The sequence below is a fragment of the Macaca fascicularis genome, chromosome 1 (assembly GCF_037993035.2).
Source record: "Macaca fascicularis isolate 582-1 chromosome 1, T2T-MFA8v1.1".
Taxonomy (NCBI): Eukaryota; Metazoa; Chordata; class Mammalia; order Primates; family Cercopithecidae; genus Macaca; species Macaca fascicularis.
Genome location: NC_088375.1, coordinates 213,020,056 through 213,081,003, shown reverse-complemented (window position 1 = coordinate 213,081,003; position 60,948 = coordinate 213,020,056). Strand labels below are relative to the sequence as shown.

Here is a 60,948-nt window from a genome sequence, read left to right as displayed (position 1 = left end):
ATGGCTCACACCTTGTAATCCAAGCAGTTTGGGAGGCAGAGGCAGGCTGATAGCTTGTGTCCAGGAGTTTGAGACCAGCCTGGGCAATCCAGCAAAACCCTGTGTCTACAAAAAAATACAAAAATTAGCCGGCCATGGTGGCATGCGCCTGTGGTCCCAGCTACTTGGGAGGCTGAGGAGGGAGAATTGCTGGGAGGTCGAGGTTGCAGTGAGCTGAGATCATGCCATTGCACTCCAGCCTGGGTGATAGCAAAAACGTCAAAAAACAAACAAACAAACAAAAAACAAAAAACCCAAAAAAAACACAAGGCCTGTGGTTGAGAGGAAGGTTGTAACTCTAAAGAAGACCCATGTGGCTACAGCGAGGGACACTGAGTGTAGGTAGAGATAAGAAAAGTGATATTCAGTTCTCACATCACTGCGGACTGAATACAGGCCCGGGGGAGCGAGAGACCATCCACCCCTGTGATCTGGGGCAAATCACCAGCCCTTTCAGAGAAGCTTCTGTCTTCTCTGCAAAATGGGACGATAATACCTTGCTTCACAAGGCTGCAAGGATCAAAAGAACTGGTAGTGGGCCGGGCAAGGTGGTTCACGCTGGTAATCCTAGCACTTTGGGAGGCTGAGGCAGGTGGATCACTTACTTGAGGTCAGGAGTTTGAGACCAGCCTGGGCAAAATGGCGAAACCCTGTGTCAGCTAAACATACAAAAATTAGCCTGGCATGGTGGCAGGTGCCCGTGATCCCAGCGACTTGGGAGGCAGAGGCAGGAGGATCACTTGAACACAAGAGGTGGAGGTTGCAGTGAGCTGAGATCATGCGCTGCACTCCAGCCTGGGCAGCAGAGCGAGACTGTCTCAGAAAAACAAACAAACAAACAAAGAACTGGTAGAGGAAGCGCTTTGCATACTACCGTTCATAGTATTATTACAAATAGAACCATTGGGAAAAGATGCGGAGCCTAGCCCCGAACTCACGAGCTACGCTGGCCCGCGCCTGCGCGACAGGCGGGCGGAGCCAGGACAGTCCAGGCACCGCCTTGACCCGCCCCAGCCTCTTCCCCTTCCCTGTTCCTCCCACTTCCGCGGGCACCCAACTGTGCGTCTCCTGCGCGCTGACGTCAGGTGCGTGCCCCTGTCCGGCAGCCGAGGAGACCCCGCGCAGTGCTGCCAACGCCCCGGTGAAGAAGCTGAGGTGAGTACGGGGCCTGAGGTTCCCCGCGGGAGCGGCCACCCTGCTGTCCCGTCCCCGCCGTCCCCATCCTCTCCCAGTTCTCGGGGACACCCCATCTGCGGGATCTCGGGGGGTTCGGGAGCACCGGTCCTGGGGGAGTGCCAGGCTCGCGCTGCGTCCTTCGGGCGGGCGCGGGTCCGCGTTCTGTGGGGGAGCCGGGGCGGGGTTCGCGGCCGGGGAGGCTGGGGGCGGCCGCCCGCTGAGGGGCGCGCGGCCGGGACTCGGGGCGCGAGCGGCGCCGGGCTGTCACCGGCAGCGGCGGAAGGAAGGGGTCACACCCATCCCGGGCGCCCGGGCTCCCTTCCCCCAAGCCCGGCCCCGCGGGCTCCTAAGGGCGGCCGGCGCCTGGGTGCCGGGGGCCTCAGAGCGACTCGCGGGCGCCTGGGCCTGGCCGGGCGCCGGTCCCCGGGGCTCACAAGCTGGGTTCTGTGCCCTGCGCTGCGGCCTGGACTTCCTGCTTCGCCGGGCGCCGTCGCGGACATTTTGCGGCGCGGGGGGAGGGGAGCGGCGTTGCGGCCGCGGCAGGGCGGCGGCGGGAGGGCAACTCGCGGGCTGCCCGCGGCGGTGCCTGTCCGCGCTCCGCTCCGCGCCGGCCGCGTCCTCCCGGCGCGGTGGCCCCGAGCCCCGGGCTCCAGGCTGCTCTTCCTGGCGGAGGTCGAATTGCTAGCATTTCCGTCCGCTTCTCCAGCCCGCTCCCTGCCGATTCAGCTGAAGCTTCCCTTTTGGGGAGTTACCTAACCACCTCCCGAAACCGTAGTTCTGATGCTTGGTTAATTCCTCTTATCGGGGGGAAATTTTCTTTGTTCGTTTGTTTTTCCTCCCCTTTAAGTCCAAGAGAAATGCAGTGTGGAAGATTACGTCATCGCGGTATAAGGAGTGAGACTTAACTCCTGCAAGTCAGGGACTTAAATTCAGACAGCATTTTGCAGCCTTGGTCACCCAGTGGCTTGTCCTGCCTACTTCCCAACGCGTCGTATTCACAGATGATGTTTTGAAGCCTTGTTACTTGTGTTCATGACCGCCTTCAGTGCACCTAAAAGCCAGGAATGTTTAAAATCCCAGCATTAGTTTGTGTAAGGGAATAAAGTGTAAGACAGCACCGTCCACGGCCCCTTGCGTGGGCATTAACTTTAAATAGAGGCCCCTTTGACTATACTAGAATGAAGTGGGTTTATTTGTGGGAACACTTTTTCGGTCCAAAATGACTTTCCCAGACTGTTTGACTTCTCCTTTATGAATTATGGCATGCTGGGAACCTCCCTAAGTTGATTCAGGTGTACTTTTTGTGGCGAAGCTGTGTTGAAAAGAGAATCAGTTTATGCCAGATCTATGCTAGACATTTTAGTTTTGTTATTGAAAACGAGACTTGGATCTTTATGCAAAAAATTTAATATTTTCATTTTGAGATTACAGTTTTTATTTTTTTTGAGACAGGGTCTCGACGTTACTAAATATAATGGATATTGCACTCCCAGGCTGGAGTGCAGTGGCGCGATCTTGGCCCACCACAGCCTCCGCCTCCCGGGGTCAAGTGATCCTCCCACCTCAGCCTCCCGAGTAGCTGGTACTGCAGGCATGTACCCCCATGCCCGGCTAATTTTTGTATTTTTTGTACAGACAGGGTTTCGCCATATTGCCCGGGCTGGTCTCGAACTCCTGGGGTCAAGCAGAGATCACAATTTTTGTTCCGTAGAGTGTTTACATCCTAAATTTTATATCCTTCCGCGACTGCAATAGTAACATAGAAAAATGTTAACACTGCAAAGCAAATGAGATCTAATTGTGTAATGCATTGTTGTAAAGATAGTTCATGTCCGAACAAGTGCTTTCCCGCTGTTTCTCGTTTCTGTAGAGAACAGATTGGTAAACACTTAAAAGGAATGTAGGTTCAAGGCAGCTTTCTGTAGTGTGTAGGCATTACAGACCATTGGATAAGTGTGGAACTTGGATCTTCTGAAATACATTTGTTAGCCTTGATGTAATATTTTAGGCATATAAAATTGGAACACATCTGCCTTATTTTCTTGAACTTTCTATGTTTAATAACTTTAAATATCAATTTGTATATTTCCTTTTAGAAAATAACAGTAGTTTGAATTTATAGTTTATACTAAGATGGAGACACGAGATTGGTAATCTACTAAGTATTAAATGAGCTCGTTTTCAGTAATTTCTTCAAGACCAGAAAGGTATCACATCTGTTTACTCTTAAAATGTTTTCATGTTACAACCAATACCTGTTCTAACTAAGCTTAATTTTTTGGGAATCTAAGGCAGATGTTATAGCCTAGAGTAGTATGGGGACTTAAATAAAAAAAAAATTTTTTTTTTGAGACAGGGTTTTACCCTGTCACCCAGGCTGGAGTGCAGTGGTGTGATCACAGCTCACTGCAGCCTCGGCCTTCCAGCCTCAACTGATCCTCCCACCTCAGCCTCTGCAGTAGCTGGGACTACCGCTGCATGCAACCAGACGCGGCTGATATTTGTATCTTTCGTAGACGTGGGGTTTGGTCATATTGTCCAGGCTGATCTGGAATGCCTGAACTCAAGCTGTCTGCCCCCGTTGGCCTCTGAAAGTGCTGGGATATAGGCATGAGCTGCTGTGCCGCTGGCAGACTTTCTTGGAAGTAAAAGACAAGTTGTGCTTTTATTTATAGATGTATTTTAAATGCACTTCTCTGTTGTTTCAGAGTTTGTCTTTTTTTTTTTTTTTGAGAGGGTGAGAAACACTTAATGAGCACCTTAGGCTACAGGGCTTCCTTTGAAGGGGAGAGAGGGTTAAATATTGCATTAACATATCTTCCATAAACATATCCCTCTATATTAAAATGCTTCATTTGGGAATTTTATGGTAATGCCTTATTCAGTGTTCTTTTCCACATAAATTTCATCATTAGATTGTAAGTTCTGTGAAGGCAGGGCTTTGGCCTGACATGGTCACCCCATTGCTAATGCCTAGAATACTGCCATACAAATAGTAGGTTTTAAGAAATATTTTTCAAGTGAATGAATTTGATGATGTCTGAGGGTTAACGTTTTCCCTAATATTCCATGGGTCTTTGTGCTGTGTTTCCTGAGACAACTTTTGTGCTTGGTCAGCCCATATCTTTATTTGGGCTCATTGAAGTAGTGATTACTAATCTACTTTTGCTTGACTTTTTCCATCTGTTTAGTTCAGTATCTTCTGCAGCTGCACTGTCTGGACAACTTACTGTCACTTAGAAAATCTGTGATGACGAGTTCCCTTACTCTCCTAAAAATTATTCACTTAATGTTTGTTTCCTTATCTTCCTTTATTTCTTTGTTTGCAAATAACTTTTGCCACTTGTTCACTACTGTATCAGATTCCTTGTCATGTTATGCTTTGTGTCTTACTAGTTTCTACTTTTAGTTTCTCATCCCTCCAGTCCAAAATATTTTTACTAAAGCAGTTTTCTTTACTTGCCATTTCAGCTACCTCTGCTGCTGCTGCTATTTTAAGTCCTGAATGTCAAAACTCTTCTGGGACATTGATCTCAAACTGCTTATTCCATGAAGTGAAACCAGGCTTTCTGCCACCAGTATGGTGTCCCTCCTTGCAATTTTAGAAAAATATTTTTTAAATCAAAGATTTGGCATTGGCCATTATACTAAAGTCCAGAACAGTTTCTAATAGAGCAGAAAACTATATTGTTAAGTCATGGTATTCAGTAAGCATTGGTTCTCTGTCACCTGAAGAGCAACTCTGATTTAGGCTCTATTACTTACTGTTGTTCTGTAACGCTTTACCCTTTAACCTTGCATCCTTTTCTGTAAAATTAAGTCATTGCCATTTGCCATTTCAATTCTGCTGTGTGTTCTTGATTGATATATTGCTACTATAGTGATTAAAAGCATAGACTCTGGAACCAGACTGCCTGGGTTCACATCCTGGTTCTGCCACTTATTAGCCATGTGCAGTCTTAGTAACGTCTTTGTGACTCAGGTTTACTTCCTCTAAAATAGGGGTAGCAATAATGCTTACCTCACAGTGCTGCAGTGTTAGGAAGATTGAATTAGTTCATATATGTGAAGTGTTGAGGACTATTCACTGTCACATAGTGAGTGCCGTATAGATTTTTGCTCTTGGCACAACTCTGAGGACGCTTCCCCGCCATCTTTGAGAAGCTGTGTTTCCCTCAAACATAAACATTTTAATAACCATCCTTCTCCCGGACTAATCTGATGAATCCAAAAACGTTTCTTTTTTCTTTTTTGAGAAGGAGTTTTGCTCTTGTTGCCCAGACTGGAGTGCAATGGTGCGATCTCAGCTCACTGCAACCTCTGCCTCCCAGGTTCAAGCGATTCTCCCTCAGCCTCCTGAGTTTGCAGGCATGCGTCACCACACCCGGCTAATTTTGTATTTTTATAGTAGAGATGGGGTTTGTCCATGTTGGTCAGGCTGGTCTCGAACTCCTGACATCAGGTGATCTGCCCTCCTCGGCCTCCCAAAGTGCTGGGATTACAGGCCTGTGCTACCACATCTGGCCCCAAAACATTTCTAAATGAAGTGGGCATTGCTTTACTTTTTTTTTTTTTTTTTGAGACAGAGTCTTGATCTGTCACCTGGGCTGGAGTGCAGTGGCGTGATCTTGGCTGACTGTAACCTCTGCCTCCCGGGTTCAAGTGATTCTCCTGCTTCAGCCTGCTGAGTAGCTGGGATTACAGGTGTCTGCCTCCACGCCTGGGTAATTTTTGTATTTTTAGTAGAGGTGGGGGTTTCACCATGTTAGTCAGGCTAGGCTGGTCTTGAACTCCTGACCTCAGATGATCTGCCTGCCTCAGCCTCCCAAAGTGCTGGAATTACAGGCGTGAGCCACTGCACCCAGCCTCCTTTACGTTTTTATCCATTATCTTTACCATTATCATAGAAGCAAAGGGTGTAAGGCCTCAGGTATGCAGTCTAGTCCGTGGACCCAGCAGCGTAAGCATCACCTGGGAGCTCATTTGAACTATGAGGATTCATCCCAGTCTTACTGACTCAGAATCATATTTTAATAAGATCCCCACATGATTTTTATGTGTGTATTAAGGCTTGAAGCACCCTCTTCAGGACTGCTAGAGTGATGTCTCAAATTTCAGAAACAATGTGAATGCTTTATTTCATTTTATTTTCCTACGGAAGCATAACCTGGTTTATTTTAGGCAGTGTACCAGAATTTATTGCAAGGATCATAATCTGAAAATGAATCTGAAGCCTATTTAGTTTTTAAAGGAATTGTAGTTTCCTGCCTATTATGTAGATTTGCCTCATGTCTGCTCGTTATCGGGAACTAATACATTGTTTAAAGTTTTTTTTTTTTTTTTTTTTTGAGATGGAGTTTTGCCCTTGTTGCCCAGGTTGGAGTGCAATGGTGCGATCTCCGCTCACCGCAACTTCTGCCTCTCGGGTTCAAGTGATTCTTCTGCCTCAGCCTCCCGAGTAGCTGGGATTACAGGCATGTGCCAGCATGCCTGGCTGATCTTGTATTTTTAGTAGAGCTGGGGTTTCTCCGTGTTGGGGGGTTTCCCCATGCTGGTCAGGCTGGTCTCAAACTCCCGACCTCAGGTGATCCACCCACCTCGGCCTCAGCCTGGGATTACAGGCGTGAGCCACCGTACCCGGCTGAATTATGTATTTTTTAATTTAAAAAATATCTCTTTTTAGAGATAGAGTCTTGCTCTGTCACCGAGGCTGCAGTGTGTGGTGTGATTATAGCTCACTGTAACCTTGAACTCCTGGGCTCAAAGGATCCTCCAACCTCAGCCTCCCAAGTAGCTGGGATTACAGGCACACACCACCACACTTGGCTAATTGTAAATATATATTTTTTTTTGTGGAGATGGGGACTTCTTATGTTGCCCAGATTGTTCTTGAACTCCTGGCCTCAGGTGACCTCCCACTTTGGCCTCCCAGAGCTGTGGGATTATAGTTGTGAGCCACTGCACCCGGCCTTAATTTTTTTTTTTTTTTTTTTGAGACAGAATTTTGCTCTTGTTGCCGAGGCTGGAGTGCAATGGCGTAATCTCGGCTCATCACAACCTCCGCCTCCCAGGTTCAAGTGATTCACCTGCCTCAGCCTCCCTAGTAGCTGGGATTATGGGCATGTGCCACCACAGCACCGGGCCTTAATTACACGTTTGAACTTAAGCGACATTTTATTGAAAACTAATTGTTGTGAAGAGGAATGGTCTAAGCATATGATTAGGATAATTCATATTATGAAAATTTAGGTGAAATACAGACTTGGCAAGCTTGTTGAATGTAAAAATGTTTTCTGCTTTCTTTGCTGACATCATATTTCCAATTTCAAGGGAGAATGTGAAGAACCAAAATCTTTTTCAGCTGCCCGCCTGAAAAAATTATTGCTATTTTTCTGTTCTTTTTTATTTGAGACGGAGTCTAAAAATTGCTCTGTTGCCCAGGCTGGAGTGCAGTGGTGGGATCTCGGCTCACCGCAGCCCCGCCTCCCAGGTTCAAGTGATTCTCTTGCCTCAGCCTCCCAAGTAGCTGGGATTACAGGCACACACCACCATGCCTGGCTAATGTTTGTACTTTTAGTAGAGACAGGGTTTCACTATGTTGGACTGGATGATCTTGAACTCCTGACCTTGGGTGATCCGCCTGCCTTGGCCTCCCAAAGTGCTGGGATTACAGACATGAGCCACCGCTCCCAGCGTGTTGTTACTTTTCAAGGACCAGATTGAATTAATTTTTTGATGTTTCCTTTTTCCTTCTTTAACTATTTGGTGTAGGAGAAATTGACTAGGACTGTCCCTGAGACTGGGGGATCAGTGTGTCAGGAACACCTGTGTTTATTACCTGTGTCCATTCTCTGTGTCTTCAGTGGCCATTTGAAACAGTCTACATCCTTTTCAGTTAAAAGATTATCAGTAGGCTGGGTGCGGTGACTCATGCTTTTAATCCCAGCACTTTGGGTGGATCACCTGAGGTCTGGAGTTCAAGACCAATCTGGCCAACATGGTGAAATCCCGTCTTTACTAAAAATACAAAAAATTAGCTGTGGTGGCATGCGCCTGTAATCCTAGCTACTCGGGAGGCCGAGGCACGAGAATCGCTTGAGCCCAGGAGGCAGAAGCTGCAGTGAGCGGAGATGCACCACTGTTCTCCAGCCTGGACGACAGCTGAGACTCCGTTTCAAAAAATTAAAAAAACAAAAAAAAACAGATTATCGCAATTCGTTACTCCTTGTGGAAGGAGGAGAGGTGTCTGAAAACAGATCAAATGAGGAACAGATGATGAAACCAGAGGGGGATGGAGGTGGAGTAAACGAATATTGTGTTAATTAGTGTTAAGGAGTATGAGAGAAGAGGATAAATTTAGTAAAGAAAACATAAACAAGATTTCAGCTATGATTCATTTGCTTTGCTGGAAGACAGTTTAGGAGTATTTAATATTTTTAGTTTGTTTTTAAATCTGTATGAAAGCAGATGAAGAGGAGTGGGAAGTGAAAGAATAATGTTACTTGAATAACACTTATCTCTGGTTTCAGGGATTTTCATTACAACTTTACTAGTATTTGTTTCATTAGCTGAATACTGTTGGAGAAGAACTCAGTTTTAGATAAATTCTGAAATGGAATTAATACATTCATATTACTTACTTGCCTAAAAAACTTTTTTTTTTTTTTTTTTTGAGACGGAGTCTCGCTCTGTTGCCCAGGCTGGTGTGCAGTGGCCAGATCTCAGCTCACGGCAAGCTCCGCCTCCCGGGTTTATGCCATTCTCCTGCCTCAGCCTCCCGAGTAGCTGGGACTACAGGCGCCCACCACCTCGCCCGGCTAGTTTTTTGTATTTTTTAGTAGAGATGGGGTTTCACCGTGTTAGCCAGGATGGTCTCGATCTCCTGACCTCGTGATCCGCCCGTCTCAGCCTCCCAAAAAAAACATTTTTATTATAGGGTTTAAGATTAACGAGATTTTAAAATGAGTGATTAGAATTTAAAGTGTGTAAAGTTTGGTTTATCAGATGACTTGAAAGGATAGTTTTATGAATATCAGTGTTTTTTTATTTTGCTGTTTTATTTGTGCTGCTTATTTGCTCTATTCATCATAGGGGCAAAGGGAATGTTAGCGATCATCCTAATAGTTGATAAGCTAGTAAAGATGAGGGTAGGGGATAATTTTAGAGTAAGGCCTGTGTGGCTTAGTGTGTTTCAGAATATATGAAAGATGTTTCCATGGGCTGGGGTGTCAGATAAATTAGAAACCTAGCTGGGCAGAGTGGCTCATGCCTGTAATCCCAACACTTTGGGAGGCCAAGGCAGGCAGATCACCTGAGGTCAGGAATTTGAGACCAGCCTGGCCAATGTGATGAAACCCGTCTCTACTAAAAATACAAAAAATTAGCTGGATGTGGTGGCAGGTGCCTGTAATCCCAGCTACTTGGGAGGCTGAGGCAGGAGAATAGCTTGAAGCTGGGAGGTGGAGGTTGCAGTGAGCCGAGATCGCACCACTGTACTTCAGTCTGGGCAACAAGAGCAAAACTCTGTCTCAGGGGAAAAAAAAAAAAAAAAAAAAAAGAAACCCTTTATTATATCTTCATCATGGAAATCATAATGTATATAAGTTTATTTTAAAGGGTTAGAGAAGTTAGACTGTCAATCATTTTAACTTGATGTTTCCTTTTTTTTTTTTTTTTTTTTTTTTTTGAGATGGAGTCTTGCTCTGTTGCCTAGGCTGTAGTGCAGTGGCGTGATCTCGGCTCACTGCAACCTCTGCCTCCCGGGTTCAAGCAATCCTCCTGCCTCAGCCTCCTGAGTAGCTGGGATTACAGGTGCCTGCCGCCATGCCCGGCTAAATTTTTGTATTTTTAGTGGAGATGGGATTTTACCATGTTGGCCAGGCTGGTCTCAAACTCCTGACCTCAAGTGATCCGCCCACTTCGGCCTCCCAAAGTGCTGGAATTGCAGGTGTGAGCCACTGTGCCCGGCCTAACTTGATGTTTCTTAAACTTGTTTGATGGAGTTTCATCCTCCCCATCACCCCCATGGAACACCCTTTTTTTTTTTTTTTTTTGAGAACGGATTCTTACTCTATCACCCAGGCTGGAGTGCAGTGGCATGATCTCAGCTCACTGCAACCTCTGCCTCCTGGGTTCAAGCGATTCTCCTGCCTCAGCCTCCTGAGTAGCTGAGACTACAGGCATGTGCCACCATACCCAGCTAATTTTTGTATTTTTGGTAGAGACGAGGTTTTACCACGTTGGTCAGGCTGGTCTCAAACTCCTGGCCTCAAGTGATAATGCCTGCCTTGGCCTCCCAAAGTGCTGGGATTACAGGCATGAGCCTCCGTGCCCTGCTGTTTGACCCATTTAAAAAATGACTTGTGGTTTATAAGACAAATTGTCTGAGAATCTGAATGTAGGTACTTCTGCCTTGTCAGCTAGAGCAAAGAAAGTCTAAATAATCATTGTTTTGTAGTTGACATCTCATCTCATAACTTTTAAAAGAAAGGTTCTCAATTTGTCAACGTTTGCTGCCTAGGTAATGTAGTGACTTATTTTATGCTGCAAATGTATGCTTGTTTAGAATTTCTGAAATAGGCTGGCATGATTTCATTCTTGTAGACTTACGACTAAATTACTCTGTACTGATTCTGAAAAGATTTGTCTTTTTTTTTGGTGCATGTATTAAGAACATAAGTTGCCTGGTCTTAAGAGTTTTTTTCTGGTTGGGTGTGGTGGCTCATGCCTGTAATCCCAGCACTTTGGGAGGCCGAGGTGGGAGGATTGCTTGAGGCCAGCAGTTTGAGACTAGCCTGGTCAACATAGTGAGACCGTGGCTCTGTTAAAAAAAAAAAGAGAATTTTTTCCGAATGTGTCCATTTGTCTGTGGTACAAACCTATCCTCTAATTTTTCAAACCAAAAAACTTCTTTGTAACTTTCTCCTTAAACCCTCCACCTTCAATCTGATGACCTTTTCTCTATTTCTATGCTACTACCCCGGGACAGATCCTCCATTTCAATCTTAGATTATTACCCTAGTTTCTTAGCCGAGTTCCTTGACTATCTGTTTGTCTTTGGTAGTCCACCTTGGAATACAGGTACAATATTGATACTCCTAAAACGCTGTTCATGGATATGAAAGAAGTGACTGTTCTGCCTAGATTTTAGAGTCTATGTGACTTGGACTCATGGTTTTTTTGTTTCTTTCTTCCACTTTGCATGCTTGGTTGTGCTTTTTCTCCTGATACTCCCATCTAACTAGAGATTTATTCTCACATTATTCTAGATTACTCTCCCATGTTTACTCTGAAAATCTGTGGCACTTGTAGTTTATAGTGTAGAATTGTAGCGATCTGAGACTACTACAGTTGTTAGTCTGTTCTGCTTATAACCAGTAAAGTATGCTAGATGACGTATGATGAACTTTCTAGCATAGTATTTGGCACGGAGTAGGCATTTAGTAAATTATTGAAATGTTTTAAAGGCCTTTGAAGGCAAGATTTCTCTTACCCAGGGTAATGCTGTAATAGGCATTTAGATATCTTACTTCGATAACTTTTGTAATAAGTTAATAGAGTTGGTTCTTGGAAGAACAAAATCCTATTTTAACAGATATTTTAGGTCCTAATTTGTGTCCTAATTAGAGAGGGTCTGTTAGGTGCTTGGGATCTTGTTTAACTGCACACATACCGGCACAACTACTGTTAAATTCTTTTGTGCTTTTTTCCCCCTTTAGAACAAAAAAGGGTTTAACAGTTGTGTGCTTTTAATAACATTGTATTACCTTGTTGGTAGCCTCCACAACCTTTTTTTTTTTTGAGACAGAGTCTTGCTCTTGTCACCTAGACTGGAATGCAGTGATGCCATCACGGCTCACTGGAACCTCCACCTCCCGGGTTCAAGTGATTCTCGTGCCTCAGCCTCCCAAGTAGCTGGGATTACAGGTGCGAACCACCACACCGGCTAATTTTTGTAGTTTTAGTAGAGATGGGGTTTTGCCATGTTGACCGGGCTGGTCTCGAACTCCTGACCTCATATGATCTTCCTGCCTCGGCCTCCCAAAGTGCTGGGATTACAGGCGTGAGCCGCTGCGCCAGGCCTTCACAATCATTTTTAATATGTTTAATGTTTCATCCTGTGGTGTATTACTACTTAATTTTCTTTTTTTTGTTACATTAACTGTTTTAATGGTATAGCATGTCATTGTTTCTTGATAAAGTATTTTCTTCTTTTTGGATAAATTACCTGAAGTGGAAATATATGTGAAGGGCATCAAAAACAAAAACCAAAACCTTGTGTTTTCCTAATATTTTGAGGGAAAATCTTACTGTAATCTTTCTTCCCTTCTAATCAAATACTCTGTGAATGCTCTTTTTTTTAAACTTTTTGAGACAGCGTCTCGCTCTGTCACTCAAGCCCGAGTATAATGACGTGATCTTGGCTCACCACAGCCTCTGCTTCCTGGGTTCAAGCAGTTCTCCTGTCTCAGCCTCCTGTGTAGCTGGGAGTACAGGTGTGTGTCATCGTGCCTGCTAATTTTTGTATTTTTAGTCAAGTTGGGTTTTGTCATGTTGGCCAGGCTGGTCTGGAACTCCTGACCTCAGGTGATCCGTCCGCCTCGGCCTCCCAAAGTGCTGGGATCACAGGTGTGAGCCACTGTGCCTGGCCTTGTGAGTGCTCTTACTTTGTTTTCAGGGGAGTATGATTGACTTTCACTTTGATGGAGTTTAGAACACCGACTGCTATAGAAGATTGCCTAGAGAATATTTTTTTTTTTCTTTTTTTTTTTTTTTTTGAGAGTCTTTGCTCTGTTGCCCAGGCTGGAGTGCAGTGGCGCAAGCTCGGCCTACTGCAACCTCCACCTCCCGGGTTCAAGCGATTCTCTGGCTTCAGCCTTCTGAGTAGCTGGGATTACAGGCACTTGCCACCACACTTGGCTAATTTTTGTATTTTTAGTAGAGATGGGGTTTCACCATGTTGGTCAGGCTGGTCTCGAAATCCTGACCTCAGGTGATCCACTCACCTAGGCACTCTGGGATTACAGGCGTGGTAGAGAAGATTCTAAATTGCCTGCATGTTTGGATTATTATTATTATTATTATTATTATTATTTTTTGAGACGGAGTCTCGCTCTGTCGCCCAGGCTGGAGTGCAGTGGCGCGATCTCGGCTCACTGCAAGTTCCGCCTCCCGGGTTCACGCCATTCTCCTGCCTCAGCCTCCCGAGTAGCTGGGACTACAGGCGCCCACAACCGCGCCCGGCTAATTTTTTGTATTTTTAGTAGAGACGGGGTTTCACCGTGGTCTCGATCTCCTGACCTTGTGATCCGCCCGCCTCGGCCTCCCATTACAGGCGTGAGCCACCGCGCCCGGCATGTTTGGATTATTGATAGAGTTCATAGTTGAGTGTTAAGTGCTTTTTGCAGAGTGACAACCTGTGATGGTGATACTATTGTCTATTTTACAAAAGAAGCAAGGCTTAAAGAGTTTTAAGTAGCTTGCCCAGAATCACACAAGAATGGGCATATGAGCTTTAGGGCTGCTTGATTGAAAGCATATCCTCTTCACTGCAACTCTGTAACAGTCTTCCTTGGGCATGTTAGAGACTTGAGAAATACTAGCTGTGTGATTAGGGTATTTTGTCTCTTAAAATAGGGCGAGGTGGGTTACAGCCCTTTCTGTGATACTTTGAATCTCTTGGCTACAAATGTTACACTTATTAAATTAAATTGCTCTTTGAGATTGGAGTGAAGGGATTTCTGAAAGGATTGATCAAATTAGCAAATAACCCTGTATAGTAGAAGCAAGGATTTTTCTGAATTCCCTGTTATTCATAGTATTTAGATGCTTTTACTTAACTCTTCTAATCTTTTTAGGGCTGTTTCTGCAAGTTTTAATTTTTAATAAGAATAAGGTGCCATATTAGGTATTTACTCTCTCTTACTAGTTGCTTTATATACATTATCTCATTTCTCTGTAGTGGTCTTGTGAATTAGATGTCAATTTGTAGACGAGAAAGTTAAGGCATAGAAGTGAAGTAACTTGCCAGGATCGTACACATTGAGGTGGAGTTAAGATTGGAACCCATATTTGCGTGTCTTTAAAAATCTCTTTTTTTTTCTCTTTTGGTCAGAGTCACTGTCAACCAGGCTGGAGTGCAGTGGCATGATCTCAACTCACTGCCGCCACCTCTTGGGTTCAAGTGATTCTCAAGCTTTAGCCTCCTGAGTAGCTGGGATTGTAGGCATGTGCTACCATGCCTGGCTAATTTTTTGTAGTTTTAGCAGAAACGGGATTTCACCATGTTGGCCAGGCTTGTCTTGAACTGCTGACCTCAAGTAATTGACCTGCCTTGGCCTCCCAAAGTGCTGGGATTACAGGCCACTGTGCCTGGGCGTTTTTTTCGTATTACTACTTTAGTCAACAAAGTTTTAAAAGACATTTAAGAATTTTATTTTTTCCTGCCTTTAATATATTGTTCAGTATTGTATTGGCTGCATTGGGAGGGGGAATAAAGAAGTATAAGCCTAGGCCGGGCGCGGTGGCTCAAGCCTGTAATCCCAGCACTTTGGGAGGCCGAGACGGGCGGATCACGAGGTCAGGAGATCGAGACCATCCTGGCTAACACGGTGAAACCCCATCTCTACTAAAAAAAAAAAAAAAACAAACAAACTAGCCGGGCGAGGTGGCGGGCGCCTGTAGTCCCAGCTGCTCGGGAGGCTGAGGCAGGAGAATGGCGTAAACCCAGGAGGCGGAGCTTGCAGTGAGCTGAGATCTGGCCACTGCACTCCAGCCTGGGCGACAGAGCTAGACTCCGTCTCAAAAAAAAAAAAAAAAAAAAAGAAGTATAAGCCTAGTCGTTCCCTCAGAGAGCTTAAAATCTGTTAGAGGGGCTGGGTGCAGTGAGGTGGTGCATGCTTGTAGTCTCAGCTACTTGGGAGGCTGAGGTGGGAGAATCGCTTGAGCGTAGGAGGCAGAGGTTGCAGTAAGCACAAATTGCACCACTGTGCTACAGCTTAGGTGACAGAGTGAGACCCTGTCTCAAAAAAAAAAAAATCTGTTAGAATAAACATTAGGCATATGTGACTAAAAATAACATGGTTAATTACTTCTGTGATTCATTTATTCAGTGTGTCCTGTGTGACTGGTATTGAGCTATTTTGTGGGCATACAGCAGTTACTGCCTTTATGGAGATTTCCTTATTTTTAAAAGTCTGTTTCTACTGCCATATAACAGATAAATGGGATAATTATAGATTATGACCTTACAATAAAGGAAATAAGGTAATATGATAAGAGTGTAAGGAGGGAGGGCACTATTGCCCTGGATAATGTGGTCAGGGGAGGGCTTTGGGAGGAGATGATGATTTGAGCTGAGATCTGGAGAGTGAGAAGCCAAAAGCTTTAAGAGCAGGGGCAGGAGTATTGCTGTTAAAGACTTGAAGGCATGGCCGGGTGCAGTGGCTCACACCTGTAATTCCAGCACTTTGGGAGGCTGAGGGGGGCAGATCACCTGAGGTTGGGAGTTTGAGACGAGCTTGACCAACATGGAGAAATCCCATCTCTACTAAAAATACAAAATTAGCCAGGTATGGTGGCACATGCCTTATAATCCCAGCTAGTTGTGAGGCTGAGGCTGGAAAATCACTTGGACCTGGGAGGCGGAGGTTGTGGTGAGCAGAGATTGGGCCAAAAAAGACCTGAAGGCAGGACAGAGCCTGGCACGTTTGGGGAGGTAAAGAGACCTATGTATAGAACATGGAGAGTACAGGGGAACGGAGCATGAGAAGGTTTGAGAGCTAAGAAGGGCCTTGCGGTGGGTTCTGTTTAGTCCGTTTGGGCTTCTTTAACAATACCATAGACTGAGTAGCTTGTAAATGACAGAATCTTATCACAGTTCAGGATCCTGGGAAGGATGATATTGGGGTGCTGGCGTATTTGATGTTTGGTGAGGGCCTGCTTTGTGGTTCACAGATGGTTGGTTTTTTCTTTTTCTTTTTTTTTTTTGACAGAGTCTCACTCTGTTGCCCAGGCTGGAGTGCAGTGGTGCTCTCAGCTCACTGCAACCTCCACCTCCCAAGCAAGCGATTCTCCTGCCTCAGCCTCCTGAGTAGCTGGGGTTACAGGCGTACGCCACCGGCTGGTTTTTGTATTTTTAGTAGAGGCAGGGTTTCACCATGTGGGCCAGGCTGGTCTTGAACTCCTGACCTCAGATGATCCGCCCGCCTCGGCCTCTCAAAGTGCTGGGATTACAGGTCTGAGCCACTGCGCCCAGACCAGTTTGTTCCTTTTTGCTGTGTCCTCTTGCATGGTGCAAGGGGTGGGGGAGCTCTCTGAGGTCTCTCATAAGGCCCCTAATCCCATTTGGGGATGAGGGGACTCTGCCCTCTTGACCTAATCACCTCCCAACAGTCTCACCTTCTGACAACATCACACTGATGATCAGGTGTCAGCTTATTAATTTTGGGACACAGACATTCTGATCATAGCAGGAAGTCAGGTGGATGGGGCAGTTTTGATACCTGGACTAGTTAGGAAAGGTCTCAGAGAAGGAGGGGTTTTGTAGTGGAAGGGTAGCTTGAAAATAGGGTAAGTTGTAAGGCCAGGCACCCAAGATTTGGCTGAGATGGGAGGAGGATCCCTTGAGCCCAGGAAGGTTGAAGCTGCAGTGAGCCATGATTGAGCCACTCCACTCTGGCCTAGGTGACAGAGTGAGACCCTGTCTCAAAAAAAAAAAACAAAACAAACAACAACAAAAAAAACTCTTTAGGAAACCTGTATATTTGAAGATCAAGGGCTAAAAATTCACTCAGTACCATTTAGCAGAGGATGTATAACATCCATTACACATCCGTTTTAAAAACAGCATGTTTCTAAAATTATACATGTCTTTACAAATAAACGTTACAGTATTAATAACTATAGAGGCACCATTAGGACTAGTTACAAAACATGCTGCTAACTTTCTCAAGGCATCTCTGAGCCATCTCTTAAGGTGTCTATTTTGATCGTGGGGCTTTAAGAACATTTTCTTTGCTTTAATTAGTTGTAGGTCTCCATTTTCATTGTCTTCATAATTGGCTTGACCTCCCTTTTTGGCAAACATTTTTCCTGTTGTCCCCACCAAGGTCTCATTTTCTAGCCATTTCTTCTAGCCATTTCTTTTTTTTTTTTGAGACGGAGTCTCGCTCTGTCGCCCAGGCTGGAGTGCAGTGGCGCGATCTCGGCTCACTGCAAGCTCCACCTCCCGGGTTCACGCCATTCTCCTGCCTCAGCCTCCCGAGTAGCTGGGACTACAGGCGCCCACAACCGCGCCCGGCTAATTTTTTGTATTTTTAGTAGAGACGGGGTTTCACCGTGGTCTTGATCTCCTGACCTTGTGATCCGCCCGCCTCGGCCTCCCAAAGTGCTGGGATTACAGGCGTGAGCCACCGCGCCCGGCTCTTCTAGCCATTTCTTCTTCTTCTTCTGACACATAAAATTCCACTGTTCCATCTACAATATCTGCTTTGTTCTTAGTATTCATCTGAAGCATTAATTTCTCAACCTCAGGAGTAAATCTGATGAATGACATTCCTTCCATAGAAATGATCTTCACATAACAAGAGATGCTCCTCTTCTGTTAGGAAATTCTTTACTTTTATTAAGCTCTAGCAAATCTGAGTACCAGTGCTCTTAACTAATTTTATTTTCTTCCTCTTCTAGTCATTTCTTAGTTTTTGAGTCCAGTCCTCTTTGCATGAACTTCATGTGCAGCAGGTTCTTGGAGAACTTGGTCTTGTGCTCTGGTGCCATGCTGGCTTCAGCTTGTGCTGTGTTCTGGCTACCTGCTGTTTCTTAGTTAAGAGACTAGAATGAGAAAGTTACATGTAAGGATGTCAGTTGATAGTGTTATTGAAGGACCATGATGCTTGTTTATTGTTTGTGTACCCCACTGGAATTGTTGCTCCAAGAGGGCGTGAACTTCGTTATGCGAATTATGGGGTATGCCTACATATAGGACAAAGCTTGGCACATGGTAGGTGCTTAGTAAAGGCTTGTTGAATGAATGAGTAAATCTACAAGTCTTGAATATTTTGAGGAAAAATTTTATTGTAATCTCCATTTTATTTTATTTTTTTTGAGACGAAGTCTCACTCTGTCCCCAGGCTGGAGTGCAGTGACACTATCACGGCTCACTGCAACCTCTGCCTTCTGGGTTCAAGCATTTCTGCCTCACCCTCCCAAATAGCTGGGACTACAGGTGAGCACCTTCACACCCGGAAAATTTTTGTATTTGTGGTAGAGACCAGGTTTCGCCATGTTGGCCAGGCTGGTATTGAACACCTGACCTGATCCGTCCGCCTCAGCCTCCCAAAGTGCTGGGATTACGGGTGTGAGCCACCACTTCTGGCCGAGACAGGGTCTTCCTCTCTTGCCCAGGCTGGAGTGCAGTGGTTTGACTAGAGCTCACTGTAGCCTTGACCTTCCCGGCTCAGTTGATCTCTCACCTCAGCCTCCCTAGTAGCTGGGACTGCAGGCACATGCCACCACTATTTTTGTTGTTGTTGTTGTTGTATTTTTTGTAGAGATGGGGTTTTGCCATGTTGCCCAAACTGGTGACTTCCTGGGCTCAAGTGATCCTCCTGCCTTGGCCTCCCAAAATGTTGGGATTACAGGCGTGAGCTGCCACACCTAGCCTTGGTAGAACTTTTTTTTTATTTTTTGTTTTTTATTTTGAGATAGTGTCTCTCTGTGTTGCCCAGGCTGGAGTGCAGTGGCATAATCTTGCCTTACTTGAAACCTCCATCTCCTGGGCCGAGGTGATCCTCAACCTCCCAAGTAGCTGGGACCACAGGCACGTGCCACCGTGCCCAGCTAATTTTTGTATTTTTGGTAGAGATGCAGTTTTGCCATGTGGCCTAGGTTGGTCTTGAACTCCTGGCCTCAAGCAATCCACGTGCCTTGGCCCCTCTAAAAGTGCTGGGTTATAGGCGTGAGCCTTGTGCCCAGCCTCTGGGTAGGATTGTCTAAGCAATGTTGTATTCTTAGTTGAACATGTAAGAGGTAAAGTAGAGATTCCTCTTCAAAGACTCCCCCCACCGATCTAATTCAAAATAAATAGTAACTTCTCTTAAAAGCAAAATGTATTCAAAGACCTGTGCTAACATTCTTAAATATCTGCTAGCCGTAATAAATAAGTCAGTGTACTTTATGTTCTTAGCTCCCATAATTTAGCCTAAATATTTGCCCTGGCATGCTTATATTGGTCCAAGCAAGCATCAGGTCATAGCCTCTTCCTCTTCCTTATTGGAAGGTGTTTTTGCCTTTCTCAGCATTCCACAAGTTACTTCCTCCTTCCTTTGTTCTCCTCTGCCTCTTTTTTTTTTTTGGGGGGGGATGAGTCTCCATCTGTCACCCAGGCTGGAGTGCAGTGGCACGATCTTGGCTCACTACAAGCTCCACCTCCCAGTTTCACGCCATTCTCCTGCCTCAGCCTCCTGGGTAACTGGGACTACAGGCGCCCGCCACCATGCCCGGCTAATTTTTTTGTATTTTTAGTAGAGACGGGGTTTCACCATGTTAGCCAGGATGGTCTTGATTTCCTGACCTCATGATCCGCCTGCCTCAGCCTCCCAAAGTGCTGGGATTACAGGTGTGAGCCACTGTGCCTGGCTGCCTTTGCCTCTTTTTAAAAGTTGTAAGTTGCTAGCCTGTCAGGACAAATACAAAATGTGAGGTCCCGTTCCAGCCAATAAAAACCGGACACAGCAGTAGGATAGACGCATCAGGTTATAAATGACCCTGTCTCCTTTGCTTGGTATACCTTCATGGCAAAACTGCTGGCAAGTGTACCCTTTCTGCAGAAGATATAAATGGCCTTGCTGAGAAAATGAAATTTATGTTCAAATGCTATTTCTTTACAGCACCGAGGAATAAGCATTTCTTTTTTTTTTTTTTTTTGAGATGGAGTCTCTCTCTGTCGCCCAGGCTGCAGTACAGTGAAGCGATCTCGGTTCACTGAAAGCTCCGCCTCCCGGGTTCACCCTATTCTTCTGCCTCAGCCTCCTGAGTAGCTGGGACTACAGGCACCCGCCACCATGCCTGGCTAATTTTTTGTATTTTTAGTAGAGATGGGGCTTCACCGTGTTAGCCAGGATGGTCTCGATCTCCTGACCTTGTGATCCACCCGCCTCGGCCTCCCAAAGTGCTGGGATTACAGGTGTGAGCCATCGCGCCTGGCCGGAACAAGCATTTCTAACAAACATATAAGGCCAGCTGTATGCTTTTTGTTACATATCTTCTGTGATATAGAAGCAAACAAGAAAGTTTTGCAAACAAGACAGTTGTTAGCACACCTGCATACATGTGAATGCATGGAATACATTCCTGTGGTTTGAGTACTTTTGGTTGCCTAAAAATCACATGCATGGGCAGATGTTTAAAAAATTGAACATTAGATATGCTACTATAACTTACAACAGAAGATTATATAAGCTGCATTTTCCAAAGTGGCTGGATTTGACAGGAGAGACAACTAGTTCTGATTTTATTCTGTTTAATCCCACAACCAGACTAGTCCTTCTGTTGAACTGATAAGGAAGATTGTGAAATTGAGTCATTCTCTTGATTTCTGTAGTGCCTTTTCTTTTTTGTATCCTAAGTATGAAAATGGGTTACTTCAGGGGCAAATGTATTTCACGTGAAGACAACTTTACTTTTAGTGTGCTTTGGATTAGAGGGAATGTGGTGTCAGAAAAAGAAAATTCAGTTCTGATACTAACAGTTTACTAACAGTTTTATTCTGATACTCCCACCCCACAGTTTAAGGGCGCAGTCTTGCAAGACCGCCCTCACTTTAGGCAGCAGCTACAAATGCAGTGCCTAGGCTACCTACACCTCTGCCCGGTAGACTACGAATTTTGGGATTCCCATGGCCCTTCTTAGGTTTGATTATTAGGTAGAATGACTCACAGAACTCAGGAAGACATTTTACTTACCTTTATGCCTTTGTCATAAAGGATACAACTCACGAACAGCCAAATGGAAGAGATATATAGGGCATGGTTGTGGGTGGGGAAGGCTTCAAGTGTTGCCCTCCCAGGACCTGTTTTCCCCTCACCTTGAAATGTTCACAGACCTGGAAGCGCTCCAAATCTCCTGTTCTGGAGTTTTCATAGAGCTCAGTTTCCAGCCCTCCTCCCCTCTCTGGAGGTTGGTGCATGGGGCTGAAAGTTACATCCCTCTAGTCACTTTGTCTTTCTGGTGACCCAGCCCCATCCTGAGGATTCCTCGCATGCCTTCCACTGCCACCCTGTCACTTTGTTAACATAAATTCAGGTGGGAATTTGTTATGAAAAACAAAAGACACTCATCACTCAGGAAATTCCTAGGGATTTTAGGAGCTCTCTGCTAGGAACTGGGGACAGATACTAAATATTGCCACAGTGTATTACCAAAAATCTGGCTTGCCTTTTATTCACAGTTACTATTAATACTTGACATAGTTTTATAAGGGATGTAATCTGATTGAGAACATAAGTTTTTTTGTAAAACTTATTAGCAAGTATTTAATCTCAGATCTTAAGATTGCTGTATGTGCCTAGAATGAACGGGCACGGGAAAATAGGGCATTTGTAGCTGGGAGTCTCCCCTTCCTCCATACGGATCGTTTGCTCGGGGATTGTCTGGTGGAGTTTAGATGGCAGCCAGCCAATCATAATGATACCATAGAGAGGGTTCCATAGCCTTTTAAAAGCTATAGCGCATGGACTTAAAATTTCAGGCGCTGTAGCTCTGAGGTTCTCAAAGGATATTAGGATTCCCCTAGTGTTAAGAACCTAGAAGAGGGCCAGGTGTGGTGGCTCGTGCCTATAATCCCAGCACTTGGGAGGCCAAGGCGGGTGGATCACCTGAGGTCAGGATTTCGAGACCAGCCTGGCCAACATGGCGAAACCCAGTCTCTACTAAAAAAAAGTACAAAAATTAGCCACACGTGGTGGCGCATGCCTGTAGTCCCAGCTACTTGGGAGGCTGAGGCAGTAGAATCGCTTGAACCCGGGAGGCGGAGGTTGCAGTGAGCCGAGATCGCGCCATTGCACTCCAGCCTGGGTGACAGAGCAAGACTCTTGTCTCCAAAAGAAAAAAAGAAAAGAGAAAAAGAAAAAAAGAAAAGAGAAAAATAAAAAAGAAGATACGGGTATTGGAAGAGTAGATGCCAGGAAGGAAAGAAGGAAGAGATATACCTTATTTCACAATTTTATTTCCTTATGATTGGCAGAATCATTTTAAAAAAATTTGAGACAGGGTCTTGCTCTGTCACCCAGGTTGGAGGGCAGTGGCACAGTCATAGCCAACTGCAGCCTTGGACTCAAGCAATCCTCCCACCTCAGCCTCCCTGGTAACTGGGACTACAGGTGTGTGCCACTTCACCCAGCTAATTTTTTATTTTTGTAGAGATGGGGTCTCACTCTGTTTCCCAGGCTGGTCCCACACTCCTGGGTTCAAGCAATCTCCCCACCTTGTCTTCCCAAAGTGCTGGGATTAGAGGTGTGAGCCACCATACCTGACCCTGCAAAATCATTTTTTATGCTGTAAGTTGCCCAACTCCAATTCTAAGTTGTGGTACAAATGAACTTCACTGTTAAAAAGAGGTAGGATTCAGTTATTGGTGCAAAATAACTTTTCTTTTCTTTCTTTTTTTTTTTTTTTTGAGACCATTCTGTCGCCCAGGCTGGAGTGCAATGGCGCTATCTTGGCTCACTGCAGTGCGCCTCCGCCTGCCGAGTTGAAGCGATTCTCCTGCCTCAGGCTCCTGAGTAGCCGGGACTACAGGCGTGTGCCACCACGCCCAGCTAGTTTTTTGTATTTTTAGTAGAGATGGGGTTTCACGGTGTTGGCCAGAATGGTCTCCATCTCCTGACTTTGTGATCTGCCTGCCTCGGCCTCCCAGAGTGCTGGGATTACAGGTGTGAGGCACTGCGCTCCGCGCAGAATAAATTTTCTGGTTAGCAGAATGGTAATTGTTTCTATGTGGCCTCTTTGCTGCCATAGTGGTTTGACATTATTCAATAGGGAATTAATGTAGGGTATATGAACATGTCTGGCCTATATATATTGCAAAACCCAAAGTCTCTCCCATGATTGCTCCCTTTACCCACCCCAATTTGTGGAGTATCTGGTGACATTAAAAAAAAAAAAAAAAGAAATAGAGGCCAGGTCTTACTATGTTGCCCAGGCTGGTCTTGAGCTCCTGAGCTCAAGTGATCTTCCCACTTTGGCCTCCCAAAGTGCAAAGATTATAGGTGAGCCACTGTGCTGTTTAATATGTGTGTTAAAGGGCAAAACTACAACAAATTTAAATCTCCCTTGGCTTTATTGCGATTTTAGAATTTGGCAATGCTTCATTCCACAAAACAGAGTAAGTGTTCGAAGGAACTGAGCACAAGAGGTTGGCTTAATAGACAGAAGAGCTGAGAAAAGGGGAAGCAAAGAACAAAGGGCCTATTAGTTGTTTCAAAGCTACCTTTCTTGTAAGGCAGGGACAGGGAGAAGACAGAACAATAGAAAAATAACTTATTAGTTAATATCAGGTTACTTCAGGCTGCTTTTTTTGTGTAAGGATTAAAGCAGAGGGAACTTCATTATCATTCCAGTTGAAGATTGGAAGTGGCCTGTTTGGAAAACTGGCTGTCATCTCTCCTGTTTCTCAGAAGGTCAGATAACAACTAAATTTAAGTTTAGTGATGTGAAACTTTAGCATGAGTGACTCCATTTTGATTTTTAGTCTGGTCACTTGGGGCCTAGTGCAGGAGATTAGTCTACTACGGTAGCCTCCTATAGTTTTATTTAACACATGAAACAATTATTAATACATGCCAAATACTTTGCAGAATAGTCTTAATTAGAACTTGACTCTGAAATGACCATCTTTGTAATGGTAACTCTACATTTGACTACATTTGTACTGAGAACAATTAGTATAATTGTCCCTTGATATCACAGGGGATTGATTCCAGAGCTCTCCAAGGATACACAATCCTGGAATGCTCAAGTTTCTTATATAAAATGTCATAGTACAGTTAGCCGTCTGTATCTTTGGGTTCTGCATCTGTGTAGATGGAAGGCTGACTGTACTGTAATTATCTTGGAGATAAAAGGTGTTATGAGTTTCTAAGAAGTTTGCGAATTGTTGCTGTTTTAGAATTCCTTATATTGACTTAAAGGTACCATTAGTTGTTGAAGACTAATAATTAACATTTACTAAGCATGTACTGTATGCCAAGCACTGTTGCAAGTTCTTTACATGTATTATCTTAGTTTACCTTATGAGAAAGGTAGTACTGTTTTCATTTTTAGAGAAGGGGAAACCAAGCTACACAGAGGATGAATAACACAGAGGTTGAATAGCTAGAGTGTGGTAGAGCCACTCTGACTCCAGAACCCAGGCTTAACAGGGGACTCACAACCAACCAGTTTGTAACAAATTGCTGAGCAGTCAGGTTGAGAAGTCTAAGAAGTGGAAGATTGTAGATAAATAGAAAGGGGAAGAGCAAACTCTTATCTTACTCCCTTCTCCCAATGAAATTCAGTAGTTATGTGCAGGGTGAAAAACAGGAAATGAGCTTGGCCCCTGTTTTTTGCTTCCTCTTCTTTATTTTTGCTTTCCTCTTTGCATTGCTGGTAACTCATGGATATATACTCGTCACTCCACTAGCACTGATTATATTTGTTTTGATTAATGTCACTTCTCAGTGTAGTGTAATGTAATGTTTAGTAAGAGCAGGTACTTGAGGTTGGGCACGGTGGCTCACACCTATAATCCTAGCACTTTGGGGGGCCCAGGCAGTTGGATTAGTTGAGGTCAGGAGTTCAAGACCAGCCTGGCCAACATGGTGAAACCCTGTCTCTATTAAAAATACAAAAATTATCCAGTTGTGGTGGCGGGCGCCTGTAATCCCAGCTGCCCTGGAGGCTGAGGCAGGAGAATCGCTTGAACCCGGGAGGCAGAGATTCCAGTGAGCAGAGATCACGCCACTGCACTCCAGCCTGGGCCATAGAGTGAGACTCTCTCTCTCTCTCTCTCTCTCTCTGTCTTACTGCCCTCCAGCTTGGGCGATAGAATGAGAGTCTCTCTCTCTCTGTCACACACACACACACACACACACACACACGCAAAAAACAAGCAGGGACTTGAGAGTCAGACTGCTTGGGTTTAAATTACAGTTCTACCACTTACTGGCTGAATAGCCTTGGCTTGCTTACTTGCTGAGCTTCACTCTTCTTGCTTGTAAAATAGGGATAATATAGCACATCATAGGCTTTTTGGGAGGATGAAATGTGTGAATATGTGTAACATGTTTTGAACAGTACATGGCACTTAGTAAATGCTGTATAAGTGTTTGCTGCTTACTATTATTTGAGAGTGCTTTTAGATTTAACCAGTAATTGATCTTAGGGATCAGGGTTGTTAACCTTTAATGCTGTATTTGTATGGGTGCTTCTTAGTGCATAAAAGGGAAAGGAGAAGGAAAAAAGAGATATAAAAGGAAGTTGAATAAAGAAAGATAAATATGGCTGGCTGCAGTGGCTCATGCATGTAATCCCAGCACTTTGGGACTTTGGGAGGTCAAGGCGAGTGGATTGCTTGAGCCAAGGAATTCAAGACCAGCCTGGGTAACAGTGAGACCCCATCTCTTAAAAAAACCCAAACCAAAACCAATACAAAACAAAAACCCAGCCAGTCATGGTGGCATGTGTCTGTGGTTCCAGCTACTTGGGAGGCCAAGGTGGGAGGATTGCTTGAGTCTGGGAGGTGGAGGTTGCAGTGAGCTGAGGTTGTGCCACTGCACTCCAGCTTAGGGTATGGGAGTAAAACCCTGTTTAAAAAAAGAAAAATATACTGCAGATAATTTTGATGAGGAACGGGAGAGTGTGTATTTCCTGTAGGTTACTCACACTAGTGTAATTTCGTGTTCTTGATTTTTGCATCCTTTCAACAACTCGCAGTGTGCCAGTCTAGAAGTGCTCAGTGCTAGAAGTATAGTGGTGCTTGAGGTACTATAGGTTCATTTACAGGGATGTTAATAGGCATTTATAAATTGTTATGATTAATTGTTGTGAATGGTGCTATAGGAGCATGGTGGCATCTGACCAAGAGTTAGGTGGTTCTGTATTTTTATGTTTAATTAAACCCTTTTAGGATTATAATTTAAATTAATTTACATATAAATAAATCTTAAAATTTAGGTATATATTGGGTGGTATTTCTTTTTATTCTTTCAGAAAACTGTTAAAGTATTTCATTGAATCTAAGATTCCAATTTCATAGAAGTCAAAATGTGGGGGAAAAATGGCTGATAATGATTGTAAGAGACTCAATAAAGATACATTCTGACTTTAGAGATGTTTAAATGAAAAAAAGTTTCTCAAATTAATGACTCTTTGGTACTTGTAATTGATAACTTCTTAAAATTGAGGAGAACTCGAATAAGAGAAGCTGTAGTATCTGTTTATAAGTCAGTATGCTTTAGAGCAATCTGACTTTTCATTATAAAAATGTAGGTTTTGGACTAGGCATTCTGGTGCTAAAACGGCTGCTGAGGCCAGCGATCACCCTGTTCTTTGTTCAGTTCCTCACGTTACTCATATAATTCGTGTGAGGCTCTGCTGCTTGTTGGTCAGAGCCTGAGTAAGGCTGAGTAAGGCTGGATAATGAACCATTCTTTAAAGCGGTGGCCTTTGTATTGCAGTCTAGTTCACATACATGCATACATACAGGTGTGTGTGCACGTGTAACCGAAGAAAAGCTTTCACAAAATAATATTTAGTACAGTATGTGGAATTTTCTCTGATACAGTCTCTTCTTTTTCATTATAAAAATAAATTTGCTGTTTATCACACCAGTTGGGACCTTCTGAAATAACACTTAAGAAGTTGAAACAGCCAGGGATCAGAAACTTAGAAATGAACCTTATTTGTTATTGTAACTTATAGCAAGTCATTGTTTCTCTTATTGGGTTCTTTTAGCCATAATAATTGTGCTAGTTCTTTTCTTGCTCTGAGTGCCTTAACCTGTTGCTAAGTGAGGAAAAAAAAATACATATATAAGCATAAACAAACATGTCTTTAATCTTTTTGCAGGTCAACATCAGATTTGAAATATTTAAAGTGGATACAAAACTATTTCAGCAATGCAGACAATTAAGTGTGTTGTTGTGGGCGATGGTGCTGTTGGTAAAACATGTCTCCTGATATCCTACACAACAAACAAATTTCCATCGGAATATGTACCAACTGTAAGTATAAAGGCTTCTTTCTGTTAGTAAAATGTAAAATTTGATACCCTTTTGAAAATTCTTTCTCTGTGTGTACTGAATTTTTTTCTGTTTTCTGCCTTTGTTTCCTGTTTTTAAAGATCTTGACTTCTCATGGGTAAATTATATACACTTTAAAATTAAACAGCTGAAAAATCAGTGGAAAGTCAGAAGGGGTGACACAAGGGTTTACAAGAAGTGCTGGGAGGCAAAACTCCAGTAGACAAGATTCTAACGAGTGGTGATCTCAATTTGGTGAAGTATGCCCTACATCTTGGAATGAGGTGACTTTTTTTTTTTGGATATTTTGGCCAGTTATTGAACAGTACTTGGAGGTCTCCTGGGATACCATTTGGGGTCCTGTAACTTGAGAGAAAGTTGTATGTGTCTCCACTTTTCTTGTGGAACTATTCTCTTAGCAGTAATGGAGCTCCAAACTGGTTGTTAGGGGCAGAGAAGAGAAGACCTGTTATGTTATGAGAATACCAACAGAAACCTTTGGGGGTCACCCCCCACAACCTTTTTTTTTTTTTTTTTGGAGACGGAGTCTCTATCGCCCCTTCTATCTGGAGTGCAGTAGTGCGATCTCGGCTTGCTGCACCCTCCGCTTCCTGGGTTCAGGCGATTCTCCTGCCTCAGCCTTCTGAGTAGCTGGGATTACAGGTGCCCGCCACCACGCCCAGCTAATTTTTGTATTTTTAGTAGAAACAGGGTTTCACCATGTTGGCCAGGCTGGTCTCGAACTCCTGACCTCAAATGATCCACCCGCCTCGACCTCCCAAAGTGCTGGGATTACAGGCGTGAACCACCATGCCTGACCCCACAGCTGTTTTTTAAATCAACTTTTTGGAATGGGAGAAGGAAGGTGGGAATAACAAAGATATTGAAGTGAGAGAGAGAGAGACAAGAGTTAGAGTAACACTCATTTGTGAAAGGTAGTGAGACGCTGTCTCAAAAATAAGTAAAGTTGTTTATTTTGAAGGGGGGAGAATTTGAAGGTATTATTAAACACTAAAATCACATTGATATTTTGAATTGGCCCATTTGGAGACAAGATAAATGGAAGATGTTGTGAGGTTCAGTGGACTTACAGGGGACGTTTAGAGGTACATGAATCTTGTTTCAGAGTGAGGACAGCTATCAGAGTTTTTCTGTTTTAGTTTCCATTGAAGTTGTTTAACTTGTAAACATAATTTCTGAGTCTTTTATGACTTTGATCTTCTGGTGTTGTATTTTAAGTGGGCTTGTGGGTTTTTTATATGTATGTTTGTGTGTACATCTCTGGAAAAGTGATAGGGTGGAAGGAAGAGTAGTAGAATAAAATTTTAAATGAGCCGATTTAGGTAAATGAATGGACCATGAGGCACAAATAATGTTCTCATGGTACCTGTTGAAGTTAGTATGGAAATGGATTTGGTGTAAAATGCATTTTAGTTCCCATCTATAAATTGGAGCTTGCCGTTTCTAGAGTAATAGAAATTCAGAGTTGAATGGGACAATACATACTGTCTTATCCATCGCTTATGGATGAGAGTACTCAGGCCCAATTTAGGGATGAGACTTAGAAGTCTGACTTTAATTACTTAGTGTAATTACACTAGGGAAAGTAGACTTTGGAATGGAAGCCAGCTTTTCTGATTCTTAGTCTGGTTTTGGATATGAACAATCCAGTAAAGGAGGGTTGTTTTTGAGTCTCTTAAGTGCGATTTAAGAAAGTTATGTGTTTGGTTTGAGAGCTTAATCACATTCATTCGATTTCTTTGTTCTTGTTTTTAAGAACGGACTTTCCTTTGTCATCTCCCTCAGGCCCTTGCTTCTCTTCTTCTTTACATTTAAATAAGCTCTTGAGCAGTCTGTTAAAACATAAATCAGAAAATCAGAGTAGGTACCCAAAGGTTAAGTAGGGCTGGTCTTAAAATGTGGCATTCTTCTCCTAGTTGGAAAGCTTTGCTTTTCTTTTTGTATATATCATTTAATTTTTAAATTTTTATTGTAAATTGACAGATTATAGTTGTATATGAAAGCATTGCTTTTCTATTGTAAATTAATTCTAAAGACTCCAGAATTTGTGTTGGGTCTTTTCCCATTTAGCATTGTTAAACCTCCCATTTTCACACATAACTTAGTACAACCAATATTAGCATATGCTGTACTGAATTTGATAAGGGTTTTATGGTCTATTTACATATTAAGCATCTTGTTACAGAAGATGTCTCACATCATGCAGTTTGTGCCCAATAACATGAATTTTACTCACAAAATTCCCAGCTGGCCAGTCGCAGTGGCTCACACCTGTAATGCCAGGACTTTGGGAGGCTGAGGCAGGCAGATCATGAGGTCAGGAATTTGAGACCAGCCTGGCCAACATAGTGAAACCCTGTCTCTAAAATTTTCTCTAAAAATACAAAAATTAACTGGGTGTGGTGGCATGCACCTGTAGTCCCAGCTACTCAGGAGGCTGAGGTGGAGAATCGCTTGATCCCGGGAGGCAGGTTGCAGTGAGCTGAGACCATGCCATTGCACTCCAGCCTGGGAGACTCTGTCTCAAAAAAAAAAAAAAAAAAAAAAAAAATCCCAGCAAATAATCTGTCAGCCTTTTCTTGGACACTTTGAGTACTTTGAGGGAACCGTTATTTCTCTCAAATGGGCTTGTTTGTAACAAGGCTTATCTTTTCTAGGACTCTGAAAGGAAGAAAGGTCATGGATCTAGGAGATTTTATTTCTAGATGAAAAGAAAATGGTCTATGAAGAAATAATTTCTTAGGAATCAGATTGAATGTTGAGGTAGACCACTGTCTCAAAAGTTTCAGACTTGAACAGGTTCATTTTGTGTAGCTAGAGGACTCTGCTCCTGTGACACCTCTAAGCCTTCTCTGGCTCTTTATCCAGGCTGCTGTGGTAGAGCAGAAATCTCAGAACACATCCTTTGTCTTTTTCCAGGAACCATTTAGCTCACACAAGGTACTTGGTTGGCAAGATTGGTTATATAAGGATGATGAATGAACTAAGGGACGATTAAGTCTTAGCAAGGAAACACTGCTTTAGCTTAAGAGTTGTTCTGTCCCATTTTAGCTCTCTCCTTGCACACTAACAGTGTTGTATTTTTTTTGTTTTTAGGTTTTTGACAACTATGCAGTCACAGTTATGATTGGTGGAGAACCATATACTCTTGGACTTTTTGATACTGCAGGTGAAAACTTAATGTCTTTTATACTGTTTTGATTTTTAACAGTTGCTAGTTGTTTGTCTCTTGTGGATATTTTGAGAAACTAGCACATGAGCAGAGTACTTGCCTTTTGTTATTAGTTAGCAGGATTGAATATAATGATCGTTGATGCTTGACCAAGGAGCAGTCCCAGACCTGGATTGGCAAATAGGAGTTTGGAGTACCCTGGGTGAACAGTGTAGTAGATGAAGTAGAGTGAGACTACAGTGCATTATACAAGCTCAAACTGAACTAAAATCCAGATGTGTGCACCTTGCAGAGAATTGGGGACTGTATTAGTGGTTGGGGAGGGACTAAGGGAATGAATTCATAGGAATCATGCCCACTGATTCTCTCCCTTCACCCCTACCTGCTCCGTTTTAAAGCCTAGAGTTTCCTAAATATGCCTAAGGTTGTAAGGTCATAAGCCATTTATAGTATTTATTATTATCACTCTCTGATATCTGAAGGCGTATTCAATTTATGTGTCTAATAACATGTTTAGTTTCTTACGATAGCTTATTTATTTTAAACTGTATCTGAAAATAATTTGAGAGTGAACTGTTACTTGCTCACAGTATTGACATTTGTCAACTATCCAAATTGTAAGAACAAATTACTTACTTCCTCAAATGTACCTAATTCCTCAGTGCTATTTCTTGTTTTCAAGAATGGCTGCACATCTTAATTTCTGACTTTTCTCTATGTGCCGTCTTATTATCAGCTTAGTTAGCCAGAGGAAAGTCTCAGAAAGATGTCCTTTAGAATATCTTTAGAATGTAGGAATTCTAAACTTTCTGCTTTGTTTGAGTTACTCTTTGTTACTGTTTCCAAGCTAATTTGTTGCTCTCATGGAATCTGTTGTACTGTGTACCATGAGGAACTATTTGGATTTAATTGAGAACATGAAATGGAGAGACAATAAAGTTTAGAGAAAATTTTAATACATTAAAATTATAAAAGTAATTGTATATTAAACTTGGAAAATAGAGAAAACAGTGACCCATAATCTCTTGATAAATGAGGAATTTTCTTCTGTGTTCATTTGTGTCCAAAGGCACAGAGAAAAGATTTTTTTTGTTGTTGTTGAGACCGAGTTTTGCTCTTGTTGCCCAGGCTGGAGTGCAGTGGTGTAATCTCGGCTCACCGCATCCTCAACCTCCTGTGATTCTTCTGCCTCACCCTCCGGAGTAGCTGGGATTACAGGCGTGCGCCACCACACCCGGCTAATTTTTTTGTATTTTAGGAGAGATGGGGTTTCTCCATGTTGGTCAGGCTGGTCTCGAACTTCTGACCTCAGGTGATCCGCCCTCCTCAGTCTCCCAAAGTGCTGGGATTACAGGTGTGAATCACCACGCCTGGTGAGAAAATATAATTCATGGCTACTTGTGGTTGAAAATTAATATTTTCAGATTTCAGAGTTTATTTTTTATAAGCCTTTACATTTTCTGGCGAGTACTTTTTAAAGCTTTATTGATGTGTAGCACAATAAAAATCAATTTAAGGCCAAGTATGGTAGCTGACACCTGTAATCACAGCACTTTGGGAGGCTGAGACAGGCAGTTCACCTGAGGTCAGGAGTTTGAGACCAGCCTGGCCAGTATGGTGAAACCCCATCTCTACTAAAAATACAAAAATTAGCCGAATGTAGTGGTGTATGCCTGTTAAGTCCCAGCTACTTGGGAAGCTGAGACAGGAGAATTGCTTGAACCCAGGGGGCGGAGGTTGCAGTGAGCCGAGATTCTGCCACTGCCCTCCAGCCTGGGTGACAGAGTGAGACTCCGTCTTTAAAAAAAAAAGAAAAAAAATCGTTTTAAGTGTTTGGTGTGATGCATTTTGCTGACCCTGTACCATAATAACATGTGTAACATTTTTATCACCCCTCAAATTTTCCGTGGTGAGTCCTTTTACCATTGAATGGTCTTGGCACCCTTATCAAAAATTATTTGACCATATATGTGAGTGTTTATTTCTGGGTTCCCTTTTGCCGTCATCCCTGTCCCTTGACCTGGTTCCGGGCAACCACTGATCTGCTTTCTTTGTTTCCACTGTTTTGCTTTTCTAGGGTTTCATATAAATGGAACCATACAATATGTAGTCTTTTGTGTTTGACTGTTTTTACTTAGCATAATGTTTGTGAGAGTTGTCCATGTTGTGTGTATTGGTAGTTGTTTCTTTTGGTTGCTGAGTGATACTCTGTTCTATGAATATATCACAATTTTGTTTATCCATTAACAAGTTGATGGATGTTTGGGTTCCAGTTTTAATACTGGTGCTATGAATTGCTTCCTTGTCTGAGCTCTTTTGAATAATGTTGCTATCAACATGGGTATACAAATACCTTGTTGAGATATACAAATACCTTGTTGAGACCCTACTTGCAGTTCTTTAGGGGTATATACCCAGAAGTGGAATTGTTGGATCATGTGGTAATTCTGTTTTTAATTTTTTTGAGGAACCTCTATATTGTTTTCCACACTGGCTGTCCTATTTTATATTCCTACCAACAGTATGTGGGGGCTTGATATAGTCACATTCTTCTCTTTGATACTTATTTTCTGTTTTTTTTTTTTTTTTTTTGTAGCCATCCTAATTAGTGTGAGGTGGTATCTATTTGTGGTTTTGATTTGCATTTCCTTAATGATTAGTGATGTTGAACGTCTTATGGCCATATATCTTCTTTGGAGAAAGGTCTGTTTAATCAAATTCTTTGCCCATTTTTGAATTGGGATTTTTTTTTTTTTTTTTTTTGGTTAAGTTTTAGGAGTTCTCTGTAGATTCCAGGTATTAATCTCCTATCACATATACGATTTGCAAATATTTTTTCCTGTTTTGTGGGTTGCGTTTTTATTCTGTTGATACTATCTTCTGATGTGTAAAATTTTTACAATTTCACGAAGTTTTTCTATTTTTTGGTTGGTTTGGTGTGATATCCAAACAAATTATTGCCAAGTCCAGCTGAATCTTTTGCCCTCTGTTTTCTGGGAGTTTTAAAGTTTTAGGTCTAACATTTAGACCTTTTATCCATTTTGAGTTAATTTTTATATATAGTGTTAGGTAAGATTCCATCTTTGTCTTTTGCATGTGAATATGTCATTTTCTCAGCACCATCAGAGTCCTTTTACCACTGAATGGTCTTGGCACCCTTATCAAAAATTATTTGACCTAGGCTAGGCGTGGTGGCTCACACCTGTAATCCTAGCACTTTGGGAGGCAGAGGTGGGCAGATCACCTGAGGTCAGAAGTTTAAGACCAGCCTGGCCAACATGGTGAAACCCCATCTCTACTAAGAATACAAAAATTGGCCTGGCGTGGTGGTGTGTGCCTGTAGTCCCAGCTACTCAGGAGGCAGAGACAGGAGAATCTCTTGAACTGGGGAGGCGGAGGTTGCAGTGAGCCGAGATTGTGCCACTGCACTCCAGCATGGGTGATAAGAGAGAGTGAGACTCTGTCTAAAAAAGAAAAAAAAAATTATTTGCCCATATATGTAAGGGTTTATTTCTGGGTTCTCTAATCTATTCCACTGTCTTATATATTGCCCTATGCCAATACCACACTGTTTTGATTATTGTAGCCTTGTACTAAGTTTTGAGATCAGGATGTGGGAGTCCTTCAGCTTTATTCTTCTTTTTCAAGATTATTTTGGCTATTTGGGATCCCTTGCTGGGATTTTGATAGGGATTGCATTGAATCTGTAGGTTGCTTTGGATAATGTTGACATGTCAACAATATTAAGTCTTCCAATTCATGAACGTGGGATGTGTTTCCATTTATTTGTCTTCTTTAATTTCTTTCAGCAGTTTTGAAATTTTTGTTGTCCAAGTCTTTTGCCTCTGATTAAGTTAATTCTAAGTATTTTTATTGTTTTGAGTATCCATTAATTCTTGCTAAATTCTTGGTAAATTTTTTTTCTAGGCTTTATCAGTTTCAGATACTGGTCTTACATACACACATTAACTAAATATGTGAACCTGTGTTTCTGGTCACGATGGGCAGTGGGTTTTGTCATCTGAGTTTCACTGAGATGACACAGTGAAATTTAGATGATTTCACTGTAATTGTTTCTTTACCGTATCTGAGATGGAGTCTCGCTCTGTTGCCCAGACTGGAGTACCGTGACGCCATCTTGGCTCACTGCAACCTCCGCCTTCTGGATTCACGCAATTCTTCTGCCTCAGCCTCCCAAGTAGCTGGGATTACAGACGTGCACCATCACACCCAGCTAACTTTTATATTTTTAGTAGAGATGGGGCTTCACCCTGTTGGCCAGGCTGGTCTCGAACTCCTGACCTAGGGTGATCAGCCTGTCTTGGCCTCCCAGAGTGCTGGGATTACAAGGATTGATTTTTAACTATTTCTGTAGCAAGAGTTTATTATTACATTTATTACTGGGTTTCTAATGGACCCCAAGATTGAACACCACAAACTAGTAGTAAAAGCAAATAACATAATAGTAAATTCATTGCTGTTCTGAGTGCTTAAAGTTTGTAGAATTAGCTGATTGAGAATATTGCCTACATATTATATTACAAAGCCATACATTTTATTAGATAAGTAAGTTGCTTTTTGAGTAATGACTAGCATACTTGTAACGCTTTGAGGACATCAAGATTCAGTTGCTGAATTCTCTCCAATATTTTTCCTTTTTCTAGGGCAAGAGGATTATGACAGATTACGACCGCTGAGTTATCCACAGACAGATGTATTTCTAGTCTGTTTTTCAGTGGTCTCTCCATCTTCATTTGAAAATGTGAAAGAAAAGGTAAGCTGATCAGGTATTCTTGCCCTAAGAAGGTCATCTCAGAATTTCTACTGACCTGTTATAAATAGCATTAGAGGCTTGTTGAATAACAAAGGTGTATTTTAAAATACCTTTTTGTAGTGGGTGCCTGAGATAACTCACCACTGTCCAAAGACTCCTTTCTTGCTTGTTGGGACTCAAATTGATCTCAGAGATGACCCCTCCACTATTGAGAAACTTGCCAAGAACAAACAGAAGCCTATCACTCCAGAGACTGCTGAAAAGCTGGCCCGTGACCTGAAGGCTGTCAAGTATGTGGAGTGTTCTGCACTTACACAGGTAAGGATGACATGAAACCCCTTGCATATTTATGGTCAAGTCATTTATTAGAGCATTAGGATATAGGAGTTTAACAGTGATCAGCAGTGCTCAAAGATGCCCAGCAAGAATATGAACAGCTTCATATTGTATATTCTTTTGTTGGAGGCCTCTGCGTTTTTTGGAGAACATTATTAGTTCCTAAACTCCTTGTGTTGGTAAGGTCTCGTGTTGTACTGAATGATTTGTAGTGGTCATGGTTGTGTGAAAACAAAAACCTTACAGGAAAGGTTCAGATAAGCACAGACTTGCAAGAGTGGATATGAATGATTTTTTTTTTCTAGACACTTACATTTTCATCTAAATATGTCTGATCTTTTCTTGCCAATTCAGACAATTGATACTATACTGTTTCTTGGGCAGTTCAACCAGGATAGGGAATTAGTCATAATAATTGAGACTTTCATGTCAAAGAAGGCAGCCATGGCTGTTTCTGCCACAGTTCTCAAGCATGCTTTATATAGTGTCTCTATTCCTAGGTTTTTGGAAGTATTCCTTCCTCATGCATTCTGACCATTTTTGAGTGATTTAATTGGAACTCCTTTTGTAGTTTGATGGGAAACTCAGATTTTGAAGATAGGGAGCAGTGTTAGGGTATTTGGAAGGGACTTGTAACTGATGTGTATGGTTTAAACTTTTTCACCTTCATGATATCGCTGATTCCATCCTTTGAGTACTGTTCTGGAGGCAAAGGAAAAAATTATGGAAATAATTAGCACAAAAGTCTTACGTTCTACTGGTACTGGTGCTTTGAACTTTGAACGGTGAGCAGATATGCCTAATAGGGCAAGATTGAAGGGTGGAGATTTCTAATAATTATATTAAACTCATTATATTTATGGTTACGTTTTCAGGTAATTGTTCATTTTTATTGTGTTTCTAAAAAACACTTGGATTCTTAACTACACGTATACTAGGGTAAATGGCATATATGATTACTTATTACATATGTACTAGGTATTTAGTTTATAGGGCCTAGTGCATAATTTAATAATCAGTTTAGTACTTGGTTGGATATTTAAAGATAAAACATTTATGCTTAACTGGGATATTCCCAGAATAACTTTGAGGCCTAATATCAGATGATTTAAACGTAATCTTCTAATCCTAGTTTTTTAAGGCAGTTTAGTGCTATTATAAAAGCAGTTATTTAGAAGTTTAGAAGATTTTATATCTTCCCATGCACAGCGCTGTTTTGAGAGTTTAAAAAAATGCCTGGTGCTTCTCTCTGTGTTTTAGTAACATTCCCAGAAAAGTATGCCTGTGTGTGTATATTGGGGGAGACAGGGAAGGTCATGTGTGAAACACTGATGTCCATGTTAGACACTCATTCTGTGTGCTTCTGATGCATACCTCTGTTCTCTAGATATGGGTTGCTTTGAGGGAAGACACATAGGCCCTGTGGATTCACTTTTAGGTTACTCGTGATGCTTTAGATAATTGGATGCTTTTAATGTAAGATTTTTACAGTATCAGCAGGTGTATACAGTAAATCAGTTTGTAGAGAGTATGAAGTTTAAAAGGTCTTAGCAGGTACATTTTTCTTACCAGAGTTTGAAGTATGGAGAAGTCAAAAGAGGGGAAGTTAGAAAATGGGGTCTGTGGTTGTGTTTGGGAGCTAGAACTTTTAGGTTTACAGATTCTGTTTGTTGATTCCTCTAAAACTAAAATCGTAATATAAACAAATGGTGGTCAAGCAAAGATTAGTTTTGTTTCATAGAGCATTTGTTGATCTTTGTCCACTGTAAGCAAGAAAGGAATTCCTTCTTGTTAAGGGATACACTCCAGTTTCTAATGGTCCTCCTCCTCTTTTTTTTTTTTTTCTTATAAAGTATATTTCCCTTTCTGTACTCCTTCCTTCCTTTTATATTTGACTGCCAGAGTTGGTTCCTAGATGTGTAGAAAGAATTGCAGAGGAATTTAAGTTTTTATATGGCATTTCTACTTTGTAAATGATGTAGAAAGAAGAAAGCTTTTTAACTTTTGCTGCTTTTAAAGAATTTACTGCTGTTTTTGATTTATTTTGTATCTAACGTGATGTGTGGGTATCAGTCTTGTGGGATGTCATGGATGGGGACGGGGTGGAGGTGGGCACACTTGGGGTGGTCTGGGGTTGGCATTTACAGTTGGAGCTGTGTTCTGGGACTTCTAGGACATACTTACTTGGGATCAAACTGATCAAACTAAAGAACATGTGAAACAACCTTGGGTGGTAAACTTGTGGCTTCAGATTTAGGTGAGTTTAGGTGAGTCTGTAGACCTGGGTCCTAAGTACCACCACTGCTGAGTCACACTGTCATGTTGGAGTTTCTGGCTGAGGTGTAAGTGTATTTCTGTATCTTAATCCCATAAGATCTGAGAATATTCTTTGTTTTCACTCCATGCTTTATGCTCTGATACCCATGCAGACATCTTAAAGCACTGGACTGCTTGCTAAAACTCATTCTAGGATCCCATTCTTTGTTTTCTTATGACTTGGGTGGTGGTTACTTGCTCTGATAACATTGCTGAATAACTGAAGTGTATGCTGTTTCTAGAGTCTGTTCTAGTTGGTACTGTTGCACAATTAACACTTTTTAAATGTCTGAACCTTTCTGTTCTGGAAAACCAGTTTACTCTGAAATCTTGATTAATCCCATTCAGATATGTCATTGAACCTAGAAACAGGTAGCATGCCTGTTAGTCTGCTATTTGTGTCCTTCAGTTATTCAGGGGCTGAATTCACATAAGCCTGAAAGTGTAATAGATTTATTTCCAAAATGTGTTAGAAGTCAACATATTGCATTTTAATAAAAATTGCTTTCCTGCTCAGTTAACCTTGCTTGAGTCGAAGTTTTTGGTCAGTTGTCTGCTCTCCCAATAATGGGCTTAAGATCAACATTCTAGCATTTTTCTTAAGGCACATTGCTTCTGTGAATTCAGCTCATTTAATCCGGACTGCTGTTGTACCTGCTAGTCTTTCTAATCCTCTAACCTGGCTGCTATTCTCTCTCCTCCCCTCTGTCTTGTAGAGAGGTCTGAAGAATGTGTTTGATGAGGCTATCCTAGCTGCCCTCGAGCCTCCGGAAACTCAACCCAAAAGGAAGTGCTGTATATTCTAAACTGTTTTCTCCTTCCCTTCTTTGCTGCTGCTTCCTGTCCCACTACTGTAGAAAGATCGTTTAAAAACAAAGGAATAAAACCATCCTGTTTGAAAGCCTCTGCGTCTTTTTACTCACCACCTTAGAGCAACCTCTGTATTAGTTTTTGATCAAGAATGCAATATCTTATAGAAATTTTTTGTGATCAGTAGTCAAGTTGGACTTGTTTTAACTTTCTGCTGCTTGAGTTGCCTGATGCTCAGAGCTTTTTGGTTTGGATTACCATTGCAAAAGGGAACTTGGTCTGGCATTAAGAGTGTCCTCTTGGAGAAAATAACAAGAGTTTTAACACTTCTAGATCTTAGTTCTAGATGGAGAAAGTAACACAAACATCATTTTACTCTTATGATCAATTGTTAATTGTAATTGCATGACAAACCTTATGGAAAAGGGGTGACCTTCTAGTAGAGTGTAACGGGGAAGGGAGGATTCTTTTCTGGTTTTCCTTTGTGCAGTGAAACTTTGTGTTGCTGTTGCTTTGGCTGTCTGTGCTGTAGTGGAGTATTTGTCAGTCTGGGGTGGGGAAGATATTGATGTATCTGCTACTGCTTTATGAGTTCATTTGTTACGTTATCTTTTAAGAATAGCATCCATTTAAACAGTTGACTTACAGTTTGTTAATGTTGAGATGTAAAGCTGCCACCTTTATATTTTCCTGCTTCTGATTTTATTGTGAGGGAAATATACAATTGTGGTTACCTTCAAATTTTGAAATTAAAAATATACAACTGTTTGTATAAATGCCTGATGAAGCTTTATTCCTGTTGCACTGACTGGCTCTAATTTTACGTATGTATCAGGTACCCACATTTTTGCTCCCTTGAATCTCCTTGACTCTTAACTGGTGGGATAAAGGGAGTTCAAAGTGACTATCTTTGCAGCTACCATAATCTCTCTCTCTTTGCCTGTGCCTTCCATAGAATAAGGATGCCACTGACCCGTGCCCGTCCTCTCAGTCCTGTTTCATATCCAGCTGTTTCATTTGAATGCAGAGCTGCTTCCCTTGTTTTTATGTAAAATGTTTTAGCAGCACATTACAAAACTCATATTGAATGAGCAAATGACACGTGTGCTTGTTTGCTTCTTGTGACATACATTGGTCTGCACAAAGTTTTCTCAAAGGACCACTGTCTCACTCATGAATATCTGCTCCTCTGCTCCTGAATTGCTGAGTCCTTCCAGTGCCTTGGACAAATCTTGGTGAAGTGAGATTATTGTGTTGAGATTCAGGGTTGTTTTTAATGTTTCTTTCTTTGCCAACTCTTGGGGGTTTGAATGGTTTAAATTTGAACTCCAACTTTATTATACTGAAAATCAGACCGCCCATTTTTTCTTTCTACCCCTTTTCAGAAAGGCCTAAAGAATGTATTTGACGAAGCAATATTGGCTGCCCTGGAGCCTCCAGAACCGAAGAAGAGCCGCAGGTGTGTGCTGCTATGAACATCTCTCCAGAGCCCTTTCTGCACAGCTGGTGTCGGCATCATACTAAAAGCAATGTTTAAATCAAACTAAAGATTAAAAATTAAAATTCGTTTTTGCAATAATGACAAATGCCCTGCACCTACCCACATGCACTCATGTGAGACAAGGCCCATAGGTATGGTCCCCCCTTTCCCCTCCCAGTACTAGTTAATTTTGAGTAATTGTGTATTGTCAGAAAAGTGATTAGTACTAGTTTTTGTTTTGTTGTTTGAAAAAAAAAAAAAAAAAAGTAGTGGGTTTTTTTTTTTGTTTTTTTTTTTTTTTTTTTTTTGGTTTAAAAGCAAGGCATGCTTGTGGATGACTGTAACAGACTAATTGGAATTGTTGAAGCTGCTCCCTGGTTCCACTCTGGAGACATCTGGGACATCTTAGTGTTTTTTTTTTTTTTTTTTTTTTTTCCCTCCTCTTTTTTGGGGGGGAGTGTGTGTGGGGTTTGTTTTTTAGTCTTGTTTTTTTAATTCATTAACCAGTGGATAGCCCTTAAGGGGAGGAGGACGGATTGATTCCACATTCCACTTCCTAGATCTAGTTTAGAAAACATGTTCCCCATCTGGTGCTCTTAGGAAGGAGTATAGTAAATGCCTCATTTAATAACATACTCCTTTTTGAAAGTTGCCTTTTCTCTCCACCCTTGAGTAGATCCAGTATTTGATGAAACTCATGAAAGTGGGTGGAGCCTGTCTTGCCCCTCCTCTTTTCTAGGACGCACTATATGTGACTGTGACTTTCAAGGACATTTGTTTGCCATTCACTGTTTTTTTTGGGAAGTTGATTTCTAACTTCTTTCACTGATAAATGAAGAAAAGTATTGCACCTTTGAAATGCACCAAATGAATTGAGTTTGTAATTAAAAAAACTTTTTTCCCTCTCAGTCATTGTCTTATATGCTTAGCGTAGATTTGCAGCTCAGTAGTATATGGTGTTCTTAGAATGCAGCTGAAGACCTGGTATGTAGAGGAAATACGAGGGGTGGTGCTAGAAGACAGACATCTGTGGAATGATTCACATCCTCTCAAGTTAGGAGGATGGAGGCCTGCTTCATTAAGAAGCTGGGGGTAGGGTGGGGGTGGGGAGAACACTTAACAACATGGGGACCAGTCAGGGGAATCCCCTTATTTCGGTTTTGCATATGAGGAACCCTAGAGCAGCCAGGTGAGGCTCTCTAGTTTAATAAAAATCATGGAAAGAGTCTTAATAAAGACTCTTAATAAGTGCTAATAGGGATTTTATCAGCTTATTTTGGTTGCAGTTTCCAATTTTTAAAAATGTTGAGGTAATCTTTCCCACCTTCCCAATCCTAATTCTTGTAGATTCATTAGTGTTGAACCAATGCTTTCTCATGTCTCAATTCTTTGTATATGCATTCTTTTCAGATGTATTAAACAAACAAAAACCCTTCACAAGCCAGCCTGAGGGTTGTTATTTTCCCTCCGTCTCTTACTTTTCAGATACATAGGAGTGGGAACTTGACTCTTGATAACATCAATTTCTAACAAACTTTGAGATACAATTTTAAAGCTTTATTATTTTTATTTTATTTTCTGGCATTTAGTTTGAGATAATACTTGGCCCTCTATATGTTCAGGTTTGTGCTTTCTCCCCTACGTTTGACACTTCCCTTAAATACCAAGTAGGTCCATAATAATTCTTAGTGAAGCAGTGTTCAGGAAGCTCACTGCTCATGGTGGAAGGAAATATTAGTGTACCTTTAATCCATAGATCATTGGAAAGCAGCTCATTTCCCAAGTTTTCTGTATCATTGGTTCTCACACTTGGCTGCTTACTGGAGTGCAGCTTGAACAATGTGATTTTTAAGTTTTCCAGGCTTTCTAAAATGTAGCCAAGTTTGGGAACCAGCACACCTAGGTGGTTATCTCAAACTACTTCTATCAGAATACAAATTGTGTGCTGTGAATCTGAATGTGGGATACATTTTCTTTAGGTAGCAAGAAAGGTTTATTTACCTTTAGGACATTATACTGATCTGCTTGAGAATCTTAGAAACTAAGAAGCCTTAAAATCAGTTAAGGTTGATACACTGTGGTGTCATTTTGATAGTTCTCTGCATGGAGTCATGTTTGGCATGATTTGCATACTGTGCTAGAATTAAGCTGGGTTGGTTGAGAAGGGGTTAGGAAGAGGCAGATGTAAGCTTTAACAGTTCTAACCAAGAAATGCGTCTTATTTATTCCTTGTTGACCATACTAGGGAGAGATACCTGGATCATGTGATAACTCTGGAAAGCAGAGACGTATGTATCCTTAGTGTAGTCAGGGACATATAGATCCTTAACTATTGCTATATCTTTGTCCTAAAGCAATGCTTGACATGATACGGCTCTAGAAATAGTCATTGGATGGGTGTATTATTTTATAAATTAGTAAGTGAAATAAAGCAGGTCGAACAGTTGTGTCAGTGAATTACCCATGTATCAGAAGAACAAGGATGACAAGGGGATTGATTGAAGCTAATGTTTTCTTAAATATTTTCAAATTGATTTCTGCATGTCAGAAGAACTTGGGTAGCAAATGGATGCAGCTTAGGTTTTCCATTTAAATATTGTTTTCTGTTTGACTTAACAAACTTGTTTATAGTCATGACTTAGAAGGTGAGTGATATTCTCCAGGGAGTATGATTTAGAGGCTGGAAAGGGTTATAGGAAAGTCCTTACAGGCTTAGTTTGTGTCCGAATTTACAGCATTTAATACAATGTTAATATATTATTGCTATTTGTAAGTGTTTTACTGAACATCTTAGAAATAGGTCTTATAGTTTGTTAAAGTGATGTTCTTTAAGCAGGACTTCATGCCACAAGGGGAGTGTATTCTAAGGGGGAAGAAAAGGATTGTGGTTTGAAAGAACAATTGTAATATTTCCTTCATTTTGAGGTGTATTTTTCTCACATTTTCGTATTGTAATCTGGATACCTCTTAACATTGGTGTACACTTAGTGTAGTAGTACTTTTTCTCCTTTTGTCCTACAAGTTGTCACTAAATTTGTGCTATCATAATTGTTACCTTCATAGAATGCATAAAATAGTGGTACTTCTTTTACTTCATTGTTAGGTTTGGACTATTTTCCTTTTTCCATTTGTGAGGTTAATTAGTGGTTATTTTGGTGCTGGGTGCTAAGAAACTCAGAATACAAGGGCCCTGCTCAAGAAGAATTGAAACTTAGTCCCTGCTGGGTACAAATTTAGAAATTTGTTATATAACTGCGGGGGGAAGGGACAACATTTCACTAGGAAGTAGCAACTCCATTATCTTTCAGGAAGGGCTGATGGTTAGGGCATCTCTGAATGATTATTGGAGGGAAGTGGCTTTATATCACACTTGTTTTCTGTAAGTCTTACTCTGTATCCACCCAAGTTCAGAGCATGGAGATTTAATTACATGGCCCAATCATGTTTTCTTTCCAGGGCTGCTGGAATACTTTATTTTTATTTTTATTTTTATTTTTATTTTTATTTTTTTTTTATTTTTTTTTTTTTTTTTGAGACGGAGTCTTGCTCTGTAGCCCGGGCTGGAGTGCGGTGGCCGGATCTCAGCTCACCGCAAGCTCCGCCTCCCGGGTTTACGCCATTCTCCTGCCTCAGCCTCCGGAGTAGCTGGGACTACAGGCGCCCGCCACCTCGCCCGGCTAGTTTTTTGTATTATTAGTAGAGACGGGGTTTCACCGTGTTAGCCAGGATGGTCTCGATCTCCTGACCTCGTGATCCGCCCGTCTCGGCCTCCCAAAGTGCTGGGATTACAGGCTTGAGCCACCGCGCCCGGCCTATTTTTATTTTTTAAGTGAGACGGAGTCTCGCTCTGTCGCCCAGGCTGGAGTGCAGTGGCGTGATCTTGGCTCACTGCAAGCTCTGCCCCCTGGGTTCGTGCCGTTCTCCTGCCTCAGCCTCCCCAGTAGCTGGGACTACAGGTGCGTGACACCATGCCTGGCTAATTTTTTGCATTTTTAGTAGAGACGGGGTTTCATCATGTTAGCCACGATGGTCTCTATCTCCTGGCCTTGTGATCTGCCCGCCGGCCTCCCAAAGTCCTGGGATTACAGGTGTGAGTCACTGTGCCCGACCAGAATGAATACTTTTAATTACTACTTCGAGTCTTTTTTCTAAGTGCCTCAAACAGTTAAAAAAAAAAATTCCTTATTTTATTCACTTGCCAGAATAATGTTGCATTTAACCATGCCAACAGTAGCTTATTAAAACAGCATTTATTTTTCTCATTCAAGAGTCAGCTGAACTTGTCTCTAGCCTTCGGATTGGGCTCAGGTGGGCTTCGTGTTTGTCATTCTGGAGCCTAGTTCCAGAGAGCAGTGGCTGCTTGAGTGTGGACTTGCTTGTGGTGGGCCAAAGAGGGGCAAGGGAAAGCGCATTTACACTTTCTCGTATTCCATTGCCCAGAGATGGCATATAGCCAATCAATCCTAAGTCAGTGCTGTTTGTTTATTATTTTTTTTAATTTTAGTTTTAATTTTTTTTTTTTTTTTGAGACAAGAGTCTTGCTCTGTCGCCCGGGCTGGAGTGCAGTGGCGCCATCTCAGTTCACTGTTCACACCAGTTCAAGCTATGCCTCCTGGGTTCGTGCCATTCTCTTGCCTCAGCCTCCCAAGTAGCTGGGACTACAGGTGCCCGCCACAATGCCCTGGCTAATTTTTTGTATTTTTAATAGAGACTGGGTTTCAAGACAGGTCTCAAAACTCCTGACCTCCTGATGCGCTCTCCTGAGCCTCCCAAAGTGCTGGGATTATAGGCATGAGCCACTGCGCCCGGCCTACTCATTCATTCTTATAGTCAAGTAGTAAATTCAACAAATAGGTTTTTTAAAGCAATTAAGGCACTGAGGATATACAGAGAGTAAAACAGATGTCTCCTGACTTCTACTTGGAATTTTCTTTCCCTTACAATTTTGATAGCTGCTTTCTCTTGAATAACTATGTCATCTCTTTCTACTTTGCATTGCTCTCAAGAGAGTAATGTAAAAGTTTTATCTGTGCATGCATATCCATGACACACATTCATTTGTCATTATTTATCAAAAACCTGTTCCCTTCCCTGGCACTGGAGACATTGGAGAAGGACAGTCTCAAGCAGTGCAGAGATGTAAGCAGGCAGAGGTAAGGACTTTGGTCTTAATGGCCTACACGGTGCTCCATCCACTGACTGTATTCTGTGTGCCTGCGTTGTGGTGTGGGTGGTCAGTTGGAACCCCGATGGGTATCTGGGCCACTGCCCAGGCCACACACAACCTTTGTGCAAAGGCCCTTCCAAAGACACTTGGTGAACGACTTGTAATAATTTAGTGATTTTATTTTTTGAAGAACAAGGCATTTGGTTGCTACCTGCTAGAACTGTTAGAGTAAATACACAGATTTATTTGTGCAGTGCACAACTTGGACAGTTCATACACCATGTTGTATTGACATGATTGTTATTCTACATTGTATTTATTTAGATAGTGGGATTTAAAATAGGCTAAGATGGAGAACTGGGTGGGGAACAATTTTGTAATCCTTTTTAGTTCATAGTTCATATGTCACAATCACAGAATTGAGACTAGCTAATTTAAATCCCTGCATCTTGCACATGGTGAGGAAAGGTGAGGACATTTAAATGACTTTTTCCTGTCACTACACAGCTGTATGGTAGCAGAGCTGGGTGTGAAACCTGCATTCCTGGCCTTTCGTTTTGTAGTACTTACAGTGCTGTGTTAGGTCCAGTTTACCTCTTAAATCTGTATTCTTTTTTTTTTTTTTTTTTTTTTTGAGACTGGGTCTTACTCTGTTGCCCAGGACTGCAGTCTCTGCCTCCTGATTTCAGGCAGTTCTCATGCCTCAGCCTGCCTCCCAAGTAGCTGGGACTACAGGCATGAGCTACCATGCCTGGCTAATTTTTGTATTTTTAGTTGAGATGGGGTTTCACCATGTTGGCCAGGCTGGTCTCGAACTCCTGACCTCAAGTGATCCGCCCGCCTCGGCCTCCCGAAGTGCTGGGATTACAGGTGTGAGCCACTGCGCCTGCCCTGAAATGTGTATTCTTAAGTCCCCCTGTCAAAGTCAAGTACTGCCTTCTTGTGGCTCTACCTAGTTTCTCTTAGAATCTCTGTATATGTCTTGTTTTGCTGCCATCAGGTAATTTGTGCATTAGAACTAACTTGTGACAGAACAGTTACACTTCTGTGAAGTTAGACACTTGCCTCTTAGAAGCATATCCAATGAGTCATTAAAGCCCTGCGTTGTAGAAAAATGTGAAATATATCTAATAAAGGAGTACAGTGGGAGGTTTAAAAGCACATTGCTGATTAGTGGGGTCAAGATGGGAGGAAAGCCCTGATTTTAATGCAGTATCATAGTCTCATAGGTGATTTCCCCAAAAGCAAATAAATGCTCAATGGATTTTGGGTCCACCATGCATTCCTTCTCTGAAGTAGAAGTGACAGATTTTTGGCTGGGCGCGGTGGCTCAAGCCTGTAATCCCAGCACTTTGGGAGGCCGAGATGGGTGGATCACGAGGTCAGGAGATGGAGACCATCCTGGCTAACACAGTGAAACCCCGTCTCTACTAAAAAATACAAAAAACTAGCCGGGCGAGGTGGCGGGCGCCTGTAGTCCCAGCTACTCGGGAGGCTGAGGCAGGAGAATGGCGTAAACCCGGGAGGTGGAGCTTGCAGTGAGCTGAGATCGGCCACTGCACTCCAGCCTGGGTGACAGAGCGAGACTCCGTCTCAAAAAAAAAAGAAGAAGTGACATATTTTCAAGGCAAAGGTAAGCATAGCATTTTCTTAACGCTATTAAAATAGAGCACAGCATCATAACCGTTCTGTTTGCTCTGATGTATCCCGCAGAGCAGTACTTTTCTTGGTGTGAACTGTGGGCCGCTTATCTCAAGTCATCAGGATTCCTGGACCCTGTAGGATTTACTCTCAATCTTTAGGGGTAGAGACTAGGCGCCTACATTTTGAACAAGCATCTTTTTATTTTGATGAAGTTTGCATTATTGCTCCTAACAACATGCCCTGTGGCAGGTAGCTTCCATGTTTCTGGCCTCTATCTGTAAAATTGCATACTTATTGTTGAGGTTTTAAATGCAGTTCACGTTCCTGGTTGGTCAACAATTAGATGGGAAGGCTAAAAAAAATGCTCCTGAGATTCTGAATCTGTAAGTTTGTGATGGGACCTGAGAATCAATCTAATTTCTAAAAGAGTCCCAGATAGAACTTTGATTAGCAATGTTTAGGGACCAGTGCACACCTTGGTGATAGAACCTTTTTGAAACTTTCAAAAGTTAAAAGGGTTCTGTGTAATGTTACCTAAGAAGCTTATTTTTAAAAAAGGAAAACAGTGCTTAGGGCCATATTGTTTTGAAATAGGATCTGAGCACCATTTAAATTTTCATAAAAAATAATTTTTTGGAGGCATCATTTCTTTAAAGCCCATCAGACTAATGCGCTATTGGTTTGAAACCCATGACATGAGATGATTTCTTGAGGATTTATTTATGTCAAACATGAATTTTAGAGTATTTCTGGGCTATAGGTCATTACAACTTATTTATTTTTTGGAGACAGGGTCTCACTCTGTCACCCAGGCTGAGTGCAGCGTTGTGGTCTTGGGTCACTGCATCCTCGACCTCCCCAGCTCAAACGATCCTCCCACCTCAGCCTCCCAAGTAGAAGGTACTACAGGTGTGTGACGCCATGCCTGGCTACTTTTTGTTTTTTTGTAGAGATGGGGTTTTGCCATGTTACCCAGGCTGGTCTTGAACTCCTGAGCTGATCACCCACCTCGGCCTCCCAGAGTGCTGGATTACATGAGCCACCGTGCCCGGCCAGGTGTGGATTTCTGAGTGGAGGGAATGTGAACAAAGGAGGGCCCAGGCATGTTTGCAGAGTGGCTGGGGGCTCTGTTTCACCACCGCATAGGGACAGGTGCAGTAGGAAGAACGGTAGCCTCAAGGCCCCCGTAAGTAAATTAGTGCATTAAGGAAGGAATATTAATCACATCCAGGAGGGCTCTGCCCTAACTGCTAAAGATCACAAAAGAAATGGGGACATACTCTGGCAAAATAACAGCTTTGTTAATTGAACTCTTACTGTGTGCTTTGCATTGTGTTAAGCACATGGTGTTATCACACCTGTTACTCACAACAGCTCTGAGGTTGATAGTACAGGTATCTTCTTTTTATGGAGTAGGACTCTGAGACATCATCGCTTGGTGTCTGTAGCCAGAGTTGGAGATCGTATCTGTCTGATTTTGGAACCTGTGTGCTTATTCATTACATATCTTATGTGGAAATAAAATGTATGTGACTAATTACAAAGCTGGAAATTGTAGTTCAAGCATCATATAGTGCACAGGACAAGCAAAGCAGCATAAAAGGCTTCATCTGTAAGGGTAGGTTTGTTGGGTAGGAACTTTTTGCGGGAGGTGACTTTAGGATTGGTTGTAGCATGAGAGAATGACATCTTCCTTTAGAGGATCTAAAGGTGTAACTTTAGAGGATTGTAGGGTGCCTTTGCCCATTGTGTCATTTGGTCCTTTTAAAAATTTGAGTGTTTATTCTGTACATGACTCTTTGAAGCCCTTGTGTGAAGTAACTCGGTCTTCTCAGCAATCCCCCGTTTTTTCATATGTGGAAACTGAGGCATGTTATGATACGAAACTTGTCCAAGAATTCAGAGCTAGTAAGTGAGGGAGCTGGGATTTGAATTTAAGTAGTCTGTCTCTAGAGTCTGCTCAGTTGACCTTTTTTTTTTTTTTTTTTTTAAATTATAGTAGGCCTGTGAGTTGGGAAGAGCAGGGTTTGTTTGGTGAGAAAGTTCCTCCTTAGTGAATACCCAAGGTCTGAGGAGGGCTAGGAGCCAGCTCTGCAACCTGGCTCTCTTCTTTCATTCGCTTGACCCAAGCATAGGGAGATGACTGGGGCTCTGGCTACATCTTCGCAAGTGGTCAGGGATCCTCATGCAGTTTTTGAGTTTAAGTAGTAAACTCCTAAACTTCAAATCATGTTTGTGTTATTGATTTCACTTGATCTCAGTTACAACTCTGTATAAGAGGCAGGGATGGATGATGTCATTTGTCAGATGGCAAAACTGAGGCGAAACAACTTGGCGTTGGTGTTGTGCAAAGTACATGCATAGGCTTTGGATTTGAGTTTGGCTCTGCCACTAACTTGATCTATGTCTTCAGGCAAGTAACTTAAATGCTGTGAGTGTTGCATTCTCTGTGAATGGAAATAGCTGTACTTTGCCCAAGAGTTGTGAGAACTACATGAATTGCTATATGTGAAGCTCTTAGCACAGTGCCTGGCAAGTAGAAGGTACTCATCTGTGAATGGGGTAGATAGCAGCTGTCATCATCACTGTCATCATTTTGGCTCACATCAAATCAGAACCAGAAAACCCTGTTGACTTCTGGGTCTGAGGCTGCTGTATCAGTGAGGGACTTCCTCCTCATACTCATTGCCAGGAGTAGGGTAAGGCTTTTAATTTCACCTCTGACCAACTCGGATAGGGCTGGAAACGTGTATGGAGTTCCAGACCCACTATGGGGCCCCAGTGCCAACTTCTTAGCCCTCCTTTGTAAGGTTTGCATTAGTCTGATGGGAGAGGAATTTTTTTGTCTTGATTCTGAAGCTATTAAAGAAATGTTCCTTTTTCTCCATAACTTGAGGATTTCACAGTTGTATTGGAATTATTGGTGTTAAGCAGTTAGATCCATCCCTTGGCAGCTTGTTGAAGGGTGGGCGGGCACCTGTGAATTATTCACTGGCTTCGTGTAAGAATGACTTTACTGGAGGGTGCTGAGTTTGTGATTATCTCCTCTGCTGTTAGAAAACTCTGTGAACTCTGGTACATACAGCATGATGAATCAAGTCACGTTTTTGCTCCTAGCTTGCATTATGGTGCTTGATATTATATCTTCATTTCTCCCATGGTAGTAATAACACTGTTGGAAAGAGCTCTCATTTGGGAGTTGAAGACCCAGGTTCTAACTGAGGTATCAGAGTTTCCTTGGGCAAGTTGCTATACCTTTTTGGGCCTTGGTTTCCTCATCTCAATAAAATGAGTTTCTGTTCCTTTTTGGTTTGTGTCTTTTTTTCAGTAGTCTTTTTGGTTTGTGTCTTCCTTTTCCTAAACAAAAGCTTATATAGAGCCCCACTATAGAAACAGAAAAGGTGTATGGAACAGAGATGCTGTAGTCAAGGCAGGCCCAGCAGTTTTGCTCTTCCCACTGCCTCCTTGTCACAGAGAGAAACTTTGTGCAGCCCTAGTAACCTCTAAGGTATTGCCAAGGAATTTGACCACCACCAGTGCAGGATCGTTTCTGTAGCCTCTTATGTTTCAGGATTTTTTGCTAGCAGGTAGTTAACAAAAATCTATAAAACCTGTATACTAAATATACAAGTAGACTAGTGAGTCTTTAAGAATTTTGTTTGATTATGGCCGGGCGCGGTGGCTCAAGCCTGTAATCCCAGCACTTTGGGAGGCCGAGGCGGGTGGATCACGAGGTCAGGAGATCGAGACCATCCTGGCTAACATGGTGAAACCCCGTCTCTACTAAAAATACAAAAAAAAAAACCTAGCCGGGCGTGCTGGCGGGCGCCTGTAGTCCTAGCTACTCGGAGGCTGAGGCAGGAGAATGGCGTAAACCCGGGAGGCGGAGCTTGCAATGAGCCGAGATCGCGCCACTGCACTCCGGCCTGGGTGACACAGCGAGTCTCCGTCTCAAAAAAAAAAAAAAAAAAAAACCTGTATACTAAATATACAAGTAGACTAGTGAGTCTTTAAGAATTTTGTTTGATTATGGCCGGGCGCGGTGGCTCAAGCCTGTAATCCCAGCACTTTGGGAGGCCGAGATGGGCGGATCACGAGGTCAGGAGATAGAGACCATCCTGGCTAACATGGTGAAACCCCGTCTCTACTAAAAAATACAAAAAACTAGCTGGGCGAGGTGGCGGGCGCCTGTAGTCCCAGCTACTTGGGAGGCTGAGGCAGGAGAACGGTGTAAACTCGGGAGGCGGAGCTTGCAGTGAGCTGAGATGCGGCCACTGCACTCTAGCCTGGGCGACAGCGAGACTCCGTCTCAAAAAAAAAAAAAAAAAATTTGTGATTATTATCCATATAGGGATCATCTTTGATGAGTCTAGATTTTTACTGATATAGTTGAGAGATTCTAAGTTTGGTTCAGTCTGTAGTGTTTTTAAAAAATACGTATAGCGGTAACCAGTAAAGACTGAGTTGGTTTTTGTTTATAGGATAAATATGGCTACTGCTGCTTTTTTTTTTTTTTTTTTGGATATGAAGTTATGCTCTTGTTGCCCAGGCTGGAGTGTAATGGCATGATCTTGGCTCACCGCAACCTCCACCTCTCGGGTTCAAGCAGTTCTCCTGCCTCAGCCTCCTGAGTAGCTGGGATTACAGGCATGTGCCACCACGCCCATCTAATCTCTTGGTATTTTTGGTAGAGATGGGGGCTTCTCCATGTTGGTCAGGCTGGTCTCGAACTCCCAACCTCAGATGATCCTCCTGCCTTGACCTCACAAAGTGCTGGGATTACAGGCGTGAGCCACTGGGCCTGGCCAAATACGGCTTCTTAAACAGCCACAGACAGCATATTTTTCTGCCTTATGGATCGCTTCCTTTTGGGAGTACCAGTAGGATCCAAGCATAAATATAACTCAGTGGTAAAATTAGCTCCCTTTATACAGACTTAACTGTCTCCCTTCTTGTAAGTATCCTGGCATTCTTCATTACAGTTTATGTAAAATAGCATATTTCCTGTTGTTGTTGTTTCAGGAATCATTCTAGTGCCAGTTCTATGTAGAACCTTTTGATTTTAAAGAGAAAAACAGTATTAAATAGTAGGAAAAGCACATATATTTTGGAGTAGAAGGACTTAACTTTGAATCTGGCTCTGTTAATGACCAGCTGTGTTTGGGCAAACTGCTTTAGTTTTTGAGTCTTGATTTACACATCTGTAAAATCGAGCCATTTATGCCTGCTTACCTTTTGCAGATTTGTCATTAGGATTTAGGGATAAGGTACTCTCCTCCAATAAGCACTCAGGCAAAAGGATAGACAAAGCTTTGTATGATAGGGAGTTCTCATAGAAGAACAGCCAATTTTATAATGTTAGTGGGTACAAAATGGTAATTCGTCACTGTGATTTACTTTTGTTTAGGCATTTATTCATTTCAGGAATGCTTGTCTATATCTTGTCTGTTTTGTAGGAGGCAGTATAGAGTAGTATTAAAAACGTAGACTCTAGAGCCAGACTGCCTGGTTTTGAATCTTGGGTTCACTGTTTACTGACTGTGTGATACTGGGCAAGATATTTAACTTGGATGTTTTTCTTGTGAGGATAGTAGCAATACCACCTCACGGGGTTTCGTGAGGATTAGACAAGTTCATGTGCGTAAATTGCCTAGTACAGTGTTTGGTTATTTTTGTTAGCTGTTGTATGATTATCTTGAGGGAAGCTTGCTGCTTAGAGATCTTGAGACTTACAGAGCTAGCGCACATTGCACATATGTTTGAATTGAGCATTTCATGTAGTCTGTGTTGAATAGTTCAGATGGGTAGGAATGTAGTTCAAAAAACCTGTCAAGCAATCCCAGCAGTATTTTCTTTTTTTTTTTTTGAGACGGAGTCTCACTCTGTCGCCCAGGCTGGAGTGCAGTGGCCGGATCTCAGCTCACTGCAAGCTCCGCCTCCCGGGTTCACACCATTCTCCTGCCTCAGCCTCCCGAGTTGCTGGGACTACAGGCACCCGCCGCCTCGCCCGGCTAGTTTTTTGTATTTTTTTTAGTAGAGACGGGGTTTCACCGTGTTAGCCAGGATGGTCTCGATCTCCTGACCTCGTGATCCGCCCGTCTCGGCCTCCCAAAGTGCTGGGATTACAGGCTTGAGCCACCGCGCCCGGCCTCCCAGCAGTATTTTCTTTCTGGATAAGACCCCAGCTAGTGCTGAAATGTGGTGAGACCTGTGTTTCCTCCCTGAAAATAATGACCAAGATTTTACATTTGCACAGTGTGTCACATTCTTTCAGTTTATCCCCACAGTCTGTGAGGTGAGTAGGCCAAGGGTGGTAATTAATTACATTTTAAAATAAGGGTATGGTCGCTGGGAAGGAAAACAATTTGCTTAGAGTTGCACAGCTGTTTGGTGACTAAACTCCAGGCCTCTGTTTTTAGGCCAGTGTACTTTTATGCCAGCCTGATCCTGCTCTCTTCTGATAGAGGTTCTAAGGAATTGTTACCACGTAGTAACCAGTGATCTATGAATCATGACGTTGGGGTTGAGAGTTGTAACCAGTGCCTTTTTAGCTCATAGAGCTCTTGGAGGAGCTAATGGTGCTTCCCCATGGGGTCAGTGGTGGGGTCTGATGCACCTCTGGGAATAATAGTAATAAAAGGAAGAAACAAAGTGTGATTTGCCTGATTGAGGGTGACTAGAAGTGACTTTGGGAACACATCTAATTGTCTGTCAGTAGACTTATTTTGCCACATTCAGTCACTGCCTACAGTGATTTACAGCCATATTTCTTAACAAGCAACATTTTTCTTTGGTATGCCTTAGTGGTATACCTGGTATAGATCTAAAGGAACTGTATCTTTCCCTACATAACACTAGCAATGCAGTTCATTCATTTGTCCATAAATTCGTTTATTTAACAAACATCTGCTTAGTACCTGTATTAGTGTGTTCTCAACGCTCCTTATAAAGACATACCAAAGACTGGGTAATTTATAAAGGAAAAGAGGTTTAATTGATTCACAGTTCAGCATGGCTGGGGAGGCCTCAGGAAACTTACAGTCATGGCGGAAGGGGAAGCAAACACGTCCTTCTTCACATGGCGGCAGGAGAGAGAAGTGCAGAGCAAAGTTGGGGGTGGGGTGGGGGAAACCCCTTATAAAACCATCAGATCTTGTGAGAACTCATTATCACAAGAACAGCATGGAGGTAACCACCCTCGTGATTCAGTTACCTCCCTCCAAGTCCCTCCCATGACACGTGGGGATATGGGGATTATGGGAACTATAATTCAAGATGAGATTTGGGTGGGGACACAGCCAAACCAAATCAGTAACTCTCATGATGCAGCAGGATGACCAAGACAAAATTCTTACACTGGTGGAACTTACATTCTCGTAGGGGGAGGCAGACAGATGATTAAAATGTGTATGTCAGAGATGGTGTTAAGTGCTGTAGAGAAAAAGTAGGGGACTCCACAGTCCCATCAGGTCTGATTACTTACACTTCTGAGATTTAAAAAACGAGATCCTTGAAAGTCTTAAAAGACTATAAGGAAATAAAACTCCTCAAAATCTAGGTTTTGTATATATCATAGAACCGTAAGTATTTTAAAGAGCTAGAAGATTCAGATTATGTTTGTTTATTCTCGATTTTAGTTGCTTTATAGTCTTACTTGGTTCAAGTTAATTGAACTTGGTTCAGGCCAAGTTATCAGCGATGGGAATGATAATGATAGGTGAGTCTCTCAGCTTTAAAAAGACTGTGGGAAGGACTTTTAGAGGTTACTTAGACCAGCCCTCTCAATTTTGGCAGGGTGAGGTGAGTGTAACAGCTTTATTGAGATATAATTCCTGTACCAAACAATTCACTTATTTAAAGTGTACAAGTCAGTGGTTTTTAGTTTATTCACAAAGTTGTGCAACTATCACCTGACAAATTTTAGAACTTTCTCTTTCCTTCAAAAACTCTGTACCCTTTAGCTATCATCCCCTGAAACTTTCTGTCCCATCTGCCCAGCCCTAAACAACTGCTGAACCACTTCCTGTCACTGTAGATTTGCCCATTATGGATAGTTCGTATAATTATAATATGTAGTCTTTTTTAACCAACTGTTTCACTTAGCATGTTTCAAGGTTCATCCGTATGGTAGCATGTGTCATTACTTCATTCCTTTTTATGGCTGAATAGTATTCCATTGTATGGAGATACCACATTTGGCTTATTCATTCCATCAAATGATGGACACGTGAGTTATTTCCACTTTAGGTTACAATGAACATTGTGTACACATTTTTACGTGGTCTCTCAGTTTTCAGATGAAGCAAATGGAGTGGGGTGATTTGCCCAGTTCCCAGTGTAGTGTCCAATGCATTGTGGGGCTAGAGGAGGCAGTGGTGCCATCTACTTGGCCAAGATCGTAGCTAGCCGTGAGGAGCTTGGAGCATGTAGAGATTTCTGGAAGAATTGAAATTATGTTTAGTTTCGGGGCCTTCTGTTCCTTCAGGAGGAGTGATACAACAGCATGAGGATGGACTTTGGTGTCACATTTTCTACTGAGCCTCTGTAACCCTGGACAAGTGACTTCTATAAGCCTTGGCTTTCTCGTTTGAAAAATGGAATTAATAACGTACCTTGCACTGTTGTGAAGACTAGCAATAATATAGGTAAAGCACTCACCAGTATACCTAGCTGTCTAAGTGGTATCATCATTTAGGAAGTTACTGGAAGGACCAAGGAAAATGACTGTGAGGTGGGCCTGTAATGATCCAGAGCAGCCACTAGATGGCAGAGAAACAGCAAGAAAAGAGTCGCTGGTTGTGCACCTGGAACTTAGCAAGGTTTCTTAAGCTTCTTTCTAATTGTCCGTGAGAGGAGAGTACAGGCTCCCACATTGCTGGGAAAAGAGCCCACTGCCCACAGAATGTCATCACCCCATACCTGCAGCCTGTGCAGATACAGAAACATTACTGCACTCCAAAGCTTTTGATCTTGCTTCTCATTTCTTAAAATAATTGCTGCCAATTCCCTAGACCCCAGTGTGCTTGATGGTCGTGAAATTACCTTTCAGTTAACCTTCAGCCAAGTATCAGTCTTCATTCTCCTTGTTTGTTTTATTTTTATTTTATTTTAAATTGGGTCGTGAGTCAAGCCTTGGTGTAGAGTCTGTTGTTGGGGAACTTGCAGACCCAGACATCCTCTGTTTTAGACAGATACATTCCATCCCTACAAGCAGAATTAAACTTAGACTGTCAGGGAATAGTGAAATGTCTGTGTGTGGGATGGTGCTTGGAGAAAATTGGTCGATTTTAGGGCTGTTTAGGTTGTTTGAAATAGGTACAAGCAGAGAACTTTTGAGGGCAACCATTGGGACTGTTATACCAGATGACCTCTCCCTTCTTACAGAGTTCTGAGTCTATGTCGCCAGAATGGGTAAGTCAGTGGAAGGTTCACCTTTTCCCTGGGCCATTTAGGAGGACTTCCTGCTCTTGGTTTCTCTCAGTCCCCTTTTGCTGCCAAGGAGGGCAGTTGTGTTTCTAATGGAGTTGAGGCTGCCTGGTTTGTAGAGGCCAGTGAATTGAGGATAGAAAAAGCAGATGAGTTAGGGGCAAATTGGTGGGCTGGAAGTAGCCTTGAAAAAGATCATGTGGTCCAGCAATGAATGTTTGACTTAGGAAGACAATAAACCTCTAGTCCTGAGGCCCTGCAACCAGACTGAGAGGGTCGTGGGCAGGCCTGAAACTTAAGACAGAAGTATATGACTGAGGTCAGTTCCTGGGCCTCAGCAGGTCTGGTTCTTGTTCATTGGGAACCAAGTGGCTCTGGTCTGACACTATCTGATTTTCTTAATGTCTCTACTCTCTTAACCTGTGGTTGAGCCTCGCTGTCTAGCATGCTGTTGAGCACATAGTTCAGTTGTATGAACAGAAGAAAGGGAAAAAAGAGGGGAGTCAGGAATGCAAAAGAAGGCAACAGGGAAAAAGCTTGCACGGGTCGTAATACATTCTATTTATAAGGCTGCTGAAAAAATGCTTTCATGTTCATCTTCATAAAAGACTGTGAGGCAAGTAAAACAGGTGTTTATTTTATAAATGAGAAAACTGGCTTAGAGTTGAGTTTCTACAAGATTTTACAGATTGAACTGGAGTCTTTTGGTTCTGAATCCAGTGTTCCCTCTACTCAAACACCTTACTTTTGTGTGGGTGGTGCCTCTTCTCCCTTTTCTGTGGTTAAGAAGGCTAGAACTGGCCTTCTATTCATTCATAAAGTGGGTAAGAGTCATCCTTGGAAGTATGTAGGGATTTCATCCTTAGCACGTCTCAGGTCCCTGTTTCCCTCCATGAAGCCACATACCCTTGGGACAGGCTGTTGCTTAGATTGAGGTAGAAGTGACTTACGGAAACTGGCCTGGCAGCGGCTGCTTTGGGTTCCAGATTAAGGAATGTGGGTTTTGCTTCCATCATACAAATTTTTCCCTTCATGTGTTAAAGGGAGTCCTCCTGCCCTTTTTGGGGTTGAGAAATCGGAAGAAGGAACTTTCTTCCTTTTTTTTTCTTTTGAGACGGAGTGTTGCACTGTTGCCTGGGCTGGAGTGCAATGACACGATCTCAGCTCACTGCAGCCTCTGCCTCCTGGGTTCACGCGATTCTCCTGCCTCATCCTCCTGAGTAACTGGGATTACAGGTGCATACCACCACACCCAGCTTATTTTTTGTGTTTTTAGTAGAGACGGGGTTTCACTATGTTGGCCAGACTGGTCTCGAACTCCTGACCTTGTGATCTGCCCACTTTGGCCTCCCAAAGTGCTGGGATTACAGGCGTGAGCCACCACGCCCGGCCAAGAAGGAACATTTTTTTCAAAAGCAGTTTTCAGGTTACCACAGAAGTTACAGGTTTTGGGATAAAACGAATCTAGGTTTCAAACCTCTTTGTGCCATCTAATAGCTGTGGCTTTGGAGAAATCTATTAACCTCTAAGCTTTAGTTTCTTTATCCCTAAAATTATTGCTGTGTCGTAGGACTGGTGAGAATTAGAGATGTGTGCACGAGAATGGCATGTAGTGAGTGTCTTTACGTTCTAGCTGTTCATGTCTCTGCTGTGTGCTTCCAAGTTACCTTCTGCTTTGGGGTGCTGAGAGCAGGAATCCCGGGCCAAGGCCTGGTTTTGGGGAAGTTCACCCCAGGGGCTATAGAATCTGGTGCATTTTTATTTTCCCAGGAGAAGGGGGAGGATGTCTTTAAACTTTTTGCTGGCTGCTGGGCCCTGGGACAAAGGGGAGACAAGCCCCAGGGCTGAGACAATCATGTCTTTATTATCTCAGATGTCTCAGGCCTGTCCCCCGCCTGGAGATATATGGCTGGGAAGGCTAACTCCGTGGCCTCGGCGCGATTCCAGGTCCTAGGAATGTCTGGCTGTTTTATAGCAAACAGAATCACGCACAACAGCCCAGCATCCAGGCATCTCCACCCCAGCAAGCTCATTCTCCCCGCCAGCTTGTAAAACAGTGGGACCTACAGCAGTGTGACACAGGCCCCATGGCTCTTGGGGTCTCAACACCTTGGCATAGGGCAGCAGTCGTGGGCAATGTTGAACCCATCTAAGACTTTGGGCACAGGGCCAGCAGTGCAGGCCTGGCTGTATCCAGGGACCACCTTTCAGACCAGGCCCTGCCTGGCTTAGTTCTCACTTGCAAGCTATGGGCTGCCCTGATTCTAGCCTGTTTCTCTTCTTTTGACCCATTTGGGGAGCAGCTGCAGGGAGCCACTGAGAAGGCTTGTTTACAGATGCACTTGGCACAGGATGGGGAGACCAGCAGCGATGAGTCCTGAGTTCCAACTTCCAGCTGCTCCCAGGTGCTGAGAAGCCTTCTACTTTGGGCCCCGAAAAAACAAGTCCACACTGTTGTCTTTGGCTAGGGCTTCAGGAACTTGGAGATGAGGAGACTAGAAGACAGTGGGTCAGATAGCTGTCCAGGACGTCATCTATAACAAAGCCGTGTGGGCTGGCCCTCCAGGGAGGCCTTGCACAGGGACCATGGGTTGTGGACCCAGGCTGAGGCTCTTTTCTGGGGCCCTGAAAGGGGCATTAAGGGGCCTTGAAGTTCAGGGATAGTAGTGGGTAGAGATAGTTTAATCTGTTCCCTGGACTTGTTTATTATGGAGAGGAGTCCAGAGTAACAGTCATAGACCTGTAGCATTTTAGAAAAGGGCTGGAGCCCACTCCTGTGTGGCCATTCATCAGAGAGTCAGTCTATCTTGTACCTCTCTGATGGTCAGTAGATGGTTATGTTTTCTCCCCTAACATGCATGTCTCAGTTCATTTGACATTCAGTGCATCCTTCCCACCCTCAATATGAAATAGAAGTTCCAGATCCCACCCTGAAGGTGCTCACAGTTTAATGGGGGGTATGAATGTATAAGCAGTAGTATGTATGACACCATATGGCTTGTACCTCGGGAAGCACAGGTCTGTCAAAGGAGCATCAGCCCTTTTTTTCTGTAAAATGTGTTCTCTGCCCAACTGAAGTCTTGGGGAGCCTACTCTTAAACATCTACTGGCTCAGGATTCTCAGAATTGGAAGTGGGGGCAGGAACATTCTCTGATGTTAAAAGCAGTAATAGCTAATGACTGAGCCCTGGCTTTGTGACCAGCAATGTGCTAAGGGTTTTACATGCTGTATCTTCATGATAGCCCTGTGAGATGGCTACTCTTTTCATTCTCAGTTTATAACTGAGGAAACAAGTTAATGACTTGCCCAAGGTTCACAGCCAGTCCGTGGTAGAGCTGGAGTTATTTGACTCCACAACTTAAAAAAAAAATTATTTTTGAGAATGTTCTGAGCTTTTTTTCTTGTAACTGGTGCTATTGGTGGGATGTTGTGGCTAACTTCTTTACAGAAAATGTAAAAATTTCTAGAATAGAGTTGACATTAAGCCTCTTACATGTCAATAACTAAATTATTAGTTTACTTAAGTTGAAATTAGTCAACTGGCAGTTAAAAGTGGTGTTCAGTATTTATTTCTATAGAAAAGTGGTAAGGTGTGGCTGGGCACGATGGCTCACACCTGTTAGACCATCCTGGCCAACATGGTGAAACCCTGTCTCTACATTAAAATAAAATTAAAAAAATTATAAAGACAGATTCTCACTCTGTCATCCAGGCTGAAATGTAGTGTGCAATCATAGCTCACTGTAGCCTTGAACTTTTTTTTTTTTCCTTCTTGAGGCTGAGTCTTGCCCTGTTGCCTAGGCTGGAGTGCGTTGGTGTGGTCTCAGCTCACTGCAACCTCTGTTTCTCCAGTTCAAGCGATTCTCCTGCCTCAGCCTCCCAAGCAGCTGGGATTACAGGCCTGTGCCACCATGCCCGGCTAATTTTTTGTATTTTTAGTAGAGACGGGGTTTCACCATGTTGGCTAGGTTGGTCTCGAACTCCTGATTTCGTGATCTGCCTGCCTCAGCCTCCCAAAGTGCTGGGACTACAGGCATGAGCCACTGCACCTTGAACTTGAACAAGCTGGCCAGCCTTGAACTTCTGACTCTAGAACTTGTACTACCAGCTCCCCTTGGGCGCAGTAACAGAATAGCTGGTGGACAAATGATGTGTAGAATTTGAAATGCTTATTTTATCAGATGAGAATAATAGAAAAAAAATGCTTATTTTAAAATCACTATTGTGTTGATTTGTTTTTAGTCACAAGATTTATTTTGAAATGACAGATTTAACAAAGCAGGGGTTTGTCTCTCAAAGGCAGGGGACAT

General features: G+C 42.6%; 1 protein-coding gene and 1 pseudogene across 4 annotated transcripts; one reads left to right on the top strand and one right to left on the bottom strand.

The window, feature by feature from the left end:
• The first annotated feature begins 1,143 nt into the window (after positions 1 to 1,143).
• Positions 1,144 to 41,840, top strand: CDC42 (cell division cycle 42). 4 transcript variants are annotated; one of them, XM_065528175.2, is made up of 7 exons: positions 1,144 to 1,194; positions 5,802 to 5,939; positions 27,319 to 27,473; positions 30,609 to 30,681; positions 35,349 to 35,458; positions 35,579 to 35,776; positions 40,306 to 41,840. In XM_065528175.2, exons 3-7 carry the CDS (start codon positions 27,369 to 27,371, stop codon positions 40,393 to 40,395), a joined length of 576 nt encoding a protein of 191 aa, XP_065384247.1. In that variant the 5' UTR covers positions 1,144 to 1,194; positions 5,802 to 5,939; positions 27,319 to 27,368; the 3' UTR covers positions 40,396 to 41,840. The 4 variants fall into 4 exon arrangements, with proteins under 4 accessions (XP_065384247.1, XP_073873684.1, XP_045234504.1 ...); XM_074017583.1 differs by having other exon boundaries at positions 38,827 to 41,840; XM_045378569.3 differs by lacking the exon at positions 5,802 to 5,939.
• LOC102144109 (M-phase phosphoprotein 6 pseudogene) lies at positions 17,612 to 17,991 on the bottom strand (annotated as a pseudogene).
• Positions 41,841 to 60,948: the final 19,108 nt, after the last annotated feature.

What these genes read in the sequence shown, in the direction of transcription:
- CDC42 (XM_045378569.3), top strand. Translation starts at nt 27,369, where the DNA reads ATGCAGACAATTAAGTGTGTTGTTGTGGGCGATGGTGCTGTTGGTAAA. An exon ending in CATCGGAATATGTACCAACT is followed by an intron (nt 27,474 to 30,608) that starts GTAAGTATAAAG and finishes TTTTGTTTTTAG; the next exon opens with GTTTTTGACAACTATGCAGT. An exon ending in TTGAAAATGTGAAAGAAAAG is followed by an intron (nt 35,459 to 35,578) that starts GTAAGCTGATCA and finishes ACCTTTTTGTAG; the next exon opens with TGGGTGCCTGAGATAACTCA.